This window comes from Mirounga leonina, unplaced genomic scaffold, assembly GCF_011800145.1.
Source record: "Mirounga leonina isolate KUSES-001 unplaced genomic scaffold, KU_Mleo_1.0 Mir_177, whole genome shotgun sequence".
NCBI lineage: Eukaryota > Metazoa > Chordata > Mammalia > Carnivora > Phocidae > Mirounga > Mirounga leonina.
The window spans coordinates 4,094,968-4,160,920 of NW_023270459.1; the positions used below are offsets into that span (position 1 = coordinate 4,094,968).

Genomic DNA, 65,953 nt, shown 5'->3' on the forward strand with positions numbered 1-65,953 from the left:
AGGGGCCAGCTCTACACAAACTTTGAGAAAAGCATCATAGGCAAGGGGAACAGCAGGTGCAAAGGCCCTGGGGTGAGAATGAACTTGACTTAAACAAGAAACAACAAGAAGGCCAGTGTAGTTGGAGTAGGGGAAGCGAGGGAAAGAGGGATAGGAGGGGAGGACAGAAAGATGGGCAGGTCTTTATGTAAATATATGCTTTTATTTCTCTTGGGTAGATGCCTGCTTCTGTGGAATTGCTGGATCTCTGCGTAGGTGAATATTTACCTTTATAAGAAACTACCAAACTCTTTTCCAAAGTGGTGGTTCTATTCTTCATTTCCACTAGCAGCGTGAGATTTCCAATTGCTCCACATCTCTGCTGACACTTGAGAGGGTCAGTCTTTTTAATTTTAGTCATTCCAGTGGGTGTGTAGTGGTATTTCACTGTGGTTTTAATTCGTATTTCCCTAATGACTAATGATGTTGAACACTTTTGCACATGCTTATTGGCCATTCGCGTCTCTTCTTTTGTGACGTTATCTGTTCACTTTTTTTGGCCACTTACAAAATTGGCTCTCTGACTTTTCCAAAAGCTTCTTCTGGCCACTGTGGGGAGGATGGGCTGTAGGGGGCAAAAGTAGAAGCAGGGGGAGTAGGGAGGGGCTGTAGCTTCCACAGAGACAAGCCTGTCACAGGCTCAACACATTGCATGCTTTCTGGCGAGGTCAGCCTTGGGTCTTGCCCAACTCTTGGGCTGCTTGCCAGGAGAGATTGAGACACTTTACAGATCTCATGGGAGGTGAAGCAGCCCTACTTCCTGGAGTCTGGCCCTGGGTGTGGGATGGCTCCCAGTCAGTTGGGTGCCCTCCATCTCAGCCTTCTTTCACCCAATGACCCATCCCCCCACGGAGAGCCCAGGCCGACCAGCCCAGGCCAGCAGTCTGGGGTCTCTACCAGCACAGTCATACCAGTCGCTAAAATATTTAAATACTTCATTTTTGGTTGGTAAAGAGCCCCTACCCCACCTCCCACAGATATCTGCCACCACCCCAGTCTGTTCCCTTGGGATACCTTGGACTTCCCCACATCTCAGCCACTAAAAGGGGGGCTCCAGGACTCAGACAGGGCCCTATGGCCACAGCTGCTTGATTGGTCGGTGCATGAGTGTGCTGGCTATGAGACCGAATTCTGGGGACAGCTCGGGCCTGGCTGGAGTCAGGAGGATCAGACCGGGGGCCTGAGTCTGAGGGGTTCAGGGAAGATGTTTATCAAGGCGAGCCCAGAACTGGAGACTTGCAGTACTAATAACAATAACTGTAATGAGGAGGATGGTGATTAAGATTCACTGAGCAGGGGCGCCTGGGTGGCTCAGTCTTTAGGCGTCTGCCTTCGGCTCGAGTCGTGGTCCCAGGGTCCTGGGATCAAGCCCCGCATCGGGCTCCCTGCTCTGTGGGAGGCCTGCTTCTCCCTCTCCCACTCTCCCTGCTTGTGTTCCCTCTCTCGCTGTGTCTCTCTCTGTCAAATAAATAAATAAAATCTTAAAAAAAAAAAGATTCACTGAGCAGCTACAACGTGCCAGGCAGATGTTACAAACACAATAAAACTGGACCCCAGAAGCCCTGCCCCCCACAGTGTGCGCCCCCAGCCCGGCCAGAGGGAGCCCAGGAGCACCAGCACCAGAGTCAGATCAAGACCCTCCAGGCTCAGAGCTTCCTCTGCTCTCTGACTGCCCTGTGGCTCACTCAGCTTCAGCCACCTTGAGGCCCTCCGGAGCCAGTTCTCTCCGCGCTCACTGCAGGCCTGGTGGGGGGTGGGGGGCGGGGCGGTGGTTCTTTAGCAACTGGACTGGGCCAGGCCTGGGTGATGGCGGCTGTTGGTAGGCAGTGCTACCCCCGACTGGGCCCTGACCCTCCTCTGGCTTCCAAATCCCCCCACCACGAAGGGCCACTCAGAGTCTGTCCCATGACGGGCATCCAGTTTCCCCTTTTCTCTCCTGAGACCAGGCCCAGGGAGCTGTGGGGTGTGACGCCTGGATGGGGGAAGGGGGCTTCCTGCCACGGGCCCATCCCCCCAGTGCCCTAACCTCAGGTTCCTCCTAATGAGCCCCAGCTCAGGCTCTGGTCGGGGGGATTAGAAGTCCCTGTCTCCTCCTGGGTGCCTTCCCTCCGTCCTCACTTCCAGCTGCTTCCTCATTTGGTGGTGCAGCCCAGCCCAGTGGTCAGCATGTCATCCCCCACTCGCCTCACCCCAAACCCCCAGTCCTGTGTCTGTGCTGTGCATATCTGTGTCACTGTCTATCCCTCTCTCTTTTTTCTTGGCCTCGCCGCCCCTTTCTCCTTCCCTATCTTTCATCTTGGTTCTTTTTTCTTTCTCTCTAAGGGTCAAATATCTGTCCTTGGGTCCTGTGTTTCCTTCTCAGCTTTATTTGCTGTGTGACCTTGCACGAGTGTCTGTACCTTTCTGTACAATGGGGATGACGAGAGAGCATCTACCTCCGATGGGTGTTGTGGGGGTTAAAAGAGTTAACACCTTAGGACCGAACGCCTGCTGCTCATTAGTGCCCATATCCTGATGGCTCTCTTTTAATATCCTATAAACATCACAAAGTTCTGATTATCAGATAATTATAGCTGGTGCTTATAAAAAGCTGACGAGTGTCGGACCCTGTTCTAGAGACATTAATCCATTTGCTCCCCCAAACCCCTACAAAATAGGCGCTATTTTACTCCTCATTTTACAGATAAGGAAACTGAGGCCCAGAGAGGTTGAATGACTTGTTTAAGTTTGCCCAGCCAGGAAGAGGCAAAACTCGCTTCAGTAATAGCCACTGACTCTTCCTGATACACTGAGGGCTGACCCCTGATCGGGGGTGGATGGGCACATGTACCCTTTTTCCTCTTATGTCCAGTGGTTAGGGGCCACAGCATGGCCCCCAGGGCGTCTTGGTCTAATTCTTCCTGGCATTATCTGTCTCCGTCCCTCCTCCTGTATTGTCCCCTCCTCCCTCCTGCCACCACCCACAGCAGACTTCCTCCTTCACTTGGTTGGACGCTACACCACATCCCACCAGCCCTTGGACTCCGGTGTCCAGCAGTGTCGCCTGCGTCATGGGGGTCCTTGGACCTTCCAACAGGCTCCTGTTCCTGCCTCTCCTTCTGACTGTGGGTGGTGAGTTGGGGGCTTCTACAGCTGCCTCCTGAGTCCCTGGGCTCAGCTTGGGGCAGAGCAGGGAGCGGGGTAGAAAGAGAACCAAAAGGGAGGTGGGGGAAAGCAGATCCCCAGTTCCCCAAAACTTATGGCTGTCTCCCAGAGCCTGAGACCCCAAGATGTGGCCGCTGGTAACAGCAGGGGGAGGGGACTCTATGGATGTTGCAACAGGACAAGTCGGGGTAGAAGTAACTTAGTCCAGTGACCTTGATGCCGGCCCACAGGTCCCACCAGACATCGCTTTCCACTCTTAATCTCCTAGCTATCAGGACCCACCCTCCCCAGCTCCTGTGCCCACCCTCCAATCACAGCCCCATGCCTCAATTTACCTTCTTTTTCTCTCCTCAGGTTTCAGCCCTGTCCAGGCACAGAACGGTAGGCCTGGACTCTGAAGTTCCCCTCCCTACCTCCTAAAGACCTCCCCATCTCTGTCTGTTCCCCAGTCTCTCCACACCTTCCCCTGCTGACACCTCCCGCCAGTTCCCATCTCCCAATGACCACCCCCAACCCCTGTGCCACATTCTCAGGATGCAACTGCTCCGTGGTAAGTCCTGGGGTGCTGGCAGGGATCGTGCTGGGGGACCTGGTGCTGACCCTCCTCATCGCCTTGGCTGTGTACTCCTTGGGCCGGCTGTTCCCTCGGGGGCGAGGGGCTGTGGAGGGTGAGTGAGGCTGGCAGGGGATAGCCTGGGACCCTCTGAGGGAGGGGTAAGCTCCCAAGTCACAACCATCCAAAGGGACAATGATGGAGGGGCTGATTTTGTAGCAGCAAAATGGTCCCAATTCACCACCTTAACTATCTCTGCACTCTGCGCTACTCCCCATCCCCCAGCAGTGACCAGGAAACCGCGCATCACTGAGACAGAGTCGCCTTATCAGGTGAGAAAACCAGCTTCTCCTCCTCACATCTCACTCTTACCCTGTGGGTGTCTGTCCTAAACATTTCCCCAGTCCTTCTAGAACCTAGACCCTAAAGCCACTTTCTCAGCAACATTTCAAACCCTCAAAGACTCATGGGGCATCTGTCCAAAGCTGCCTTCAGTGATCAATCATGACCTTATGCTCAGCTTAAAATGTGTGAGAAAACATAGGGAGGGCTTTACCTTCGCAAGAGCAAACGTAGGCCATAGTGAGAAGGCAGGCACGGAATTGTTCAGGACAGGATGATTTCTGGGAGAAGCTCTCAGAAGGGCAGAGGACATAATTCAGCCCTAATTTGGTAACTCCGAAGAGAGGAGTTTTAGAATTTTTTGGAAGATCCTATATCCCTTTGAGAAGCTGATGAAAGCTAGAGACTCCTCAGAAAAATCCACATAAAAATTTATAAAATTGTGCATATAATCTAGGGTTGGCACAGGTATCTTGAAACCCTTCTTAAGAACCACCATGCAGGGGCGCCTGGGTGGCTCAGTCAGTTAAGCATCTGACTCTTGATTTTGGCTCAGGTCATGATCTCAGGGTTGTGGGATCAAGCCCCGTCTGGCTTCGTGCTCAGTGGGGGTCTGCTTGGGATTCTCTCTCTCCCTTTCCCTTTTCCCCTCCACTCCCACTCGTTCTCTCTCTCTCTCAAATAAATAAATCTAAAACGAGAAATGATTCCCCTTCCACGTGCGCATGCGCGCGCTCTCTCTCTAAAAAAAAGAGCCACCACTCAGATAGAGGCATCTTTCCATTGCTTGCCTCTCTATCAGTGCCCTTTAGGGGGTCATGGGCTCCTGTGAGAATCTAATGGGAGCCAAACAGATCCCTTCCCATAAAGGTGCACACCCAGACATTTGCTTATGATTTCAGGGATTCAGTCTGAGGGCCTCTTGAGGCCATAGACCCCACCCCCCAAAATTGTAAGCCTTGTTCTGTGAAGTCTCTTACTTATCTGCAGCCAGGTTTGCTTTGCCTCACTTGTGGATAAAAAGTCTCTTTGTAAAGTGTAAGCATCTCGAGTTTGGCTTTGTGAGGTCCAGAAGAATGAGGGAATTTTCAGTTACCGGGGGTAGTGAAATTTTAGGGCAAAGCAATATTCTAATTTATTCATCCTTCAGTGGAATTTGTTGAGCACCTACATAGGAAGAGAGTTGACATCCCAGTTGGGGAGATGGACTTGAAGCAAATTAAGAGATAAGAAAATTTGGGGAGGTATCATGGGGAAATAAAACTGGTGTGACGGTGACTGGAGTGTGTGTCTGGTGGGGAGAAGTTAGATGGCAAAATCAAGAAATGCTTCTCTGAGGAAGTGACATGAGCTGAGACTTGAAGGGGGAGAAGGAACCATCCCTGGGAATATCTAGGAAACCCGTGTTCCAGGCAGAGAGAACAGCTTATGCAAAGGCCCTGAGGCTGGGGCGAAATGATGAGGCAGAGGAGACAGGGAAACACTAAATGCACTTGATTAAGATCCAGATCTTTTCCATGGCTACAAGGTTGAAGAAGCTGCTAGGAGCCTTATAGGCCACTGGGAGAAGGCTGAATTTTGTTATAAGTTTATTCAGTGGACCTCACCCACTAATGGTTCCCACCCTGTCCCTCCCATTAGGAGCTTCAAGGTCAGAGGTCAGATGTCTATAGTGACCTGAAAACACAGAGGCCTTATTACAAATGAGCCCAAACCACAGCAGTCAGCAACCTGATGCCTGGATCCAGTCATTCCTGATGCCTCCCTAGCACCCTATTCCTACTCCCACCAAGACACAGGTCCACAGAGTGCCCTCCCTGAGGGGTCAGACTTCTTTCCACTACTGTTCCCAAATAAACATGGCACACAAAAACACTGTTGAGTTATTCCAGATCTCTCGGCTGAGGGGGCAGGGATATGTGGGGTTCTGGGGGATCATGGACCCAGAAACAGCTAAATGGGAGGGAGGTTTGGGGACCTTGGGGTTCTTTGAGGAAGAATCAGAACCAGAGGTAGTTTAATTGCTTTATTCCACCCCAAAGTGGGGAGTGCGTTTCCTGTGTGGCCGCACACAATGTGGGATGAGAGGGTCAGAAGTCAAAGGTCTCACAAGGGGGTCAGCCCCTGCCCAGCATGTTGATGTAGACTTTGTCATTTTCTGGGGGTGGGGGAGAGAAAGCATGAGGCCTGACCACCTACCACCCACCCACATCTCCACCTTCCTGGGGGCCCCCTGCCTCAGGGGTTTCCTCCGGAGTTCCCCCCTGCACCGCCTCCAGGGTTTCCCCAGCATCTCCTCCAGGGCTTCCCTGGGGGGCCCCTCCCTTGGGGACCCCCTCTCTAGGGACACCTCTCCCTCCGGGCCCCACCCTGTCTCTGCCCTCACCTAGGGGGGGCCTGTGGCGTGGGCAGGCACACACAAACACCACGGCAATGATGAGCAGCGACACCACCGCGTCGGCAGCCATGAGCCCTGCCAGGATTGGCAGAGAGAGGGGCCCACATCCGGAACAGGAACCTGGAGGGTGCGGCAGAGACAAGAAGGAGCTTGAGGGAGGTTCCAAACCCTGAGGGCTGCACTCGGGGCCTATGGGGCCCGAGGAAGTCCCTGGGGGGAGGCAGGAGTGTCTGAGATTCCCTGAGGTTGACTTGCGGGATGAAAAGGGAGGTGGGGGTCTGGAGAGAAGCCTGGGGCGGGGGGGCGGGCGGGGGCGGGGGTGTCCCAGCATAGAGAGACATATGTGGTTCTTTGGGCATAGTGGGTACTCCCAAAGAAGGCTGGGGGGTGGCCGAGTCCCTGGGGCTTCAATTTGGTGATGAGGCAGGGATCTGGGGACCCAGAAAGGACTGCAGTTCCCCTGGGGGCTCTGATTTGGGGCTGAGAGGTGAGCTGGTGACCTAGAGAGCCACCGGGGGTGTTCCAGGACCCTCAGGCCACACTTCAGGGATAGAAGCAGTACCACGGCAAAAGGGAAGGGGTGCTGATTTCTCACCTGGGGTCACCCCAGCTGCAGCCACTGTGAAAAGAGAGGGAAAGTGGATTAGCAGGGAGAGGTGCTGTCCTGAGAAGTAACCTCCATTCCGGAGAGAGCAAATGAGAAAGAGGCCAGAGAGACAGAAAATCAGAAGTCGAAGTAGAGACAGACCCAGCAGTGAGAAGCGGAGGTTGCCAGGCAGCTACCCCAGACTGAGCTTCTCTCCCCAAAGAACCAGGCTCTGAAGCCGGAACAGATCTCCAGGAAGGGAGGGGTCCTGGGAGGACGTCCCTTGGCACTCCTCCCTTCAGAGGCCACCCAAGCCACCCCTCTCATAAGGACTCTGCCTGCCGCCCCCATAACCACTGGCTTTACCCGGGAGCAAAAGCAGGAGCAGGGTGACACCTGAAGGAGCCATGCTGGGCTGGCGGCAAGAAGCGGTCTGGCAAAAGGCTTTGGCCCAGAGAAGTCCTGAGGAACAGTGGGGGAGTAAAGGAGGAGCAATAGCGGATGTTGCCCTGCTGGTGGCAAGGTCACCTGCTTCCTGTGTGAGGGTGTAGAGGGGGAGAAGTGGTGGGTCCCTGTGACTGCCTTTGGGGATGAACTGGGGGTAGGGTCAGAGACCAGGGAGGCTGCTCTGATTGTCCCAGGTGGGAGGTGACAGATGGACCAGGTTGTGGGCATTGAGGAGATTCTGAAGAGATTTTGGAGGTAGAACCAACAAAACTTGCTGATCCACTAGGTATGGGTGTGTATGAGAGAGAGGGATTCAGGATGAGCAAAGCTTCTGGACTAACCAGCTGAAAAGACTGAGTATCTTTTGACAGAGATGGAGAAGGAGGGGAGCAGGTTTAGGGGGAAAGTGCCAAGGTCTGGGGACACTGAGTTGGAAATGCCTGATAGATCTCCCTGCAGAACTGGATGACCACAGCTGCATCTGTGAATTCAGGGATAAGTCTCTGGTCTGGAGATGTAAATTTTGGGGTTGATGGCTTATGGATGGTATTTGAAGCCACGGGACTGGATGAGATCACCAAGGAAGTGAGTTCAGACAGAGGAGTGCCCCTGGCCCCCAAGAATGGGTGAAGAGGTGGAAACAGCCGGGGAAACTGGGAAGGAACAACATGTGAGGGAGGAGAGCCAGGAGAGCAGAAGTCTTGAAGGCCTGGGAGAAATGATTAACATGGCCACCCACGTGGGAGCTGAGAATGAGCCTCCCCTGGGAATGTCAGTTGGCTCGAGGGCCGGGAGTTCCTGTCCTCTTAGCTCACAGCTATACCACAGCACCCAGCAAAGTACCTCCCTTGCAGTAATAAATTATTTTTAAAGACGAATGAATAAACGAGAACTGACCTCTGAAAAAGAAGGTGATGTGGCGAAGAGGGAGAAAAAATTTGAGTCCACCAATGTCACTCTTACCTACAGCCTTCCCTCCCTTGGGACCAGGAAGTCCTGAACCCCAGCATCCTCTTACCCCAGGACTCAGTAATGCTGTCCCCTCCCAGCCCAGGCCCCAGAAATCAAAGACTCCGGCAACCCCTTGGACAGAGACCCAGAAGTCCAGGTCCCTAGTGCCCTCCTCCTTCAGGTGTCTAACCCCAGCCGCTTCTCCCTCAGACCAAAGATGGGGTCCACCAGCTCCCTCTTTCCAGGGAGGCTCAGGAGTCTGGCCCTCAATGTCAGCCCCGCCCATTCAGACTGGTCTTGTTCAAGCGCGACCCGGGGACTCCCGGGCCTGTGGGCGGGGCCCTGCCCTTGACTGGGCGGGGCCAGAACCCCAGTTTAAAAACTCGCGGGGCACCGACCCTAGATCCGGGACCCGGCGGCGGCTTCGCGGGGGAAGAGCGAGGCTGGCGCAGCGCCGAGGCCGCGGCCCTGGGGGCCCGCAATCCGCGCCACGGAATCCGCGAGGTAATGGAGGGGCTGGGGAGGTGAGGCACCCTCGGCCTCTTGAGAGAGCGAGGGCTGGAGGCCGGCTCTTGCGAACCTGAGGGACGGGGCTGGAGCATCAAGCCTGGGTGCTGAGAGTGAGCGCACTCGGTGTTTGGAGGGGGCAGGGGGCCAGGACTTCTGGGTGGTGGTGGAGGAGCGGCTGGGATTCTGGGCTCCTGGGTCCTGGGGTGGGGGGAGGGTAAGGGACCGGGGATTCAGAATCCTGGGTCCGGGGGCGACAGGGCTGGGAGCCCCGACCCCTGGGTCCTGCGGGAGGAAGGGGCTGGCGGCCCCGACTCCTTGCTCTAGGCAGGGGGAGATGGAGTCCTGGGGGCGTGGTTGTTTAAAAATCAGCCACGAGGGGTGTGGGTCAGGTCCGGCGCCCGGCCCCAGGGGTCCACGCTGGCCTTGACCCTGCCCGGGCCCCGGGAATTCCCGAGTCCCCACCCACCCCAGGTCCCCGGGCTGAGCAGGAATTCCCCACGTGCGGGGATTCCGAGAGCTCCACGCCTGGCCGCGCGCCCCGCCTCTAAGCGGGACACCTGCGGCGCGCCGCCGGGAGAGGAAGGGGTGGATGGAAGATTCCCTTGCGTGAGCGCCGTGACGTCAGCACGTCGTGTCTGGGCTGTTTCCGAGTTCGCCCTCCCTCCTCCGCTTAACCCTTCCTCCGCCGGAACCAGGGCTCAGAAGGGTGAGGGTTGAGGGTCCGGATTTCCGGGGTGGTGCGGACCAGGCTTCTGGAAACTGGGACTGCCAGGTGCAAGGGAGGGCGAAGCTGAGGGCCCGGACTCCTGGGTCCTGGGAAAAGGGGGACTAGGCTCTCGGAGTCCCGCAGAATGGGGCCTGGACTCTTAGGTCTGAAGGGGGGATGGGGTCTGGACTTCTGGAGCCCCGGTGAGCTCGGGGGCTCTTGATTCGTGGTTCCTTGGGGAGAGGGGCTGGGGACTCGGACGCCTGGTTTCCCGAGGAAAGTGTGTCAGGTCAGCTTCTAGGGCAGAGAGATGTTGGGAACCTGGATGTGCATCTCCAGGGAGTGATTCCCAGCGACCCCCGCCCCCCCGCCCCAGGCCTGGGGACTGGGAGATCTGGGGGCTGGGATTTTTCTCGGAAGTTGAGGGGGGGAGGTGCCGCAGAGGAGCGCCCTCCTCCCCCTTCCTCAGTTTCCACGACGCTGGTGGAAAGTTGGGTCAGAGGGGAAAGTGCGGAGCAAAGGGAAGGAAACGGCGGAGGCGGAAGCTGCACCTGAAAGCTAAGATTGGCTTTGGAGTTCTCAGGCGGCGTCAGTGTGCCAGTTTTTCCGCGCAGGAGGGCGAGGGAGGGTGCCTGAATCCACTCCCCCGCGAAGTTGGGTGGCTTAAGGACCTCTGATTGCTTCCCCCCCGCCTCCCCCGCCGCGTAGTGAGCCGGAGTGAACGCAGCCACTGCCCATCACAGACCGTGAAGAAGCTCCTGGAAGAACAGAGGCGCCGTCAGCAGCAGCCGGACGCTGGTGGGGTACCGGTAAGGTCCATGAAGCCCCGCAAACTATAATTCGTGAGGCTATGTCCTGTTGGGCAGAGACTTGGTGGCTTGCGGGCCCTCGGAGCAGATGAGAGGTGTAGTCCTGACTTAGATGCTCTGTGGGTGGGGATTGGATGCTGAGGGATCTGTCAGATAAATTCCCCCTTGTTCCTTTTTTTTGTTTATCCCCCTACAGGGACAGTTTCCGCCTCCCCTGGCCCAGTCCCTGACCCCATCTGTGAATGAGAGTGAGGCTGGTAAGTCTGGAAACTCATCTGGTTCCCTCAGCTTGCAGCCCCAGCTTTCTTCAGGGACTCAAACATTCCAAATCTTAGAACTTTGGGGAACTTAGGAGTCAGACCCTCTTTCTTGCTTGGACCCGGTAGCAGTTTGAGCTCCCAGATTCTCTGGAGCCCACGGGTCTATGTACACAGTCCTTGGGTGTTCCAGGGGCCCAGGCTCCCAGCCTTTTGCTGCTCCCTGGGTCCAGGCCCTCCACCCTCAGTGTCCCTAGGGTCCAGCCACCAGAAGTCCAAGCCTTCAACCCCTTGGTGTCCTGGCTTCTGAGTCCCAGCCCTTTGGTGTCCCACAAGTACTAGCTGTCAGTACCTTGGGAGATTCCAGGCCCTCACACCCGTCCTCCAGCCTTGGTCGTGACTTCCCCAACTCTGGTAACCAGGCCTGCCCCTGCTCCTCCTCTCACACACAGGCCATTCTCGCTTCCCAGTACACCAAGAGACTGTGGGTTCTGGACTTGGCAGCCTGGCTCCCACCACAGGCTTTCCAGACTGGGACCCCAACACGCATGCTGCCTACACAGACAGCCCCTACTCTTACCCTGCTTCTGCTGCTGAAGGCTTCCCGACTCCTGACTTCTACCCGCCCTCCGACCCAGGGTGGCAGTGTTCATTTTCTGTGGGGATGGAGGTGAGATACAGACTGGGAACAGGAGGATGCTGAAGGGCCCCTAAAATTCCCAGTTGCCCTCATGCTAGATTAAGATCCCATTCTTCAGATGGGCAAAGCTGAGGCCCCACGGTCCAAGGTTACTTGGTACAGAGGGGTCACCCAGCCACTCTACCTGGCACTCTGTCTGTGTACGTGTGTATGTTAGGAAGCGGGAATTCTCAGCTGACTGGCTCTGCCCACCACATGTATCCTTCAGGACTCCCTGGATACCCGGCTTTATGCAGAACCTTCCCTGCCACAGGCAGGATCCTGGAGAGGTTCCGGACTCCCCCTAGGACCCCCACAGTTACCCCCTATGGCCACTGGACCATCCCTGGACACAGCCCGTGCTCACATGCTGGCTTTGGGGCCACAACAGCTGCTGGCCCAGGACGAGGAGGGAGACACGTGAGTATAGGGGATTGCCGTCTGCCTGTTCCTGGCTTCGCTGGGGTGCTGTGCTCACTGCTTGTCCCCTACCTGTCCTCAGGCTCCTGCATCTGTTCGCGGCTCGGGGGCTGCGCTGGGCAGCATATGCCGCAGCTGAGATGCTCCAAGTGTACAAACATCTGGACATCCGTGAGCATAAGGGCAAGGTGAGGGCCAGGGGCCTGGACTCCTGGCTTTGAAGGGAAAAGGTCTGGGGGCCTGGGTTGTTGGCTTTCAGAGGGGACGAGCCTGGGGGCCCAGACTGACCTTCTTATCCCCTGCAGACCCCTCTCCTGGTGGCTGCTGCCGCCAACCAGCCCCTGATTGTGGAGGATCTACTGAACCTCGGAGCAGAGCCCAATGCCACTGATCATCAGGGACGTTCTGTCTTGCATGTGGCTGCTACCTATGGGCTTCCAGGCATCCTCTCGGTACGGCCAGCTGGCCGGTGGGGTAATGGGATGGACTGGTTCCTCAGATCCTGGCTTCCAGGGCTAGGAGGCCTGGGGAGACTCTAATCCAGCACTGTGCCTTCTCCTCCTCAGGCTGTGATTAACTCGGGGGTTCAGGTTGACCTAGAAGCCAGAGACTTCGAGGGTAAGTTGGGTGGCGGGCAGGGTGGGTATGGCAGGTGGGGCTGGGGTGGGGTGAGCACTCTGGATGCAGAGCCCTCACCGTCTCCATCCTGCAGGCCTCACCCCTCTCCACACAGCCATCCTGGCCCTCAACGTTGCTATGCACCCACCTGACCTATGTCCCCGGGTGCTGAGCACCCAGGCCCGAGACAGGCTGGCTTGTGTCCAGATGTTGCTGCACATGGGTGCTGATCACACCAGCCAGGTGAGTGGAGCAGTGGGCAGCCGGCCCCTAGAAGGGTGTGTGGGATGGGTCACCTGGATGTCCAGGGCTCCAACAAACGCTGATTTTGCCCCTTGCCAGCCATGTGAACTTGAGTACGTGGCTTCATTTTTCTGTGCCCCAGAGGATAAGATTACTGATCTTAGCTTATATTTATCAAGCACTTACCATTCATCAAGCACTGAGTGTCACAGATTAGCTAATCGAATCCTCACCAACCCCCTTTGACATGTGCACTGTTATTACTTTTCCTGCTTTATGGATAGAGAAACTGAGGCACAGGAATCAAAATCTTACAGCTTGTAAGAGTCAGAGAGGGGATTAGAATAAGGTGGCCTCATGCCAGACCCCACACCTTCACGGTTATGTTCTCCTCCCCCCTCTGGTGGTAGCTCCTTCACGGGCTGGCTGAGAGAATTAAGCATCCACTTATTGTTTTGTTTCGTTTTTTAGTTAAAGAATTTTGAACACAGATAAAATACAGAAAATAGTATAGTGACCTCCCTGTCCCCAACATCAATAATCAGCAACTTGTACCCAGTCCTGCCCCATCCATTCCTCGACCTTCCTATAGTATTTTAAAGCAAACCCAAGCATGTATTTTTATCCACAAAAATTTGTGTCTTTAAAGTTAAGAACTCTTTTAACCTTAATACCATCATTTCACCTTAAAAAAAATTAATCTCATGATATCAAATATCCTGGCTGTGTTCAAATTTCTGATTGACTCTAAAGCGATATATATTGTTTTTTCATTAAAAAAAACCTCGGATCCAAATAAAGCCCACATGTTGCCATTATAAGACTTTTATTTAATTTTTTTTTAAGATTTTATTTATTTATTTGAGAGAGAGAGTGAGAGCACAAGAGGGGGGAGCGGGAGAGGGAGAAGCAGACTCCCTGCCGAGCAGGGAGCCCGATGCGTGACTCGATCCCGGGACTCCAGGACCATGACCTGAGCCGAAGGCAGTCGCTTAACCAACTGAGCCACACAGGCGCCCGCCATTATAAGACTTTTAAAGTCGTTCTTAACCTAGAGCTTCCTGCTCTATCTCCTTGTCTCCTCTTCATTATTTATCTGGTGAGCCAACTAGGTTGTTTTGCCTTGTATAAGCACATCATATTTTTAATGTCCATTATCATTCCAAACTCTTGAAAGGCACATAATAAAGCTTTATTGTGGAAAATGTCTTTTTATTTGCTCCAAAATATGAAGAGAACAACTCAGTATGGAAGCGCATCTGGGCTTAGTGAGTCCCCTGATTAATGCTGCTCAAGTCCCATCCTTACAGATAAAGTACAGTCCATGTGGGATGTGGATACATTTTACTGTGCTTAATAGAATGTCGGGTGGCCAGGGCAGCTGCTGGCCCAGAACTCTTTTGGAGGATTAGATAAGAATGTTTTTCTCAAAGACACTCGGGCTAGAAAATTGTCAAAATAAACATACAGTCCTGTGATGTGTATGATGTGAATGGCTCCCCCTTAAAGGTGGTACTCTTGTATAGTGCACAACATAGATAACTGTGTAAGGCACCCCTGGGTGCTTGCAAAGGAGAGACAAGGTGTCTAAAGGCTTTTGGGTTTTGTGGGAGGGGCTCTGGGTGTGAGGACTGGCCTGACCTCCGCCGTTTCTTTCTCTACAGGAGATCAAGAGCAATAAGACAGTTCTGCATCTGGCTGTGCAGGCCGCCAATCCTACCCTGGTTCAGCTGCTGCTTGAGCTGCCCCAGGGAGACTTGCGGGCCTTTGTCAACATGAAGGTGGGGGCCTAGGTTAGAATGTACGAGTGTGTGAGATGTGATGGAGAAGGGCAGGGGGATGTTGGGAGGCCTGTGGGCTGTGGCTATGGCAGGGACAATGTAGGGAACAAAGGTGGGGACCGTATAGGATGTGGCTGTAGATTGTAGGAATGTATAGGACATAGACCGAGGGGTGTGTGGAATGTGATTGTAGAGGGGATTCTGGGATGTGAGTAGGGGCACGCGGATGTGGCTGTGAAGGCGGGAGTGTGGGACTTGGCTGTGGCAGACTCTGAAGTGTTGAGGGTCCAGGCCAGCTGAATCCAAATCCTTAGCAGTCTTCCCTTCACTGTCCCCAGGCCCATGGGAACACAGCCCTCCACATGGCGGCCGCCCTGCCCCCTGGGCCCCCCCAGGAGGCTATCGTGCGGCGCCTGCTGGCAGCTGGGGCAGATCCAACACTGCGAAACCTGGAGAATGAGCAGCCCGTCCACCTGCTGCGGCCTGGGCCGGGCCCTGAGGGGGTGAGCATGGAGCCCACCCTGACTGCAGAGTGGCCTCTGACCTAACGGGGTGAACCCCTGACCCTACCCATTTATGACTTTAGAGGGTGACTTTTAATCTCAGAAGGTGACCTTGATCCCTATCCAAACCTGACTTGAAAATGTGACCTCTGACCCCAGTGTTTTATTTTTGACCTGGTATTGGTGACTCCTCCTGACCTCTACTTCAACCCTGACCTCTACTTCTAACCCTGAATCCTGACCTCAAGGTGTGACCTTGGATTCCCAAGTATGGCCTCCAAGCCCCTGCCCCAGCCCTGAGTTCTGACCTCTCAAAGTGGGACTTCTGACCCCTAAATGTGACCTCTGACCCCTTGCCTCTACCGTTCGACTCCTAGTGCTCAATGTTAACCCCAAAGTGGGAATCCCCAACCAGCAACACCTTCCCCCTTCATCCCTTCTGGCTCCTGAACCTTTTCTCAGTGTGTGAACCATCATCCCTAACCCCAGATCTTGACTCTGAACCTCTGACCTGCAAACCCAATTGATCCTACGCTGCTTCTCCACCTTCCCCTCCAACTTCACAGGGTTTGTGGCCCTGACCTCTCTTTCCAGCCTCCTTAACTTCTCTTCCCCTGTCTTGTCTGCAGCTCCGGCAGCTATTGAAGAGGAGCCGTGTGGCACCCCCAGGCTTGTCCTCTTAGGACTCAAACCCAGAACCTGGACTGATTTTCCAGTCCCCACCGTCCTGTGGGACAGCCAGCGTATGCTAATGTTGCAAATCCATGATAATGTATGTGGAATGTCCTGCCATCGGGGTCTTACATTAAAACCCCAACATGGCTGCTGGGGGTAAACAATCCCCAATATTTGGGGTGGCGTAATACCCCTCCCCCACCCACAAGGAGCCCTCTTGATGATTTCTGTGAAATCGAGGCCCCTTGATTGTTTCTGTGAAACACCCTAGACCCCTAACCCTTTCTCCATTGGGATCTTTTGGGACCCCTTCCCTACTCAACTCTAGTTCAACTCACCTAGAACCCCAGATGGGATTTCCCTACACAGTACTTGGGGTACCCCCAGAATAGCTCCCAGTGTCATCCAGTAGAGCTCCTAAGATGACCCCCCAAACCTCCGCAGGACCCACACCATTCAGGTCCTTACCCCTGAGACATAGGAAGGACTCTCCTAGATTGGAGTCCCCTAGGTCCTATGCTTTCTAATTCAGAACTCAGATCTCCGCATTTCCAGTGAATCCCTCCCCTATCTGAAACTTCTTATTAAACTCAGTTTGGACTGCACTGTCATTGTCTCAGTCTCTGGGGGTGTTGGTGCAGGGGAGCGGCCGTGGTGCTTGGCTGAGGAGGCATGTTCGGATGACTGTGTGGGGTGGGGTGTGTAGCAGACTGGAGGTGCCAAGTCTGCATCGTGTCACCTTTACCCTGTCAGCACCTGGTGGTCTGCCTGCCTGTGGCAGGCAGTGTTCCCATGGGCCTGGGGACCCGCGAGACCACTGGTGCCCACTCTACCCTGGGTATGAGCCTGGTAGCCTTAACTGCCAATGAGTTTATGCCACTTCCTATCTAACAGCCCTCAAAGCAGAGACTGAAAGGAGATGGTACAGAAAGACTCCAGATCCCCCACCTCTCTATGAGGATAATGTGGAAGTGTGTGTTCTACACAGGCTCCCAGAGCTCCCCAACAGAATTACGCTCCTGTTCCCCACGCTAGCTCTGGCTTGATGACATACCCTTTCCTGACTGCTTTCCCTTTTCTGTGTCCTGTCCCACCTCCTGAGATCCATACCCGAGCCGAAGGCAGGTGCCCAACCATCTGAGCCACCCAGGCGCCCCAAGAGGAAGTGTTCTAAGAGAACAAGTCCTAGCTTGCATCATGCTTGTTGACATCACACTGGTCAAAGTTATTCACATGGCCAAGCCCAGAATTTGGGGAGGGGGCACTACACCAGGGCTTGAATATTGGGAGGTGGAGTTTCAGGAGCTTCCTGTGTTAGTCTTCCACATGAGCAGCCCTGTACCAGCACACATTGCTCTTCTGTGTATGCACATGGTGGCAGGTGACCCATGAAGAATTCATGGGAATATTACTCCATAGATTCTAAGAACTTAACTGGAATTGCTCTTACAGTCATTGTGTGGCATAGTTTAATTTCTGTATTTTTTCCTTTGTGGTACATAAAGGTATTTTATCTATCTATCTATCATCTATCATCTCTCTATCATCTATCATCTTAGAGAGAGAGTGTGTGAGTGGGGGGTGGGGCAGAGGGGGAGGGAGAGGGACGAGCAGACTCCGTGCTGAGCTTGGAGCCCAACGTGGAGCTCAATCCCAGTACTCATGATCAGTCCGGAGCCAAAACCAAGAGTTGGATGCTCAAAAGACTGAGCCACCCGGGCGCCCCCATAGGGATATTTCTTATCATTGATGGCATCTTAGAGTCGACTGACATATAAGATTTATATCCCATCATGTATCAACAAACACATGCACACACATATTAAAATGACAGAATGATAAAATGTCTTTTAAAAACTATTATTAAAAGACAAATTAATAAATTGTTTTCAATGGGAAAAGAAGAGCAGTTTAGTGGCACAAGAGCATCAAATGAACAACGGCAATCCCCTGCTGGAATTTCAGTAATAAATGTTTTAAAATTAATTACCCTAAGTATTGCCATCAATATGTAAACATTATTAAGGAATCACACACTGAGCATAATGAGCAAAATGGCCTTTCACTTCCTGTTCCACCAGCTTGGAGCTCCTTACTCATTGTTAGCCTGTTGATCACCCTTGACTGTGAAAACTCAAAGGCAGCATTTCCCCCTGTCATACTAGTCATAGATTTCTGCTAGGTACAGTACAATACAACTAAAGGTATAACCAGTATCAGAATGATGTTGGAAACTGGGTTCTCCAATGATTGTATCCAACTTGCATCATGTAAACATCTTCCTCCCAATGTCTACCACGTCTATATTTAATATACATGACTTGTATTTACATGTATATATTATGATGAGACACTCTGAGCTCATAGGCTCTTTGGGAGAAAATCTAATTCTAGGTGCTTCCTCCCTAAGCCATCTGTCAGAAAATTGTGTACTAAGCTGACCTTAGAGTGTGACACATTACTGCCACCTGCTGGGAAGTTGTGGTAAAAATGCAAATCTACAGTGTCTAGAAAATGAATGCTATCACTTTCTATCACTAGGAATTTTGCAGTGCACACCCTGAACAGCATATGGGACAGCCTCGAATTACTAGACAGCAGGTTAGCAAAATAATAAGAGTATGGATGCTGGACCCAGGTTGCCCGGGTTGAATCCCTAACTCTGGCCATTCCTAGGTGGTGACCAAGGGCATGTGATGTAACTTCTTATCTCCATTTCTTAACCTATAAACAGGAATAGTCATAGTACTTGCTTCATGGGATAGAAGTAATAGTGTGTCACTCTGTAAAAAGCTCTGGGAGCAGTGCCTGGCATAGAGTGAGTGCTTTATGAGTATTTGCTGCCATACTGTTTTTGTTTGTTTGTTTTTAGATTTTATTTATTTGAGAGAGAGAGCATGAGCGGGGGAGAGAGGTAGATGGAGAGGGAGAGGCAGACTTCCCCGCTGAACAGGGAGCCCGATGCAGGGCTTGTTCCCAGGACCCCGGGATCAAGACTCGAGCCGAAGACAAATGCTTAACTGACTGAGCCACCCAGGTCCCCCTGCTGCCATACTGTTTTAAAATTTATTTAACAAATACTTGTGAAGTAACAGGCACAGTTCTAACATCTCCACAAATACTAACCCTTTTAATCTCCATAACAACCCTCTTGGGGCAGGGAACAAAATATGGAGAGGATTAACCCCAACGTCACAAGCTGGGGTGTATGAAGGTTTAAGTTCCAATAGGCATTTGCAGACATCACATTCCCCTCTCTGGGACACGTAACTGGAATTTCCATGCCTCAGGGGGGATTCCTATTGCCTCCCAAAGAAGGGATGAAAACTTGTGAATGGGAAGAGGGGTTCAAGATTCTCAGTCCCTCCTTGGGGTCGCAGGTTGGGGGTGGACGCTGTGTGTGATTGGGTGTGAGGGTGAATAGAAGGCAGGAGAAACTGCCAGAACACAGCTTCCTCAGAGTCTGTTCTGGGATTCAGCAAATAGAGGTCTGGAAGTAACAAAGCGTTCAGCACCACGGAAAGCTCCTGAGTGGGCGGGAGAGCCTAGCCAGCCTTTGGGCCCCGCCCCCTGCACGCCAACCCCAGCCCTTCCTACAGGCTCCCCCCAGATCATACTGTTTGAAGAGGTGAAGGAGGCCTGGGCAGGGATCCACACCAGCGTCCAGAGCTGTGATTACACCCTGATTCCCCCACAGAGACGCAGGATGGCATGGTGGGGAAAAGGATTTTATTGGGTTGTTAGTGGAGAGCACATGGGAGGGTGACTTCTAGGGAACAACAGACACTGGGACCAAGCTAGTGGTCACCTTAAGGAACAATAAATTAACTTAACAAAATAAATTAAGGTGAGGAAGTCCCAAGCAGGGAGGTAGCTGGGAATACCTGGGGATTTCTTGGGAATGGAATTTGGAATTCGAAAGGGGAAATAAGAATTTCCAGCCCCCTCACAAAGAGTGTGAAATGAACATTTTTGAGACCCCCTCCCCGGGCTGGGAGTTGGGGTTCTGGGACTCCAGGAAGAGGGAAGGTCTGGGCTCAGCCAAAGGAGGTGAAGGGGGCTGGTTCAGGGTCGTTCCTCCAGGAAGCGGTAGGTGGGGTTCTCATAGCCATGACGCTGCAGTTCCCGAAGCTGTTGCTCCTCCAGGGTCAGCATAGGGTCCACCTGCAGGAGGGCCGGCGGGAGCAGAGGGGCATAGGGACCTGACCGCAGATCTCAGAGTTCCTCTGCGTCCAGGCTCTGGAATGCCTCCCCCATCCCATGTGTCTGTGTCTCTCACCTCCACCACTCCATGGCTGATAGCCCCATAGGGCTTCTTCCTGCGCAAGAGCAGCAGGGAGAGGACGATCAGGGAGCCCCCACCTGCTCCCATGATCAGCAGACCAGACACGGCCTCTCGGGACACACCTGTCCCTGCTGGTGCCTGCGTGGAGAGGACATGGGGCAGGGGCCATCTTTGAGGCTCACCAAGGCCCTGTGTGGCTTTGGGAGTCACACAGCCTAGCCACTGACTTCTGACCTCTCCCCCTAGGTACCCAGAACAGTCCTCCTCTTACCAGCTCATCTCTCTGAATCTCCGAAGAGTGGAAAGGAAAACCCCTTGGAACAGACACATTCACCTGGGGAAGCAGCAGGTGTAAGGGACTCAGGAGTCTGGGCCCCAAGAGGGCATCCCCCAGCCTTCTTCTTCCCTAGGACCCCAAAGTCCATGTCCTCAATCCCTTCTTCCCTCAGGCCAAGGAATCCAAACCCCTAACACCCTCCTCCTTCAGACCCTGGAGTCCAGGACCCCTCTCCCATCCACCCTCAGGCACCCACAGGTCTGACTTACCTTTCGCTCATACTGCTCCAGGGGGGACATCTTCTCTTTCCCAGAGGATGCAGCATCTTGTTCTGCAGACCCTAACCCCAAGTCCTATCTTATTCCTGAGAGTCGAGAATGGTGCTACCCCTGCCTGAGGAGGCGGTCAGAAGGCGCACCGGACTCTACCCCAGCAGGTCTGGAGTTCCCAATGTATGGACCCTTTCCCATTCTGGGCTCAGGGACTAGCGGGATTTGGTGGCTGGGGTCTATTCTGGGAGATACTCACCTTTGGGAAGGGCCATGGGAGTGTCTGCTGGCAGCCAGAGGAGGCAAGACAGGCGGAACAGTGAAGAAAGGAGGGCATCATCGAGGAAAGGGTGGAGACACACCCTCCCAGGGGCCAACGCCGGAGGATCAAGGATCCTACGGAGGCCTCCACAACCTTAGACATCCGTTCCTATTGTCTCCCACTCACTGTGGTGGCTCAGATACCCCCAGACTTTAGGGGATTAGAGTGGAGGTTGGGTACCTGTCCCCCAAAGTCTGGGGTTATCTATATTGGGGATAACTCACCATCCTTGGAATCCAGAGGCTGCAGCCCACTCTTGTCCTCACTGCTGCCCCCTGGGGCGGGGGCTTCCAACTCATTGGGACCCAGGTGCTCAGAGTGGAGGAGCTCCTCTGAGGGGAACATGCAGAAAGGGGGTCAAGATCATGAGCACAGGGATGCCTCAAAACAAAACTGGGGGAATAAACAGCACCCTAGCAATAGAGTGATTGGGCATAGCCACAGGTGTGATCCGGGAACGTGGGGAGCTAGATGGAGACACCCCTGGCAAGGAGAATGGAGGCTGAAGTCTCAAGAGAATGGCTTCTTTAAAGAGCAGGGTCAGGTATGGGATATCTAGTAGGAAGTCACAGCAGATCTGGGGGCTGCGGTAGGTCACACTTTCTGGTGTTCGTTCTCTTGTGGGGGGCTCTTCCTTTGAATCTGGACTGGGTTTGTCACTTACTTCAACCAATAGAAGGTGGGCGCCTGCCTTAAGAAGCCCTAGAATGGGAACCAGGGGTCACAGGCACTCACGGATCTGGGGCCGCAGCTCCTGAGCCAGGCGGGGGTTCTGGTCAAGCAGCCCCAGGCTCTGATTCATCCTTTCTTCAATGACTTGAAGGTGGGTCTGCACCTGTGTGGGAGTGAGCATGAAGGATGAAAGGGGCAGTAGGGAAAGATGGGGAAACTGAGGTCAACAGGGTCCAAGGAAAAGTAACATATACTATGGACAGGAAGTAGGGTCCAAAGTCCAGGAATTGGGCCACAGGAGGAAGAAAACTGGAGGAGGAGAAGCAGAATAAAAAGAAAAGGAAAAGATGTACAGCAGACAGGAAGTGAGGGGCTTAGAAAAGGAAGTAAGGCAGAAGGGAAAGGAGTAGTCCACTAGGAAAAGTGCGCCAGAGACAATGTAAGTACAGGATACAAGGAATATGGCATAGAAGACAGGAAGTGGATGTGAGAGAGTAGGAGAAGCAGAAAAGTAGGGTCTGAGGAATAGAAAGTGAAGTTTCAGGGGTTACACAAAAGGGAGTGGGATTAGAGGGTCCTATGGAAATGATGTGGTTCAAGGGCAAGTTTGGGACAGGAAGAGAACACCCAGGAAATAGGAATGGGGATGTGAGGGCACAGAACAAGGGCTGCACGGTGAACAAGTGGGGTGAGGGAGAAAGGAGAGTGGAAGGACAGGAACAGGGTGCAAGGCCCAGGAGTGGGATTCTGGGAAAGGACGTAGGAAACCAAGGGACAAGAAGGGGGTCAGAGGCACAGGGGTGGGGGCGAGGGGTGTGGGGGTGAGGGCAGCGTTCCAGGGTCAGGGAGTGGGGATCCAAGGGGCTGGAAAGGGTCCCAAGGCACAGGGGTGGGGGACTGCCAGGGACAGGAAGGGGGTCCAAGGGACGGGAAGAGTGTCTGAGGGATGGGGTCCCAGACACTGGGGTCGGAGGGAGGACGGGGCCTGAGCACCTGGAAACGCATCTGCTGGGCCTTCTCGGGGTCCACAGCGGCCACATGCTGGTAATGCCTCAGTGCGTGCCTTTGCTCCTTCTGCTCGGCGCGCAGGTAACGCCGCAGGGCCGGCAGGATGCGCTCGGCCTGTGGAAGGGACAAAGGCTGCCGGGCCTGCCCCAGATCTTTGCACCCTTTGCCCTCTGCCCCCACAGCTCCCACACCTGAGGCGGGTCCCCCTGCAGTGCCTCCAGGAAACCTTCCAGGGCAGCCCGGCGCTGGTCGTTGATAAGGGCGATGACTCGGGTGGCGTGGGTCTCCACCAGGCGCTGTCGCTCACCAGACACCTGCTCCTCCAGGGTCTGCAGAATGGACTGGAAGTGCTGGTGAGGGAGGGGAGCACAGGGCCCGCAAAGGTGAAGATGGGTGAGAGTCCGGGCCAAAGGCAGTCTGGAAAGACGGGGCTCTAGGGCCAGGTGGTGGAGGGGGTGGTGCCATGGGTCCAGGCATGGGTAGAATCAACCCTAGGGTGGGACTAGATCACAGGACACTTGACTGGAAGCTGGGCTACAGGGCCAGGCAGAGTGCAGGCAGGACCAGGCCAACTGGGAGCCGATCTGAGGGGGGAAACTGTACTGGGTGGCGCCAATCTAGGAACTGAGCTGGCTCGCAATCAGGAGAAATAACTTTCCAAGTATTATAGGCCAGGGAAGGCTCTAGGCCTGGGCGGGGCCAACTGGAGATGGTCGGTGCTGGAATAGGACGGAGAGGAGCTGAGTGAGGGTCAGGGAATGGGGCTAACCTGAGCAAGGCCTAGAGGTGACTGGTGAGTCATGGGGCTGGCCCTACTGAGGAGGGACTGAGTAAAAGTGAGATTAGAGGGGTGGGACCAGACTCAGGGGACAGGGCCTCAGAGGCCCTGGCTGCACCTGCAGGCGCTTAGCTGGGGAGAGGACCACAGAGCCGGCCCTCAGAGGCAAGGGTCAGGTTAAGACGAGGCAAAACATGGCCAGTCTGAGGAGGAGAGAAATGTCAGGTCAGACCTAGGCCTAGAGATGTGGGGCCAAATGGAGGGGTGGGGCCGGGAGAGACCAAGATAACTCGGAAGGGGTAGAACTGAGCGAGGCCTGAACCAGGCTGAGACCAGGTGTGTTCCAGGTAGTGGATTCCATGAGTAAGACCCGCTGGAGGGTGTCCTACCTCGTTCAGGGCCTGTCTGTCGGCCTTCGGCAGGTTCTTGGACTGGTTGTCTGCCATGGCCCATTCACGCATCACCTAGGGTCAAGGGGAGCTTCAGGATCATGGAATCTACCCTGCTCTACCCAGTGAGTCCCCCAAACCCTCTTCAAGACTTTGGAGGCTCCAGATTCCTTAGGTCCCACTGGCTCTTGGGTTCATGAGAGGTTAAGGCTCCGAAGGAATTTAAAGTAGAAGAATACAACGTACCAGAGTTTCCATAGAATCTTGGTGGCATCTCAGTGGGATTCTAGGTGGGTCAAGGATCCCTGATCATCTTAGAGGTGGTGTTGAGGGCTAGGGGTTTTGGGGGGCTTGGGGAGTCTTTGGAGGCAGCCTCAATGTGCGCCTGAGGAAATTCTGTGTTGATTTAGGGAGTTCTGTGTTGTGGGAAATCCTGGGGCTCCCAGGATCATCACCTCATTAATCTGGCGCATCCTACGTTCCTCCAGGTCCATCTTGGCCCGCAGGAACCCCTCATGCTCGCTGATTTCTCCAGGCATGCCGAAGTACACATCCACACCATCTGTGGGCCTTGGGGTGGTGGTCACTGCAACAAGGCCAGGAATCAGGGAATCAGCGTGAAGCCCATCTCCAGGTCACCTTCCCTTCCTGGAGAACTACATCTCCTAGAGCACACTGGAGGCCACGATGTGTCCACATAACCATAGCTGCTGTGGGGCATCATGAGAGATCTAGCTCTGAGCAGGGCCTGTTCTTGCAAAGCTTAGGAATCCATTATACCATCCTTCAGGCTTTCCCCAAATAACCATTAGGAACAACCAGATGGCTCCTCCACCTCCAGGTACCCCCAAAACACCCTCACCCTTTGCATTCTTCACAGAACAGCCCTTCCACCTCTTCTTTATCCCAAGTTACTCCCATCCCTTCCATTCCCCCCAGCTGGGTCTCTCCCCAACACGTCCCTCCTAAAGATGCCTCTATACCAAGGCTCCCTCAAATCATCCTCCCTCCAGGGTAGAGAGAACTAAGGGTCCAGAGACCGTCTCACCTTTGCTGACCCCTGCAGGGCTGTGGGAGCTTGATGGTAGAATTCTTTCCTCCTCTTCTTCCTCTTCAGCCCGTGGGGGCTCCACGAAGTAATCGTCTACTGGCTGTAGGAAGGATTCCTCTTCTTCCTCATCCTCACGCCCCTCTACTCTGCCCCCCAGGGGCCAGGACCGGGTGGAGGGGTCACTGAGGGAACAGAAGACTCAAGGCAATGAGAATCTAACCCGTGCCCCCAGGCTTCCCATTTCCTGCCTCAGGAGACTTGGGATGGGCATGGAGGGTTCCCTCCCACTCACCCAACTGCTGTCCCAGATGGATCGGGGGTCACTGGAGGGGGGCAGCACACATACTCCACACCTCGGAACCGATCTGTGCCACAGGGCAAAAGCATGCCCGAGCCATGCAGGATGAGGCCCTGGGAGCTGCAGGCCTGTGGAAAGAGTAGGCCCAGGTGCCAGGATTGTGAGTTAGGAGAGGGTAGAGGGGAGCCTGGATGCCTAGGTCTTGGGGGTTGATGGGGCTGGAGCCTGGATTCCTGATTCTGTCCCAGTGGGAAAAGGGGGCTGAGGCCCAGACTCAGGCCCAGACAGACAGGCCCTGAACGAGGGGACGGGGTGTTAGGGGACTGGACTCCTGGGTTCTGGGGGGTGAGGATGGATGGGCCAGGGTTCTGACCTCCTGTGCCTCCTGATGCCTCCAGGTTGAACTCTCGCACTGGTCCATGCGCTCCTGATGCAAGAACCGGCAGCCTTCAGGCACCAGCAGGGCCTCGCTCACGAATTCACCTGCTGAGGAATGGGGGCACCAGAGTGAGACCTTCCCCCAGACACTAGCTCCGCCCTCCTCAGAATCCAGGCATTTTATCCTCAGAGGTTTCTCTGCCCCACTCTGGCACCATACATCCAGATCCCTAATGTGAACCTGAGCCCAGGGCCCAGAATCTCACCCCTGGGAGACCCCCCACTTCTAATTCCCCCCGCCCCCAGCCTGTGACTCACGCAGGCAGCGGAAAGGCACAACCTGGTGGTGGGGGTGGGCACAGCGGCCACTCCGGGCACCCCCACACCAGCGCTCCATGGGGATGGCCTGTGTCGCCTGTTCCACACGCGCAATCTGCAGCTCCGGGTATATCTGGGGGCACCGGGTAGGGGCGATCAACTCACAGCCTCGCCCCTGCCAGCCGTGCTTCTCCACCAGCCATGTCCCTTTTCAAGGCTCTAATGATCTCCCTGGGCTCTGCTTCTCCGTAGAATCGGTCTTACATATCTAAGCCAGCAGGCCCCCTGGCCACGACCCCAGTAGCTCTCCCTCAGAAGCCCCGCCAACCACCCAGAAACTTAATCCTGTAAACCCGCCTCTCTCCGGGTCACCTCTGTCCCCTTCCCCAATAGGTCTGGCCCTCCTTTAAGCCTCACCTCTTCCTCGGTTTGGCTTCTCAGGAAACATCCCTTCTTTTTGATTTAGAACTGCCTTTTCGTAGCCATGCCTCCTAGCTTTCTACTCTCATTGGGCTCCAGCCCTTTTCCTATCTTGCCGGTCCAAAAGGTCTTTTTTCTTAGCCCCGCCTCTCCCCTGGCCACGCCCACGATACCCTACTCTTTAAGGAGCCCACCACAGATTGCTAAACTCTGTCTCCTCACTGGCTACCGTCCTTAGCTGGCCCTCTTTGCACAGTTCTCTTTTCTTGACCTAGTTTCTCAAAAACAGGTCCTGCCCTATCCTAAATTCGCCTCTTTCTTGGCCACGCCCCCCAGCTTCCCCCGCCTACTTAGATCCCTCATTCTCCCTGGACCATGCCTTTTGTACCACCAGCTTCTTTTGGGCGTCGCGGCCCAGTCTCGGAACTTTCCCGCTAACCACGCGCCTCCCAGTAGGTCCCGCCCACCTGTCTGCAGTATTCCAGCACGCGTTGCGGGTCCCGGAGACAGCGTCGCGAGCGCTGCGGGTCTGGTTCCCAGCGGCCGGTGCGCAGGTCCCGGTGAAGGGTTAGGTGCCCGCATAGTCCAGCAACCTGGGCCGACCCCGGGGCCTGAGGGTCGGGTCGGAGGGGTCAGCGAGGGCCCCGGGACGCTGGCACGTGGGTCCCCCGGACCTTTGCTCCTTAGGACCCAGAGGTTCAGACCCCCAGCACCAGCCCCCTCCACAAAGCATCGCGCACCCGCCTCGTAAGAGGTTCTGTTCCCCGGGAAACAGCTCCCACAGGGCGGGGGCGCCCCAGCTCTCCCGTTGCTATGGCGACCCGGGTCCCCCGGGAGTCTCGCTGCCTTGTTGCCGTGGAGACAGGCTCCGCCCCCACCCCGGCGCAGCCGCACTGGAGCCCGAAGGGGTTAAAACTGAGTCGCGGGGGAGGAGGCCAGAACCCAGGCGTTCTGGCCCCTCCTCCCTCATCCCTAGCTCAGGGTCCCATTCTCCAGTGCAAAGACGACAAGGCCTGGCTTCAGGGCCCTGCAGGCCTGGACATCAATCCTTTGAGGGCTGGAGAGCTGCATCCTGGGTCGGGGGTCGGTGACTGAAGACCTACTAGACTCCTGGGTTCTGGGAGGCTGCGGGGGCCCTCAAATGGGTCCAGAGGATGCAAGGGGCCAACATTCTTGGATTCAGGTGTCTTACTGTCTGGTGGGTCCCATGTTCAGGTGGGAAGGGGTTGGGGCTGAGTCACCTAGGTCAAGAGGGTCTGAGGGGGCTAGACTTTTGGGACCAGGGGCTCTGGAACAGTCAGTTCCTAAGCTAGGGGCGGGAGGCGGCTGGGAGGACAGAAGATGGGGGAGCTGGGACCAGAACTCCTGGGTTCATGAATGCCTAGTGCCGTTAGGGGCGTATGGGGGCCGGCCACTTAGCTAGAAAGACTGCGCTTTCTGCCCTGGACGTGTCCGCATCCCGACCCAAGGCCCGGTCCCGCCCCTTCCCCCATCCCCCAGGACCCGGCCGGGCCTCACCTCGGCCGCGCCGGGGCTCCCACCGGCCAGGCTCCCGACGGCGAGCTGCGCGCGCAGAAGGAGCAGCAACAGCGGCAGCAACAGCGGCAGCGGCGGCGGGCCCCGGTGGCGGCCCGGACCGCGAGCGGCGGGGCTGGTGGGCCCCATGTCCCGGCCCTCGCTCCCTCACGTCCCCTGCACTCCCGCCCGGCCCGGCCCCAGCGGTGACAGGAGCTCCCAGCGCCAAGGCCGCCGCCGCCTCCTCCTCCCGCCGCCCCCGGGCTGCGCCGGCGCCGCCAGCCCCGCCCCACGCCGGCCCCGCCTTCCTAGCCAGGACAATAGCGTGGCAGCTCTGCGCAGACTGGAGCGGCTCGGGAACCCCCGGGGGGGGAGCCAGCGCCGGGCCCCCGCCTCCTAGAGGTTCCGGGAGTCCCACCCCGTGCGAGGGCCTAGCCAGGAGTCTGGGTCATAGGCTCCGCCGTGTTGAGCCCTTCCTCAGGACCCTCACCCCCAGCTTTCTCTTCCCTCCCACCCATACACTCACAAATCAGTCTTCTCTTCCAGGCATGCCGGCATTGGAGACCTCTCCCCTCGGCAAATTCCTCTCTTGAGGTCCCAGGAATACAGGCCCCCGAAATTTCCCTAATCAAGGACACAGCTGCTGAGACCCAGTCCCCTTCTCCCTCAGATTCAGGAGTCCGGGCTGCAGGCACCTTCATTTTCAGGACCAGAGACCAAGCCCCTGCCCTTTCTCCCTAAGACTCAGGAGTCTTGGCCTTCCGCTCTGCTTTCCAAGGATCCCAGGTGTCTGGACCTTTAATTCCTATCTCAAGGATTCATAAACCAAAGCCTCCAGGCCCTTTCTTTAAGGATGACCTGAGTCAGGTGCCCAGCACCACAGGACTCAACCCATCCTCGCTTTAAGGACCACAGCACTTCTATTCTCTCTAGCCCCTCTAGCTTCTCCCTCCCCTCCTCTTCAGGGCTCACTGCTTTGTCTCCTCAAATAACCAGAATTCTGTCTTCCCCAAGCCAACTGGAGTAGCCCTGTCATGCATGTGCATCTGTGCATGCATGTTTGTGTAGATGTATATCAAAAGAGCCTGGAGTGCTAAATGGGTAGCAAAGGGCTGGGAGGTGGCTCATGGTTTTGTTCCAGAGCCACTTCATTGCCTAGGGTAGAGGAAGGAACTTGGGGCAGATTTAATGGACCCCTTCCTTGTGGAGGGTGATAATGCTAGGAGAATGCCCAAGACACATTCACTTCTCAACTTTTTTTTTTATTATTAAACATAAATATTCTCATCTCCAGATCCCCACCCCCACCCTCCCCACTCTACTCCCCTCTCCTCATGACATTTCTCACCCTATCCTCACTCCTTGGATTCAATTCTTCCAGGGCCTCGAAGGAAGTTGGAAGGAATCAGGATAGTGGCCATCTTGGGTTCCCAGAGAGTGAACAGCCATCTGGCTGTACTTCCATTGGCCAAGAAAAGTGCCCCTCAGGGAGAACCAGGACAGGACCTGGTCTGGCTTCCCTATAAATCTGTCCTATGTTGCCTGTCTTCTTAGTACAGGTGATCATTTTGAAATCTCTTCTTTCAATGTCTGGAAATAACTTCCATCCCTGCCCCTAACTCCTATCACCCCCTGTCCCCATCCCTCAACAAAGAGCCCATCTGCCATCTTGAATCCCTTTTACACAGGGGAATAATTGGTCAAATGGCCATCTTGCTCCCACTTGGGGCAACCCCTTTGGCTGACCTCACTGTACACCAGTGATCCAGATAACTGTAATGATCTCTCTCTCCCATCAATGTTCAGTTTTGGAGGAGGAAGGTCACCAACTTGTTCTGATTCCTCAGAAATCAGCACAATCCATTATGGCGTCGAAGATTCCAGGACTCTTCATTTGGAGAGGTGTCATACATGAGTCTGGAGACGCGGGTGGCTGGGTATGGGGAAGGCAGCATATGGGAAGGGTGGAGTCCTGGGGGCCAGATCTGGGGGTCCAGTGGATGTAGGTTTGCTGTAGCTGGTAAAAGCTCGAGGGTGGGGTGTGGTGAGATAACCTGCCCGAGCTCTATACAGTCTGCAGGGGGGGACCATGCCTAGGTGTGGGTTGAAGTCATAGAAGGTAGGGGTCCCTGGAGGTCCAAGGGGGGAGGGGGGCGGCAGGAAGAGGCCTCCTCCAGGGCCTTCACCAAGACTCAGGCTCACACTGACTCCTCGGACCTTGTAGTAACCATTGGTTGGATCCTGAGGGGACAAATGGGATTTGTTAAGTTATATAAGGATATAAGCGGGGGGGGGGGGAGGTGAGGATCCCTAATGGAAAGACACACTTAAAGCATGACTTAGAAATAGGAGCAAGCTGAGACCCAGAGACAGAGATAGACATATAGACTGATAGGAAGACAAAGTGGGACAGAAAAACAGTGACAAGAGACAAAGAGACAGAAGGAGATGGGCAGAGAAAGGCAGCAACAGAAGGATATAGGCCTGCTAAGGCCTGGTCGTGTGGAAGGAGATGCAGCGGGGAACAGAGACATTGAGACCAAGACATTCATTCATCTGCCCACCAGCCCCAAGGCTTTGATTCTGTGTCATGCTTTATGCTGTTGCTGGAGGTGACTATGATGGGGAGAGACTGGGGTCCCCTGCCTTCATGGAGATCCCAGGCCAAAGAGGACATGGCAAATCCCCAGAGTCCAGAGGGGTCAGCATAGTGATGGGGAAAGGACAGGCAGAGTGATAAGGCTCGATGGGGAAGCAGAAGCAGGGTTTCAGGATGGGGACAGGAAGCCAGGACACAGTGGTCCCAGTTGTGACAGGCAGAACACAGTATGACCAGGGCTGTGAGGAGGGAAGCATGGGCTTTCTAGAACAAGAAATGTTTGAGCCGACACCAGAGGAATGAAGGACAGAATTAGGTAGGTATGGGAAGGAAAGCGGTGTTTTAGGCCAATAGAGTGGCATGTGCTACATACAGAGGAGACACAGAAGGGCTCTGGATTGGGGACTGAGATCAGTGGAGCTCAAAAGAGGGGACTCCAAAGGAGGGGCAGGTTTGGGGAAATGTGAGGCCAGTGTGGGACCTGGTAGGTAGAAGGGCCCTGGCAGAGGCATCCAGGAGGCCTGAGGTGGGACTGTGATGGGAAAGCTCAAGGGGGAAGCCAAGGCTGGACAGATTTGTGGGCATAATCAGTGGTGAGTGAAGTGGCCAGGAGGCAGGAAGAAAGGGTGAAGGGGGCCAAGTCCCAGGTCTGGGGTCAACAGAGTGAAAAAGGAGGGGGACCAAGCAGGGAGAGAGCTGGAGACTCAGTGAAGGGAACCCCTCCCTTCCCAACACTCACCTTGGTCTCCAGAGCCCCCTCCTCATCCAGAACGAGGTCACTGTGGTCCGTGTGCACAATGGGGCCCTGGGGTAGGGTGCTTAGTGAGAGGGAGTGTTCAGAGGATCCTCCTGGCCCAGTGCCAGACCCTGACAACCCTCAGTTGGACAGTGGAGGCAGGGCAGGAGGGACCAAGAGCACCTGGAGCTGGGGTCTGGACTCAAGACAAAGGGCCCTGGGGACATATCTGTCTAGGGAATAACTGGGTCAGGGGCATATTTGGACTTGGGGGACCTTTGAGCCTGGGGTCATTTGTTGGGACTCAGACCCTCTTTGAGTTGGGGGGCCCAGCTGGGACTGGGAGAACATTTGGGACTGGGTTACTAATTGTTCTAGAGGTAGAGTTGGGTCTGGGCACCCTGGCATCCTACCCGGTCCTCGCCGCTGCCTGTCTCCTCCTCGGGGCCCCGAGAACTGGAGCCATCTCTGCTGCCTGGGATTCGCACCAGGTTCTTTTGCTTGGAGAAAGAGGCTGAGGCCAGGGACAGTGGGGCAGCAGAGATAAGGGATGGGGCAGGGTCACAGTTTGTGGAGACCAACGAGCAGGAAGAAGGAGGACTGGGTTGGGTCAGGAGGCTGGGAAACGAGAACCTGGGTGGCTAAGGAGCGGGATCCTGAGAAGATGGACATAGGGCTTGAGGGAGGAATCAGGGCCTGAAGGTGAGCCAAGACCAGAGAGGTGGGACTGGGGCCAGGTCAAGGCCAGGTCAGCCGGTGGGGAGGGGAGGGCTGGGGGAAGGTACCGAGGTGGGGCTCAGTCACTGACCCTTGCCATGGCGCCAGCAGCAGAGGGTCACCCCAACGATGACCATAAGAAGAGTCATGGCTGCAGCGGCCACTCCAGCCGCAATCCGCACAGTGGGCAGCAAGTCTGTGGTGAGGAGAGGGGGTGTTCTGAGGAGGCTAAGTGTGAGGCCCCGGAGGAACTGGGGAACAGGGACTCAGGGCTTGCTTGGGGTGGAGTCTCTGGGTTCAAAAGGTCACCAAGTTTGGGGATACCCAAGTTTGTAGTCCCTAGCTCGGGGTCCTTCAGGTTTAAGGGCTCTTGAGTTTGGGGTTCCACAAATTTAAACTCTCTGGCTTTAGGGAGTCCTAGATTTAGAGCATTTTTTAACTTTGCAATTCCCCATATTTGGAGCTTCCCTTCTTTGAGGTATCTAAGTGTGAGGGGTTTAGAATTCCATACTTAAAGGAATTTAATTTGGGGGTGTCAGGATTCAAAGGACTTGTAGTTTTGAGGCTTTCAAGGTTCGAGGCTGTCTGCATTTGGAGGTCCTCGGTTTAGAGATTGTGGCGTTTTGGGGGTTTGGGATCCTCAGATTTGGAGTCTTTAGGCCCAGGATCTCACCTCGACGGCCCAGGCTGACCTGGGTGCCTCCCTCACCCAACCGGTTCCTGGCACTGCAGTTGAAACCCCGGCTAAAGTCGGATTCCTGGGTCCCCGAGATGTGTAGCACAGAGATCAGGGCTGGGCCCTGTTCCTGGCGGCCCTCTGGGGCTGGGAACGTCTCCACCAAGAACCGGCCCTGAGACCCCGCTGCGAGAAAGCCCCCATCCCAAGACCAGACCTGGGGGCACAAAAAAAGGGAAGTCATTAAGGACATTGGAAGGGGAGGGAAGGGCGGGCAGGGTGTCGGTCATAGCAGTTTTGGAGGTCCGGCTGGGAGGTCAGGGATCACGGCTGGGCCGGTCATGACAGCGGGGACATTTCCTTACCACGGCATCTGGGGCTGGGGATGCGAAGACTAGACACTGGAGGCGGGCGGGGCCCCTCAAGAAGGCGGGCGCAGAATGCAGGGCGGTCACAACTGGGGGAGCTGGTTTGGAGATTGTGGACCAGTCAGATGGAGGCCCTGCCCTCGGAAACTCCAATTCTCAATAAGCCGGGGCCAGGTCTTGGCCCTCTCCACTAACGCCAGTCAAGCAGGCCACGCCCCTCAACAAACTCAGAACCTCTCAGAGGCTCGCCTTCATTAGGTCCGGCTCCCACCCCAGGCCCCGCGGTCTACCAAGCTCGCCTTTTCAAGGCCACGCCCACTCCCGTTTAGAGCTCGCCCGCCCTGCCCGCTCCCCGTCCCAGGCTCTGCCCGGTCTTCTAGGAAGCGCCACTTTCTCACCGTTCACAGTCAACCTAGCCTCCGCAGCGCCGCCCCCCAGGCCTGAGAGCCCCGGCTCAGCTCTGCACACGTAGTCGCCTGCATCCTCGGGCCCCACCGACGGAAGACGCAGCGTGGGCCCGGAGCTCAGCACCTGGGATGGGGTAGGGGCGTCAGGGGCAGGACCTTGAGGGGAAGCCCCGTCCACCGCCAGCCGCGGCCACAGGCCCCAGATCGTGTCTCACCTGCGTGTCCCCGCTGCGGGTCCAAGTTACCCGTGGGAGCGGGTTCCCGCGCCAGGCACAGCTGAAGGAAGCGTCTTCCCCTACGTCTACTGACATGGGCTCTGGCCTTGCCTGCAGAATTGGCCCGACTGGAGGGAAGAGAGGAGGCGTCGCATGGCCGGGGAGGGATGCAACTTCTGACCCGGGATCAGCCACTCAGAAACGACAGCCCCAAGGGCCCGAGTATAGGCGGCCAGTCCACAGCCACTCGGCTCACGCTCCCGGCTCACACGCCCGGGCCCCGCCCGCGCCCCGCCCGCGCCCCGCCCCTGCTCCTCCTTGGCGCTGACGCAGCACAGCCAATCCCCGCCTACATCCTATTCCGGCTCCACCTCCTCCCGAGGCCCGTCGCAGCCACGCCCCACTCTAGCCCCTGGCCCTTTACCGTCGGCCCCACTTTGGCCCCACCCCGGCTCACACTGCACGTCCAGCGCGGTGCTGCGGTTGGCGCTACCCACAGCGTTGCTGACCTCGCAGGACACCGGCTCAGTCAGGAATGAGGAGTCTGCCACGACCTCCAACATTGGCCCGCGGGCCCCGAGCACCGGGGAGCCTCCCTTTGCCCACCTGCGGAGGGAGTGGGGCTGTTCGTGTTGTCCCTGCTCCCCAGGCACAGCCACTCATGTCCCAATCGCAGTCCTCCCCAAACCCGTGCTCTGGGCTGAGGAGAGGTGACCTTCGTCCTCACCTATAGCCAGTGACAGGAGGTTGGGCTGTGGCCTGGCACAGAAAAGTGACCTTCTCTCCCTCCAGCACAGTCTGTGGTTCTGCAGACAGAGTCACCACAGGGGGGTCTGTGGAGGTGGGTCATGGTCAGCGGTGGGCAAGGACCTGGAACACCTCCACGGAGCACCTGAGTCCAATGCCCAGCCTCTCACGGGCTGGGTCCCCAGGCTCCTCTTCCTTTTGAGCTAGGAGCCCAGGACTCCAGTTCCCAATTCCCCCAGGGCCCCAGGTCCACAACCTCCTCCTTCTTCATACCCTGGAGTCTAGCCCCAGGTCCCTCTTTTCCCCAGGGCAGCTGGCTTAAGGGCCACTAACTGCACTCACACTGCAAGCTCAGTGTGATAGCTGTATCCTTCCCCGACGGCAGGGCCTGGCTCCGGGCCCGACAGACCAAGGTGGCTCCATCATCATGACTGGAAGGAGTCAAGGATAAGATGCTCTCCACTGATCCAGTGGTTCCTTCCTTCAGCAGGGTCTGGAGGTTATGAATAATAATACTGATTTCATCTACCCCTTATATAGTGTTTACTACGTGTCACTTCTAAGCACTTTATTTAATCTTCACAATTACCCTATGAAGTGACTATAATTGTCCCTATTGTACAGATAAGGAAACTGAGGGACAGAGGGGTTAAGCTACTTGAACTTAAGACCAATCAACTAGCAAGTGGCTGAGCCAGGATTTGAACCTAGGTAGTCTGGCTCTGGAGTCCTTACCCTTAATCACATACCAAGGGTCCCAATATTTGAACCTCTTCCCTCCCATGCCCCTCTCTCTGGATAAGCCTATGATCTGAGTGGGCCCCAAATTTCCCTGAATGGGCAAGGGCTGCAGAGGGATTTGGACCTGACCTGGTGGAAGGTGGTCCCATCCAGCCGGATCCCATCTCGGAACCACAGCAGCTCAGGGGTGGGGCGGGCATCCCCACGGCTCCGACAGGTCAGATTCGCAGGAACACCAGCCACCAGAGACACAAAGGGGCCACCCAGCACCTGGGGGGCTTTTGGGGGCACTGTGGGGTGGATTGGGGGTCAGAGCTGGATCCTGGGCCCCAAAACCCCAATCTTTTTTTTTTAAATGTTTATTTATTCATGAGAGTCAGAGAGACAGAGAGGCAGAGGCAGAGTGAGAAGCAGGCTCCCTGCCTAGCAGGGAGCCCGATGCGGGACTCAATCCCAGGACCCTGGGATCATGACCTGAGCCGAAGGCAGACACTAACCATCTGAGCCACCCAGGCGCCCTCAAAACCCCAATTTTCCCAGCCCTAACTGACCACCCCTCTGGGCTCCCTGGACTCTGATACTCAGCTAGCACTGGCTGTCCCCTGGGCTTCCCAGGGACAAGTGAGCTGGGTCCTCACCCAACACAAGCAGTTGGGCTGGTCGAGAGCGGAGGCCTGCTTGTGTAGCCTGACATTCATATGAAGCTTGATCCTCTAGCTCCACGGGCCTAATGTAAAGATCGTGCTGGCCACTGGCTGCATTCCCTGATATCCAGTACCGGGACCACCCTGCAGTTAAGGAAGAGGCGGTCACACCATGGTTCTGAGTTCCTGGCCCCAGCCTCCCTCCCCAGACATCCCACACCAGAAAGACACCCAAAAGTGGGTGCTGGGCCAGAGAGATTCTAACCCCCTCCCAATCCAGAGTCATGGCAAACTGGGGGTGGGTGAAAAAGTCAGAAAAAAGCAAGAGAACAATTGCCATAGAAGTCAGATTAGATACTACCTCTGGGGTGAGCAGAGGGCTATGATAGGAGAATGGAGTAGCAAAGGCTTCTGGGGAGCTGACAATGGGCGTGAGTAGTAGTTACATGAGTGTCTACTTTAGAACTATTTGGCAAATCTTCCCTTTATGTTTTAGGTGCGTTTCTGCATTTATGTAATATTTTATAATGCAAATAAAAATCCCCTACTCCCCAAAGAAGAAGCTAAGACTTTAGTTCTCCCAGATGTTCATCTGAGCCCAAGAATTTCCCAAATTTGAAAACATCAAAATAGAAACTTCAGATGACAGACCAAGCCCAGCACCCCCACCTGAAGCCAACCTCTCCTGAGTAGAGAGAACAGTCTCACCTGGCAGGTCCCTTTCACCCCCTAGAGCCAGTCCATCCTTAGTCCACTGAACCAGCCCCCAGTATTCACCCAGGGCACAGGGCAGCCGGGCCTCATCCCCCAGCAGTGCCACAAGGTCATCTGGTTGTTGCAGGAAATGGGGCGATAGACCTAGGAGGATCGGGGGAGAGGAGCAGGGTTGAGTTTAGCAATGAGCTTAGCTCCTTCATTCAGGACCCAGGAGTCCAGCCTCCCAGAGTTCTCCCCCTGCAGACTTAGGAGTCTGAGCACACACCTCCCCCCCGCCCCGTTCCATCTACCCCAATAAAGAGGCAGCTGGCAAACAGTCCTCCCCCCAATTTCCCCACCCCTCGAGGTACCTGCATTCCCTCGGAGGCAGAAGAGGAGGACGAGGAGGGTGGGAACCAGCATTCTGAATGTGTGTCCCCCAAGATCCCGTAGACTTGCTGTTGCACTGGCTTCCTTGCTAAGCCCGTCCTCAACGGCACACCTCTCACCACCCTGGTCGGGGCTCCTTTCGCGCCCGGGTCTTCGCCCCAGGCTAGGAGCCACCCCGTTTCTGGCCTGGAGTTCCCCAAGTCTGCTCAGCCGCAGGCTCCAACACTCAGAAACACAAGCGGTTTCCGCGCCCTCGGTCTCTCAGAGACCGGGGAGGGCCTGATCCCACTCGCCCCGCCCCCTGGGAGACCCGCCCCTTCCCATTGAGTAACTCCCGCGGCCGAGACGTGGATGAATGGGGGCACCGCAGGGCGGGGTCTCCCGCGGGCGGGCGCCCCAGCCAAGTTGGGGTCTGGGAGCCGGAACACCTGGGTCGAAGGAGGGCGAACCGGCTGGGTTGGACACCTGCACCCTGCCAGGCTTGTTGGGGGCATGGCGGGGGAGAGAGTGGAAGAAACTTGCTCAGCCTGGGTCCTGGAGGGAACTCGCCGAGTGGAAACGGAGCTATAAATGGCAGCCCCTGGGGCTTCGCTAGTTTCCGCGGCTTGGAGAGGCGGGGCCCAGGGCTCCCCTGAGCCTGCGGGTCAGGAAGAGGACACCGGGTGCCTGGGGGCAACTGGGACCCCTGAGAAGAGGAGGGGATTCAGTTCTTTTCGCCTCAAAACCCCAGCTCAAAATATCCCTCTGCCTGCCTTGTGACCGCTGCAAACCATAGCACGTCCAAGGATCCAGGAATCCAGGCCCCAGCCCCTCCTTTCCCGAGACCCCGCAGTCCCGGCTCAGCCCCTCATCCCACGCGACTGTGGTTGCCGGGCGACGGCTGGGCGGCGGCGGTGCCCGAGCTGGACCAGGCCGGGAGGCTGGGAACCGCGCAGCTTGTCCTGACGGCTGCATGCCGCCCAGCTGGGGCGTTCCCACGCTGCAGGCGGGCCCGTGCGCTGCGCAGCTGGCGGGGCAGGTGGGCGGGACCCTGAGCCCACCGAGTGGGGCCTGGGGGCCTGGGACTCGCGGTCTGACGTTCCTGAGCCTGCAGGGACTGGGGGTCCACACTCAGGTTCTCTGTTGTTCCTGAGCTCAGATTCTTGCGTCTCCAAATGGCAGAGGCTTGGACTCCGGATCTGAGACCGGGTATTCAGACCTCTGTTGACTGAGAAGCTAATGGCCTCAACTGCGAGTTTCTGGGGGAGTTGGGGACTCAACTAGGTCCCCTGCCTGCAGCATGGTGCAGTTGGGAGAGGATGAAAGGGGGTCAGAAAATCTGGTTTTAAGTCTTAAGAGTCAGTGGATTAACCACCAATCTCTCCCACCCCCACACAGGCCCAGGAGGATTTGTAAATCACAGACCGTGAACATCTGCCCTAAGTCCTGTGTGTGGTGGGGGGAAGGGTTGGAGGCCTGAACTCCTGGGTCCTTGGGGAGAAGCAGCAGCAGGCCTGGACTCCTGAGTCTGAGAGCGGTGGGTCCTCGGGACCCAGACTTCTAGGTCTGGGGGCCTGAGCCGGCTTCTGTTTGGGGAATCCACCGCCTGGATTTTGACAGAGGATGAGCTTGGAGCCAGGACTCCTGAGTCTTGGGGAGGAAGTCACCTAGTAAGGCTATTTTTCCAGACACCTGACTTTGCTGCCCCTTCCTGGCTCTCTTGGGCCGCAGGCATGGAAAAATGGAGAGTGGGAGGTCCCAGGAGGATCCAGAGAAAGAAAACAGCCAAGGTGGAGGGTGGAAGGTTTGTCCTAATTAAAGGCCCCAGCAACTGACAGCTCTACACCCCGGCCCTGAGGGACACCATCTGGTGAGAGCCCCTATTGACAGAACCTCCAGCTCTGCATCCAGACCATTCCCCAGGAGGTGTGGGGGGCAGTTGGGAGAGAGAATGTGCGGGAGGGTGGGGAGTCAGTAATGGGAGGGAAGAAGAAAGACTAGAGGGAATATCAAGGATGGAGCTGTGGGGGTTCAGGCCAGATGCCTCATCTTATTCCTGGAGGAGGCCCAGAGAAGGGAGTGGGGGTGGGGGCGGGGGGAGGAAACGGGCAGTTCCAATTCCTGCGGGAGATAAGCAGGCAGAAGCAGCTTATACCATGTTTCATATGTGTGCACGCTGGGGTGGGGAGGGCAGGCCAAGCAGCATAGGGTTATAAAATTCAAAGGTGTGACAACCGGGAGGGCTCAGCGATGGAGAAACAAAAGAAAGAGGTGTAGTCAAATGCTGACCGAGAACAAATATTTTTAAAAGATTTTTATTTATTTGTCAGTGAGAGAGAGAGCAAGCACACAAGCAGGGGGAGCAGCAGAGGGAGAAGCAGACTCCCTGCCAAGCAAGGACCCCAACGCGGAACTCGACCCCAGGACCCTGGGATCATGACCTGAGCTGAAGGCAGACACTTAACCGACTGAGCCACCTAGGCATCCCGAGAACAAATACTTATTGGTCGTCTGGTGTGTGAGAGAGAGCATGGGGAGTGAGGGATAGAGAGGAGAACAAAGACAGAAAGGCAGAAAAGCAGAGACATGTAGAGGCATAAACAGTGACATAGGTAAAGGTTGCCTGAGATGTAACCACCTAATGGAGGGAGGGAGTGGGAGAGAGAGAGAGACAGAGGGAAGCTTCATGAACTAGAACTCACATGGCCACAGGGTTCCCAAGCTGGGCTCACTCCTGTAGCCATTTAGTGCAGGTGGTCTTGGACCTGCCTTTCACTCCACCCACTCGGACAGCCCCGCACACTTACATACCTTAGACACTCTTTCACACACTCATACTCTTGCGTATACTTTGACAGATCACATTTCACTCTCACCTTCCCAATGCTCACACGCGTGATCATGCCTTCACACACACATATGCACACAGATATCTGCACTTTTGCAGTCTCTCAAACACACTCTTGCACACTCTCCAGCAGAGACCCCTGATGGCAATGAGGAGATGTCTACTCTGGGAAGGCAGAGACTTGCCAAGGTCGCGTGCCACGGCAGGGAAGAGCTGGGGAGTCCTAACCCCACGCTGGGTCCAGCTCTCCACCCGGGTCTGACCGGCTGCCCCTTATCCCCGGCCCAAGCCAGGCCTTTGGGGTCATGGGGCCTGGGGAGGCACCGTGGAATGTTCCTGGCATGTGCTGACAGGGGATTTCATGCTCTGGCTGGGCCGGGAGGAGCCTGCTGGGCAGAGGCCTGAAGCTGGAGACTCGGGAGGGCACCCGGGGGAGGCAGCAATGTGAGGACGGCATCGGACTGGTTCTCTGCCACTGACCACATCAGCCTCACTGCTCTCCTGGGCTCCTGGAGCCTGCTGGACTCTGAGCAGCTGTCCTCCCTGAGGGGCTGTGAATAGTGAGAAGAGAGCAGGGTTGGGGGTGGCAGGAAAGAAGAAGGGTGAGACTGAAGAGGAGGAAAGGTGAGAGAGACAGAGACTGACTCACGGGAAGAGAGGAAAACAGAGAAAGAGAAGGAGACAAATGGACGAAGAGAGACAATAAGAAAAGCCAGAGACATAGGGAGACGAACCCAGCAAAAGACAGAAACAGAGAGAGGAGGCAGGCAGTGGACACTGCGGGAGTCACAGGCAGAGGACCCAGGATGGCTCTGAGGACCCCCATCAGGGCTCCCCTGCTCTTCATGGGGCTGCTGACAGCAGGTGAGTGGGATCCTGGCCTTGTGACCCAGCACCAAGCGGCCCTCATTTCCCATTCATGTTCTCCAGACAGACCCTCTGCCCTCTCCTGCTGACAGCCCTGTGTCCCCAGGCCTGGCCCAGTTGCCGCTCCCTGCCTCAGCCCTGCGAGGCTTCTGGGCTCTGCCTGAAAACTTGACGGTGGTGGAGGGGGCCACTGCTGAGCTGCAGTGTGGGGTCAGCGCCCCTGGCAGTGTGGTCCAATGGGCCAAGGATGGGCTACTCCTGGGCCCGGATCCTAGGATCTCCAGCTTCCCGAGGTACCGCCTGGAAGGGGACCCTACTAGAGGTAAGGGATCGGGACCTAAGACGCTGAACCACGAGCAGGGGCTGCCTGGGGTCCTGACCTGGGACCCCTGGTCTCGCCTGCAGGTGAATTCCACCTACATATTGAAGCGTGTGACCTGAGTGACGATGCAGAGTATGAGTGCCAGGTCGGCCGCTCAGAGACAGGCCCTGAGCTTGTGTCTCCCAGAGTGATCCTCTCCATCCTGGGTATGGGTGAGAGACCCCCAGGACACAGGAGTCCAGATTTCCAGCCCTCTCCTACCCCAGGGCCCGGGATTCCAAGCCCCCAGTCTCAGGCCCGGGATTGCACATCTGATGAGCAACGAGATGCCAAACCCAAATCCTCATATTTTTCTCAGTGGTGGCAGCTCACCCCAGACCTTTTCTCACCAGTGCCCCCCAAGGTGCTTCAGCTGACCCCCGAAGCAGGGAGCACAGTCACGTGGGTAGCTGGGCAAGAGTATGTGGTCAGCTGTGTATCTGGGGATGCAAAGCCAGCACCTGACATCACCTTCTTCCAGAGTGAGTGTGGATGAACTGGCGGGAGCCCCTGGAGTGGGGAGGGGGTGTGTCCTCCTAGAGGTCCCAGAAAATAGGACATTCCTGAGTGAGGGGGATGCAGGAACAGACTTGGGGAGATGTTGAAGCCAGTGTGAGACCCTGTGAATGGGAGGAAACATCCAGGGAAAGGCACCAAAGTGATGGCAGGACTGCCAGTCTGGGACTCAGGGAAAAGGTTGAGGCTCCAGATGGAGATATGGGTGTCATCTTTGGTACAGAAGCAAGAAGCTGGGTTATGGTGGTGGGTGACACAACCCAGTGAGGTGGTAAGGGCAGGGGTGAGGCCCATGACCTCCAGGATTCAGGGAGGCCTGAATGTGTGGAGGAACCGAGCTGGAGCTTTTCCTCCAGAACAGGAGGGAGGGGGCACCATGTCCACCCTGAGGATTTCCAGGCCATTCTCCCCAGGATCTGCCTTGTGGGGAACCTGGCATCCCTCTAGCCCTCTTGTTGCCTCAAGGTGGACAAACAATTTCTGACATCTCTGCTAATGTAAATGCGGGGTCCCAGGAGAAACTCTTCACCACAGAGGCCACAGCCAGGTATGAAATTTGGGATGCCCTCCCCTCAGCCTGACCTCCAAATTTCTCTGTGAAAACTCTAAGCATGGAGACTAGAATCAGGCATGAACATCTGGGACCTAATTCTTCTCCCCAACCCTCCAAAACATCTTCATGGGAACCCTAGTTCCAGAGTCTCAAGTACAAGGATTTTGGCCTGGTGTGGGCCTCTGGGATCCCAATTTTCACTGCTGACCTCCCCCCAGATCTCTTCCATGGAACTCTAGATCCTAGAAGATATCAGCAGAGAGACTTAGAAGACCAGATGTGGGAACCTGGGATCCCCACCTCTTCACCCTGACTCCCCAAATTTCAGATGATGACTCTGACTCTAGAACCCCAACTTCCACCCCAGGGTGACACCCCAGAGCTCAGATAATGGGCAGCTCCTGGTCTGTGAGGGGTCCAGCCCAGCCTTGGACACTCCCATCCGGGTCTCAGTCACCATGAATGTTCTGTGTAAGTGGGGAACTGAGTCAGATGTGGGCATGGGAGATGGGAAGCAGGAATTGGGGGTCCTGGGGGAGTTCAGGGATTATGGAAGGTTCAGGTTCTCAAGGAGAAACACAGGGGTTCAGAGGCAGGTTGTGGGGCCTGGAAAGAATGGATGGGCTCCCCAGGCCCACTGAGCGACTGCTGCTTCCCAGTCCCCCCAGGACCCCCTGTCATTGAGTGGCCAGGCCTGGACGAGGGGCATGTGCGGGCAGGACAGAGCTTGGAGCTGCTGTGTGTGGCCCGAGGGGGGAATCCGCCAGCCACACTGCAGTGGCTGAAGGTGAGGGCAGAGCCCGGCATGGGGGTGGAAGGGGAAGCGGCGGGTGGAGGGGAGCTGGCCCTGAGCCGGCCCAGCTCTGGCTCTGGCTCTGTCTCCAGAATGGCCAGTCCATGTCCACAGCATGGGGCACAGAGCATGCTGAGGCAGTGGCCCGAAGCACGCTAGTGATGATTGTGCGACCGGAAGACCATGGGGCGAGGCTCAGCTGTGAGGCCCACAACAGCGTATCTACAGGGATCCAGGAACGCGGGGTCACGCTGCAGGTCACCTGTGAGTCCTGATGCTAGCTGCCCATCTGTCAGTCCGTGCCCCAGAGAACCATCTGTTTGTGCCCCCAAATCATGCCTGTCTGATGCCAAAGACCTTGTCATCTGTCCCCAGTCCTTTGTCGGGGCCGGTCTGTGATGCATCCAGCCTAGTTTCGTGTCTCTCCTCTGTCTGTCGTCCCTGCAGTTCCCCCCAGTGCCATTACCATCTTGGGATCTGCATCCCAGTCCGAGAACAAGAACGTTACACTCTCCTGCATCACCAAGTCCAGTCGCCCACGGGTCCTGTTACGATGGTGGCTGGGTTGGCGGCAGCTGGTGCCTACAGAAGAGATGGTCATGGATGTGAGGCAGTGGCCAGGCTCCTGGGTCTGAGGGAGGAGGGAGCCGGGGGCATGACTCCTGGATCTGGGAGAGGACCGGCCTGGCGGCCTGGGCCTCACAGAGGAGGGGGTGGAGATGCTTTCCACGTCCCTGCTAGGGTCTGGGGGGAACCCAGACATCGGGTACCGGGGATGGGAGTGCTCTCGTTGCCAAGTCTAAAGCTTGCTCCTTGGCAGGGCCTGCATGGTGGCCACGTCTCCTTGTCCAACCTGACGTTCCTGGTCCGGCGAGAGGACAATGGTCTGACTCTCACGTGTGAGGCCTTCAGTGAGGCCTTTGCCAAGGAGACTTTCAAGAAGTCACTCACGCTGAATGTGAAATGTGAGCCCCCACCCTTTGCCCAGGGGTGTCCCATCCCTTTGAGACTCCCCACCCACACCCTCAGGCCCAGCCCAGAGAGAAAAGCCACTCTTCCTGGCTTTCCTCACAGATCCTGCCCAGAAGTTGTGGATAGAGGGCCCCCCAGAGGGAAAACGGATCCGGGCTGGGACTCAAGTGAGGCTCCTGTGTTTGGCCATTGGGGGCAACCCAGACCCCTCTCTTACCTGGCTCAAGGTTGGTGCCAAACAAGGGCTTATGGGGGTGGCCAGAAATGGGGGGAGATGGAGCCCTTTCTCTCCTCCAGAGTCTTGGGAAATGTTGGAAGAACGTGAATTTCTTGAAAAATACTGGAAAGTTTGAGTTTTGGTAGGGAATTGGAAAAGACACAAATACCATGAGGATGAAATGGAATCCTAGGAAAATTCTGGGAAAACAGTGAGAATTCTAGGAAAAAAAGGAATTCTAGATGAGGACAGGGAATTCTAGAGAAAAGGCAATTAGTTTCATTTAAAGTAAAGGATATTCTGGTGAAATCTTAGGGATTCAGATGAAATGGCAGGGATTTTACGGAAAGACTCCACGTGCAAGGACAATGATGGGCAAAGGCTAGAAATTTGGGGGAGAGACTAGTTATTCCACAGAACATTTGAAAATCTATTAATATTAAATTGCATTCATAGGATTTGGAGGTAAGAAAGTGAAATTCCATTAAAATTAAAAGAAATTCTGACAGAATTCTGAGAAAATCCTGGGGAGTTGGGGGGCTAGTGAAAATTCTGGGGGAAAGGCTAGGAATTATGGGAATGAAATTTAATTGGATGGAATTCTGGGAAAATGCCAAGAATTTGGGCAAAGAAAGGATTCTAGTAAAAGTCTAGTGTAATAAGAGAATATTGGGGGAGGATTCAGAAATCTGTGGAAAGACAATGGAATTAAGGGAACGATCAAAGGAAATCTTTGGGGAAAGTGGGAATTTTAAGAAAAAGAACTAAGGATAGGAAAAAATGAAGAAATTCTGGGAAAGGTTTGGGGATTCCATGGGACTTTCCTGACATGTGTTGTTTGCTAAGTGTAGCTGGAATGGATTTTGAGGAGTGGGGCTGAGGGTCGGCAGGGGGCACCAACCATTGCTGGCCTCCAGAGAGCCGAGGAGGCGGGGCAGAGGGGTGGGGCGTGGGACTGGAGGCCAGATCCCACGGCAAAACTGTGGGGCTCTGCGGCCCCAGGTAGGCGGGAGAGACTCTGGGTGGGAGTGCTCGATTCCAGTCCTCATTCCTCTAACTTAGCTGGGTGCCAGGGTAAGGAGGACCCTTTTTCCTCATCACATGAAGGTTTTATCTGTGCTGGCGGCAGCCAACCCAATGGGCTGTTTCAGGGGTGGGGGGGAAATGGCAGGGCTACACGGTCCCCCCCAGTCAGTCTTTGCCCTCAGGACTCCCGGATGGTAACAGAACCGCGGCCACCCCAGGAGCCGCGGCGGGTGCAGCTGGGAAGTCTGGAGAAGTCAGGGAGCACGTTCTCCCGAGAGCTTGTACTGATCATGGGTCCATCAGACAACCAGGCCAAGTTCACGTGCAAGGCGGGTCAGCTCAGCGCATCCACGCAGCTTGTGGTGCAGTGTGAGGGCGCACTCGGCCAGGGCCTGGGGCAGGGCTTGGTGGTGGTGGGGAACTAAGCCAGAGCCAGGCTGGGGGACAGTGGATATGGAGAGCCAGGAGGCGTGTGGCAGAGCCTGGGGTCTAGGCAAAGCGGAAGTAGGCTCTGAGCCTCGCTCTTCTGACCCGTTCTTGAAGTTCCCCCAACAAACGTGACGATCCTGGCCAATGCGACGGCTCTGCGCCCAGGGGATGCATTAAACTTGACTTGCATCAGCGTTAGCAGCAACCCTCCTGTCAACTTGTCGTGGGACAAGGAGGGGGAGAGGTGAGAGTGCCAGTGGCCCCTCCACTCTCTGGTTCTGGTCACGCCCCTTACAATTTGAGACCCCCACCCCCACCCCTGGTGTCCTGCCCTGTACCTAGTACCCCTCTGGCTCTGGTTCCATCCCTGAGCTAGCCCTGAACTGACCCTACCACCCCTGCGTGGGCCACAGGCTGGAAAGCGTGGCCACACCACCCCGTAGTGCCCCATTCAAAGGCTCTGCAGCAGCCAGGAGCGTCCTTCTGAGAATGTCATCCCGAGACCATGGCCACCAAGTGACCTGCCGAGCCCACAGCCCTGAGCTCCGGGAAACCATGAGCGCCTTCTACCGCCTCAATGTGCTGTGTATGTGGAACCCCGCTGGGATTCCCTCCTGACCCTATACTATCTAGGTCTTCACCTTGACACTGTCCTTTATATCCATTCTAAAGCTTGAAACTTTATCCTTGACCCCTGGCTCTACACCAACTCCTATCCTCCCTCTATTCTAACCCCTGACTGTGAACCCTCCTGAACCCTCTCTCCATCTTTTAACCTGCCTCTGGCCTTTACCCTTTTCCTAAACTAGATCCTAACCTCTATCCTGAACCTAATTGCCAAGCTCAGCTCTGAACTTGTTACCTTGTCCACAACCTTAAATCTAGTCATGACTCCAACTTTAACCCTTATACCAGTACCTGATCTCAAATCCTTCCCAGACCCCAACCTTAACAACAGTCTTGACTCCGGGTGGCGCCCCTTCCACAGACCCTCCAGAGTTCCTAGGGGAGCAGGTGCTTGTGGTGACCGCCGTGGAGCAGGGTGAGGCACTGCTGCCAGTGTCTGTATCTGCCAACCCTGCCCCGGAGGCCTTCAACTGGACCTTCCGCGGCTACCGCCTCAGCCCAGGTGCGTGGAGTGGTCACAGAGGGGTGCAGGTCTCCCAGACTCGAGGGTCTGGCAAGCTCCTCACCCTGACCTCCCCCAGCTGGCGGCCCTCGGCATCGCATCCTGTCTGGTGGAGCCCTGCAGCTATGGAATGTGACCCGCGCTGACGATGGCCTCTATCAGCTGCATTGCCAGAACTCAGAGGGCACCGCTGAAACTCTAGTACGGCTGGATGTACACTGTGAGCCCCCATCATCACCCTAGGAAATTAGGGAGTTCTGGGAGCCCCGCCCCCCCGTAACCACACCCACTCAGGGAATCTTGCCCACTGTGGAGTCTCCTATTGTGGAAGCTCCGCCCACCGTGGGATGTTCCCCCATCCTGAAAGCCTCCCACTCTGGGAGACTCCACTGTGATGGAGTCACTTCCACTTTGGGAACCCTGCCCACTAGAGAGACCCTACGTGGAATCTGCTCAGACAGGGGGCCACCTACATGGGAGTTACTCTCACCAAGAAGCCTTGGGGCGCCTGGGTGGCTCAGTTGGTGGAGCGTCTTGACTTTTGATTTCAGCTCAGATCATGATCTCAGGGTCCTGAGATTGAGCCCTGGCTCCTCTGTGCTCAGGGTGGAGCCGGCTTAAGATTCTCTCTCTCCCCCTACCTCTGCACACATGCACGTGTACAGGAGCTCTCTCTCTCTCTCAAAAAAAAAAAAAAAAAGTAGGAAGCCAAGCCCACTGTGGAAGATCCACTTCCATACAATCCTGGAAGTCCACCAGGCCTATTCTTGTCACCACAGAGGCACAATACAGTAGAGGTGGAGAATGCCTCACTAACCCTGAGAACTTTACTCCATGTGCTCTGCATAAAGGGCAGAATGTATCATACCTGTTCATACCTGTAACTTTCCTGAGCACCTCTAAGACACCTCTCCCACCTGGGGCCTCTCCCATCATCATCTGTATGGGCACAAATGCCTTCCCCAACCCCTTGTTTCCCCCAGATGCTCCCACTATCCGAGCTCTCCAGGACCCAACTGAGGTGAATATTGGGGGTTCTGTGGACATAGTCTGCACTGTTGATGCCAATCCCATCCTTCCAGGGATGTTCAACTGGGAGAGGCTGGTAAGGATCTGACCTTTGGTAAATGGAGGTAGGGGCTGGGGGATGTGGTTTCTTGACTGTGAGCTCCTTGGGAGGAGGGATCACAGCTATATGATCTTATATAACTACATATTTGTTGGGACATCCTCCAAGAGCTAACTAACTGCTGAATGAAGATGGATGGGTGCATGAGTGGACACATAATCAAGTGAGTGGGCAGGCAGGTGGATGGATAGGTAGGTGGATGGATGAATAAATGGATGAAAGAACAGATGGACAAACAGACAAGTAAATACATGGATAAATGATGAATAGATGAGTGACTAAATGGTTGAATGAGAGAAATGAATAGATAAATTGATTAGATTAGAGGGTAGATGGATGAATAAATACACCATTAGTGGAAAGATGTCTGTGGAAGAATGATGGATGAATGGATGGATAGATGGATGGATGGATGAGTGCATGGGTCAATGGAGAGATGGAGAGATGGATGAACAGGTAGTTGGATGAATTGATGAACAGCTCCATGTATTTATGGGTATGTGCAGGTATGAGTAAATAGAAGGGGTAGATGGGTGAAGAGATGGAAGGGTGGATAGGTGGATGGGTAGAAGGAAGATGAATGAATGGGTGAATGCACAAATGGATGAAAGAGAGGTAGATGGATAGATAAATGAATAAATTGATGCAGAGATGGATGGTTAAAAAGATAGGTGGATGGGTAGATAGATCGTTCTGAGCATGAATGACTGGATAAATGGATGGGTGAATAGTTTTCTGGATTGGTGGATGAATGGATAGGCCCAAGAATAAATGATTGGATGCATGGATAGATGGATGGATGACTCGGGGAATGGACAGATGGATGGGGGAATTTTTTCTTTGTTAGATCTGTGGAGGGTGACTGTGTCTGGGAGAATAAAGCTACAGGAGAGACCCAGTTTGGGGGATAATGGGACTGGGGCCAGACTTGGGGGCCATCTCATGTATCTTGTGCCTCAAGGGAGAAGAGGAGGAGGACCAGAGCCTGGATGACATGGAAAAGATGTCAAAGGGAGCCACAGGGCGTCTTCGAATTCACCATGCCAAACTGGCCCAGGCTGGTGCTTACCAGTGCATTGTGGACAATGGAGTGGCACCTCCAGCCCGAGGACTGGTCCGACTTGTTGTCAGATGTGAGTAACACCCAAACTCCTGATTTTAAGGCCTGCCACTAAACTCACATCTCTCATGTCCTTCCACATACCTCATGTTGACCAACAACTCCTCTTAGTTGCCCCCCAGGTGGAGCACCCCACTCCCCTAACTAAGGTGGCTGCAGCTGGAGATAGCACCAGTTCTGCCACCCTCCACTGTCGTGCCCGAGGCGTCCCCAACATCGTGTTCACTTGGACTAAAAATGGAGTCCCTTTGGATCTCCAGGATCCCAGGTGAGTCAAGGCCTAGCCAGGCAGCACTCTAGTCCCAGCTTTGGTCCCCCAACCCCAGTTACCTTTCCTGAATTCCTGCCACACCTCCTCCCCAGGTACACAGAGCACACATACCACCAGGGTGGGGTCCACAGCAGTCTCCTGACCATTGCCAACGTGTCTGCAGCCCAGGATTACGCCCTCTTCACATGCACAGCCACCAACCCCCTTGGCTCAGATCACACCAACATTCAACTCGTCAGCATCAGTATGGTGGGAGTGGGCTGTGAGGGTGTTGGGAGGATGCTCTTGGGTCAATCCTCAAGTCTCTGGTTGGCCCAGAATGGCAGTGTTCCCAAAACCTGAGAAGTGTTTATGAGCAGGGATGGAGTTTCTGCCTGCCCTGAAAATCCTAATGGAGACTGGATCTTCAGGGAAATCCACAGCAAGGAAAAGAAGGGGGGGAATTACTGGCTCAAGTAATTGCAAAGTAGAAAGTCAGGAGTTGCTGATGACAGGTTCAGCTGTCATCAAGAACTCTCTGACTCTCAGGTCTGCTTTTCTCTGTGTTGGCTTTATTCTAAGGCTCCTCATAGAGGCTGTTAGACTTTCCAGGGGAAATGGAATTTTTTCTCTTCCTAACAGTGGTATGAAAGTACTAGACTTACGATTCATTGGCTCTACTCAGCTCTCATCCCACCTCTGAACCAAACTTGTGGTCAGGGAAGGCGACACCCTGGTTGGCTTGGCTCGGTCATAGATCTCTCCTCAAGGAGTGGAGTCATTTCCATCAGAAGCACCTGGCCTGAGAATGTGGATGAATGGTTTTCCAAAGGATACTCAGGGCTCTGCAACCAGAAGAAACAAGGAATGAATGTAACATAGGCACCAAAAAATCCATGCAAGGAACATATGTCATACACAGCCAATGCTCATATTTGCCAATTCTATTTGCAAATTTGCCTACTTGCTAAAATTTATTTGTAACCTCGAAATCAATACTCATGCTGCTTTCTTGGTCATTCAGGAACATGTACAGAGCAGGTAAAAAAATTGAGTCACCCAATGAGCACATTCTCAGTTGGGGTAGAACGAGGTGACACTATGCTTTCTTGTTTCAGCTTTCATACTATAAGGAAATGTCCTCTTTGCAGCCTATTTGGTCCCATATTTTTTGCACTTTTGTGCTTTTTGTTAGTGATTTTGTTATTTAAAGTGGCCCCTAGCCATAGTGCTGACGTGCTGTCTGGAGTTCCTAAGGATAGGGAGAAAACACTTCTGTTGGATAAGCTTCATTCAAACACAAATTATAACACTGTTGGCTGTGAGTTCAATGTTAATGAATCTTTTTTTTTTTTAAGATTTTATTTATTTATTTGAGAGAGAGAGAGTGAGAGAGAGCAAGCACATGAGAGAGAGGAGGGTCAGAGGGAGAAGCAGACTCCCTGCCGAGCAGGGAGTCCGATGCGGGACTCGATCCCGGGACTCCAGGATCATGACCTGAGCCGAAGGCAGTCGCCTAACCAACTGAGCCACCCAGGCACCCCAATGTTAATGAATCAATAAGATACATTAAATAAGGTGTTTTGAAACAGAAACAGAAAAAACAAGGTCATGTATTGATTGGTTGATGAAAATGTTGTGACAGGAGGTTCACAGGAATCTAACTGCATTCCCCCAGAAGCAATGATTTGATGTTCTGTAATTCAGTGTTCACAGCAATGTTATAGGACATAACCACCACTACTCATGAGAATCAACTATATATTTAAAATCATTCTTAGAAAAACCTGGAAGGAATCTTCTAGAACCCTTCTGTATCCTCTGACTACTCCCCTCATCCTTTTCCTCAAAGGTCGCCCGGATCCCCCATCAGGATTAAAGGTTGTGAGCATGACTCCGTATTCGGTGGGGTTGGAATGGAAACCTGGCTTTGATGGGGGTTTGCCACAGAGGTTCCAAATCAGGTGGGTCCCTGTCAGGGCAGGAAGGGATGGCAGCCAACAGGGCTGGGGCACCTCCCTGAATGACTGCCCTCCCTCTCATGCAGATATGAGGCACTGGGGACACCAGGGTTCTTCTACGTGGATGTCCTACCACCTGAAGCCACCACCTTCACACTGACTGGGCTGCAGCCCTCTACACGATACAGAGTCTGGCTGCTGGCCAGCAATGCCCTGGGGGACAGCGGACTAACTCACAAGGGGTCCCAGATCCCTATCACTACCCCAGGTGGGAAGGGACAATCTTGAGCAGGTTGCAGAGCTCCTCAGGGGATTTATGGGGTGATATAGTGAAGTAGATATTATTCCCTTTTTATAGATGAAGAAACTGAAGACCAGAGAGGCTAAGCAAACTGTTGAAGTTCACACAGCTAGAAGGAGGTAGAGATGAGACTGGAACTCAGGCAGATGAACTCCAGGAACCAGTTTTTAGCCACTATTCTGTCTGAATGTGATTAATGACACAAGGGAAATTAGAAAAACGTTTGTATTGAATGGAAAGAAAACATGGAAATTGTGGGGTGCAGCTAAAGCAGTGTGAGCGGGATATTTACAATATTAAGTACTCATTTAGATTTTAAAAAAGGCTTCAGATTGATGCTTAGTTTCCACATCTTAAGAAATTAGAAAAAGAAGAGCAAATTAAACCCAAAGTAAACAGAAGGGAGGAAATAATAAAGAGCAAAAATCAATGAACTAGAAAACAGAAAAACCACAGAGAAAAATCAATGAAACCAAAAGCTGCTGCTTTGAAAAGGTCAATAACCTTTATAAAGCGAATCAAGGCAAAAAAGAGAGAAGACACAACTACATCCATATCGGGAATGACAGGAGACATTACTACTAACCCTACAGACATTAAGGGGAAGTTAGGGAATAATATGGGCAACTTGATGCCAATAAATTCAGCAACTTTGATGAAAGGGACAAATTCCTTCATATGACTACTGAGAATGCTGGACTCTGGCAGGCACGGTAGTGTAGCGGCTCATCACACAGAGCCTCATTTAGACAAGCTTGGATTCAGGTCCCAGCTCTGCCACTTCCCAGTCGTGAGACCTTGGGCAAGTTACTTAACATTTTTGAGCCTCAGGGTCTAAAAATAAGGTATCTCAGATCTCTGTGCCTGTTACTGAAAGTAAGGTCTCTCTCAGACATTTGTGAGGATTAAATTAATTTACTCGAAGTGCTTAGAACAGGGATCTGTATAAAGGAAGTGCTATGTAAATACTGATTTAGAGAAATGTCCCCTGCTCAACTTCTATTTACTTTGTCCCATTAAAGCTCCGTCTCTCCCTTCCTGACAGAGCAGCCTTCTTCCCTATGGAAGTAAGGAACTTCTCCCATTCCTCCTCTTTCTTTCCCCCATTAGTCTTCCAAGTACTAAAGCATAAAGTACTTTGTACCTCACTTTGCTTGCTCTAGAACTAATACCTCTATTAAGTCATTCTGAGCGCCCATCATTTTTTTGGTTAACCCTCCAACACTGATAATATGGGTTAAAAGGACCTTCCATACCATAAAGCACTCATCAACAACAATAATAATTATCATCATTACTATTATTACTGGCATTAGAATGGCTATTAATAGTATTGCCATTACTATCAGCAATTTGCAGCTCTATTTGAAATACTCCTGAGAAGCCATAAATCAGTTCCTCAAAATGGGTTGAAAAGCTTAATAGGAAACCGCAAAAATATTTAAGGCTTACCCAGATTCTTGGTGTTAATTCACAACCTCTATATCCACCCCCCAGGTCTAGACCAGCCTTCTGGAGAACCTGACTACCAGCTGCCCACAGAGCAGCCTGCAGGTAAGTTTTTAATCCCTTGAATATCCCTCTCTCCCCTGAGAATAGAGCCTTCTGGTTTCCAACCCCACCACCTCTGTTTTGTGGCCACAGCCCCTTAAGACTTAGCTCTGCCCCTATGCACATCCTAAGCTCTTGCTCTTTCTTGGATGTGACACATTTTCTCTCTGCCTAATTCAGTTTAATTCTGAAAGAATTAGCTGATTCCATGCCCTGTGCAGAGCCTGTATCAGTTGGCTTTTTTTTTTTTTTAAGATTCATTTATTTATATTAGAGACAGCGCGCGCGGGGGAGAGGGAGAATCAGAGACTCTTTTTTTTAATGTTTTATTTATTTATTCATGAGAGTCAGAGAGAGAGAGAGAGAGAGGCAGAGGCAGAGGGAGAAGCAGGCTCCCCGCCTAGCAGGGAGCCCGATGCGGCACTCGATCCCAGGACCCTGGGATCATGACCTGAGCCGAAGGCAGATGCTTAACCATCTGAGCCACCCAGGCGCCCCTAGAATCAGAGACTCTTAAGCAGATTCCCCACTAAAGTGGAGCCGGAGGTGGGGGCCTAAGGCAGAACCCCACACGGGGCTGAGACAGGCCTGGACATGGGCCCTCATGGAGCCCCACATGGTGCTTGATCTCACGACCCTGAGATCAGCACCTGAGCTGAAACCAAGAGTCAGATGCTTAACTGACTGCACCACCCAGGTGTCCCCATATCAGTTGGCTTTTGATGCAAAATAAACCACTTCAAACATGGGCACTTATAGCAACAACCATTGTTTCTATTGATTCTGAGTGGCTGAACAGTTCTGGTCTGGGCTACAGGCAGCTGGAGACCCTCCTGGGACTGGTTGATCTAGGATGGGCTCCTCCTCACATATCTGACAATCTGGTTTTTGGTTGGGACAATGGAGATAACTGGGCCACATGTCTCTCCCTCTCCTTGACTTGTTCACACAGAGGTGGTCACAGGAGTCCCAAGAGCAGCAGGACCAGCCAAGCACTTTCGAGCTTCTGATTCTGTCACACTTGATATTGTCTCATGGGCTGAAGCAAGTGACATGTCTCAACTCTGAGTCAGTGTGGAAGGGGACTACTCAAGAGTGTAGTTACAGGGGGGGAATTATGACCATTTTGCTAACAATCCCCCTTCAAAACCTGAGAAGAAGGTTGCAAGTGACAGAAATTCAGCTGTTGTGGGCAGTAAAAAGAATTGCTTGTCTTGTGAAGTTGAAAACTCCAATAAGTGCTCATGATTTTCATGAAGGACCTATTTCTCTCTCTCAACTTTGCCTTCATCTCTGATGGCTTCCTTCTCAGGTTCTTTCATCAAGAGGGCAAAGAAGTACCTGCCCCCCTCCACATACCTCCAGCTTTGTTCCACTTCTCAGCAGCCAGCAGAGGAGTGTCCTAAATGTTCTGGCAAAAGTCTACCTTGGGTCAAATGCTGGATGGGTCTGAACTGGTCACTGTGGAAAGAGGGATGGGTGCTCTTATCGGCCAGGGAGGTCCACATGTCCTCCATGGAGATCTGTGGGAACATACAGCCTAAGAGTGAGGGAGTGGCTATTTCCTCAAAGGAAAATGAGTGCTGTTAGCAGAAGATGGGGAGATAGATGCTGAGCAGATGCTTACTTAGAGGGATTTAGTCTTGTCCTTAGAGATATAGCAAAGGACTCCGATATTACCTGGAACGGAAGTTTGTGTGAAGAGGAAGTCATTTGGGGTGCCTGGGTGGCTCAGTCTGTTGGGCGTCTGCCTTCAGCTGGGGTCATAATACTGGAGTCCTGGGATTGAGCCCCGCACTGGGCATTCTTCTCGGTGGGGAGTCTGCTTCTCCCTCTCCCTCTGTCCCTTCACCCTGCTTGTGCTCTCTCACCTCTCTGTCAAATAAATAAAATCTTAAAAATAAAAAAAAGAGGAAGTCATTTGAGAAGAAAATCAGTTGAGCAGAAAGGACATTTAAGGACAGACATTGGGAATCTTCCAAGGCTTAGGGGTTTGGCTCTGCCTCAGTGATTCTGGAAACAGCTCTAGTGGTTTGTGTGGCTGGAGGGTCCAATACCAGGGTCTGTGGTTGGTGGGCAAGGCTGAATACATGGGAAGAGGTCTTGAATGCCCAGCTGGAGCTACCACCTGAGTCTACACCACAGGGCTCAGGTAGGACCCACTGTTAGTGGCTTGACTTGAGAAAGGAGCCACCTGCCCTGAGGTGGCAAGAAGGAGTGGACCTGGAAATCCCTGCCCATCTGCTTCCCTGACCTAGGAAGAGGGGCTATGCTTAGTCAGAAATGGGCTTTCTCAGAGAATGCTGCTCTGGGCCTAGAGCCAGTTCTTTTGGGTTCATTGAGGGGTACCTTCTTCCCCTAGAACCCACAGGGCTGCCCCTGCTGCCTGTGCTGTTTGCTGCTGGGGGTCTTTTGCTGCTTTCTAACATCTCCTGTGTTGGGGGATTCCTCTGGCAGCGGAGACTGAGGCGTCTTGCTAAAGGTGAGGAGAGACCATTCTTCCCCTGCGGGGATGGAGGCCCAGGGGTGACAGGGAGCCCTGGGGCTGCTCCATATTGAAAGTCTCCTAGGGCCTGTCTGGTCAGAGAAGGGGTGTCTCTGATCCCTTTCTCCCTACTTCCCTCAGGCATCACAGAGAAGACAGAAGCAGGGTAAGTGGGAATATTTTTCTGTAAGAAAGGCTCTGAGGAAGGAGGTTTGGGGATGAGAGGTGTCTGAGTCAACACCAAGATGCCCTCCCTACCTCTGTCCTGGAAGGTCGGAGGAGGACCGAGTCAAGAATGAGTATGAGGACAGCCAGTGGACTGGAGACAGAGACACTCAAAGCTCCACGGTGAGTGGGGGTGCTCCCGGAAACTCTGCTGACAGGGAACTGGCAGACTAAAATTCTGTCATTAACTTCAGGTTAATCACTGTCCTTTCTGGGAACTATGGAGCCAGAGGATAGAAAAGATTTTATCTTTTTTTTTTTTTGGGGGGGGGGGGGGGGGGGTGTTGACAGGTTAGCACAACGGATGTAGAACCATATTACCACTCCATGAAGAACTTCAGCCCCCAGCTGCCACCAACACTGGAGGAGGTGTCTTATCCCGGAGGTGAGTCGTGACCACATCAGAGCTCCCTCTGCTCATAGATACCCCTGACATCTGGACAGGTGCCCTGATCATCCCTTCCTTCCACTCCAACTCCAGGTTTCACACATCTTGAAGAGGAGGATATGGCTTTTCCTGGACACCTGTATGATGAGATGGAAAGACTGTATGCCCCACCTGGAGCCTGGGGACCCCTCTACGATGAAGTACCGATGGTGAGGAGATTTGTATCAGCAGAAGTTTTTCCTGGCTAGAGCCAGAAACCCACCTCCTACTGTTTATGTTAGTTAGGGTAAGCTAGACGCCATAGCACAAAGGCCTGGCTACGATCCTATTTCCTTCTCACATAGCAATCAGAGGTGAGTGACCCTATTACAGATGGTTATTTCAGAACTCAAGTTCTTTCCATTGTGTTCCTCTGCCATCCTCTAGTGCATTGTTCAAGTTTGCATAGATAGGCTAGTTCACCGTGGGTTTCAACTGGTGGGAGAGGGAAAAAGAGAGTGTGGTGGAGGCACAACCCTGCATTATGGCCTAGGCCCAGAAATGGTACACTCTACTCATTCCCTGATGAGAACACAGTCACATGGTCACACCTAACTATGAAGGAGACTGAGAAATATAGTCCAGCTTGGCATCTATATGCTTCACTATACTTCTATTACCATGGAAGAAGGAAGCTATGCATTCTACTGGATAATTAGCCTTCTCCACTATGCTGGTTAAACAGAGAGGTATAGAGAAATAAACTTTTGGCCCACTTAATTGAAAAGTCAAGGGACAGAATAGTCTTCAGGCCCCACCCAGGTGGACCCAGAGTTTCCTCCCTAGAGATGTCCCCAGAAAATGCAGGTTTGTATCCTATTAGATTGGTAACCTTCAGAGAAAGAGAGTGTCTCTTTTCCAATACCTCTAAAGTCCCAGAGCTGACACTTTATTAGTCTAGCTTTGGTCACATACTTATTGCTGAACCACCAAGGCAGGGGAAAAACTATGCTAATTGAACAGGTCTGGACTGGTACCCAGCCGTGGCATCAGAGAGTAGGGGCCACCCACTGGACTGAGTGAGAGAGGAACAGAGAGCCCAGAGAGAAGTGAAGATGGTGACTGGGCAGGCAAGAACAGCAGACCCTTTTGACTATCAACTACGCCCACCTCCTGTAAGGGAGGTGGCACAGAACCCTTGACTTTCCGTGTGGCCTTGGCTAATGCTCTGGCACCTCTGGGCCAAGGATTTCCCTCTGTAACTTTGTCCCAGATGGGGCACTGTTCTCACCAGCGTGGAAATCATGTTCATTAAAATGCTGTCCGTGGTGCTGAACCATATGTACCCTCTAAAGCACAGAGGCAATTGGCACACTTTTTCTGTAAAGGTCCAGATAGTAAAAACTTTGGGCTTGCTGTCCTTTCCAAAACTACTCAGCTCTGCTTCTGTAGTATAAAAGCAGCCACAGACAATACATAAATGAACAAGTGTGGCTAAGTTCCAGTAAAACTTTATTTTTGGACACTGAAATTTGAACTTCATATAATTTTTACATGTCATAAATATTCTCCTTTTGATATTTTCCCATCAATTAAAATATGTAAAATCATCCTTAGCCCCAGGCAGTACAAAAACAAGCAGCAGGCTGTATTTGGGCCATGGGCAAATCGGCTCTAAAGTTTGCCGAGCTAAAACCACCATTTGCTCCCAATCCTAGGGGAAAGCACATCTCCGGTAACAACCACTCTACATGGTCTTTTTTTGTCTTCTATTTTGATGAAAACTTAGAAATTTATAGGCTAACAGAATCATGACTCACATTCCACTCCAATTCTCTATATCATGCACTTTTAAAAGTTTCATATTTCTGACATTTAAATTATTTTTCTGACAGAAATCATGAGATATCTTAGACTTGCTTAAAAATAACCCAGTTAGTGAGGTTAGGAGATGAAAAGATGGAGATATAGATAAATCAAGATCGACTAAGGGTTGCTAATGTCGAAGTTAGGTGATGGGTACATGGAGGTTCATGATGGAGGCTCATTATAATCGCTCTCCTCTTTGTGCATGTTGGATTTTTCCCCCATAATTAGAAACTAAAACATTTTTTTTCTGGGAAGTTGAGTAGGAGTGTGTATCCCTCCTAGAGCTGTAATGATGACCCATAGGGCATCTTTCTATGGTTCTAACTCCACTTTTGCTTGTCAGGGCCCCTGTGACCCCTGCTGGCCTGAGGAGACATATGAGGATACAAGAGGAATCTACGATCGGGTGGCAGGAGACTTGGACCCTATGGAACCTGATTTTCTACCCTTTGAGCTGAGGGGACATCTGGTGTGAGAGCCTTCTCAACACCCTTTTCCTACACCTGCAGGACATAATATTCTAATGGCCCTTTTTATTCCAACATGGGCTGAGCGTGTTAAGTGAGCTCCATAAGACACAATGGGACAGGACTCTTTTCAAGAGAGGTGTGTGTAAGTGACAGGAGATGATTCAAGCTGGTGCCAACAAGGCTTGTATGAATAAGACTGCTCTGGGAGCTGACTTTAGAAACTAAACTTCTCCAAAGGGAAACAGTGAATTGTAAAAGACATCTTAATAATGAAAACCTCTTCCAGGGTCTTTATACTTTTTAAAAAGTAAAATTTTCAGAAGTTGGAAAAGACATATTAAAAATAGTTCATTTTGAGTTCAACTACATCTGAAATGGCTAATAAGTGGAATTTGTGAACCACTGTTATATCCTATTTTATTATTTTCCACAGGTATCTAAAATATGATGTATAAACTATGACACACATGTAAACGTAAACAGACTATAGAAAACAAAAAGACAATAAAACCAGCCAGACACAAAAGAATACATATTGTATGATTTCACTTATAGAAATTCTAAAGCAGGCAAAGCTAATCTAAGGGGATGGAGCATGGTTGCCTGGGGCCATGAGAAGGGAATTGACTGCAAAAGGGCACAACAGAACTATTTGGGGGTGAAGGAAATGTTCTATATCATGATTGTGGCAGTGGTTTCATGGGAGTATAGATTTGTCAAAGCTCACTAAACTGTACACTTATGATGGGTGCATTTTATGGTACATAAGTTATACCTCAGTAAGGGTGATTTGTAAAACAGTCTCCATAATAAAGCAGCCCAGCAAGAGAATTCTTGTTGTTTATATTGAATCGCAGAAAAACTGAGAAGTCAGCCTATTTTCATGGAGAACAGAGTATAGCTAAGTATAATCTTCATTTAGGCCTCCACTTCTACTTGATTACTCATATTATCAAAACTGTAGGTTCAAATGCTCATCAACATATTATTTTATCAGTGCAGACTAAAATAAGCTTTTACACTACAGCACTTGAATACACAAATGCACTGGGGTCCAAACAATTCCCCTTTAATTTAAAAGATGATTTGAGGGGTGCCTGGGTGGCTCAGTCGTTGGGCGTCTGCCTTCGGCTCAGGTCGTGGTCCCAGGGTCCTGGGATTGGGCCCCGCATCGGGCTCCCTGCTCAGCCAGGAGGCTGCTTCTCCCTCTCCCACTCCCCCTGCTTGTGTTCCCTCTCTAGCTGTCTTTCTTTCTCTGTCAAATAAATAAAATCTAAAAAAAATAAAAATTAAAAATTAAAGATGATTTGATTCCTAAAAGCAGAACTTTTCTAATTGTGTATTTTTCTTTTTCGAAGAAGAGACCTACAGCATTCTGTTTCCACACTGGCTAAGCAGGAAAGTGAATTTATTGGCTGTTCTAGCTGACAATGTCAGGGGAATGCTGGTTTCAAGCACTGCTGGATCCAGTATTGGAACAAAGCCAGGAAGGGTCTATTTTTCTATGTCTCTTGGCTCTGCTTTTCTCTGTGTTGGTTTCACCCTCAGGTAGACTCTTCATTTAAGAAAGATGACCCCTTACAGCTCTAGGCTGGCACTCCACAAGCTCAGCAGCCACGGTGCCTCTTTGGCCAGTAGTTCTGGAAAGTCCTGGGGCTGTTTTTCCCTCAGCCCAGCTTGGGTCTTAAGCCCATCCCTGAACCAATCATTGTGGCCAGGGAAGAGAATATACTAATATTCTTGGATCTGGGTTGCTGGGTACCACTTGAACAGCTTGGGTAAGGCTCCCCAAAGGAACTCCATCCTGTGGTTGGATCTCTTCGTGCACTTCCCATTTTCTCTTTGCCACTGTTTGAATCAAGGTAGCAAATATCTATCGCTTCTGTCTGCCCAGAATCTAGTCCCTTTTAATTTACATAAATAACTATGAATGAGACAAGTTCCTGATTACAGCAAGCTCCTGGATCCAGATGTGCCTGAAGTTAGAGCTGCTTCAGGACCATAAATTCCCCTTTCCCCTTAGGCCAATCTGAATGGTGGCTTTAGTTAGTTGCAACCATAAATTACCCTCTTTCTTAAGCCAGTTTGAATGGGGGTCTTTAGTTAATGGATACAAAAGATGGATAATTTGCAAGGGGCAGAAACTCACTCAAGCTTACGTAGAGCTAAAAAAGCATTTGTTTTACTAGTTACTAAGCGGAAAATAATAATTTCATAGTTGAGAAAACATGATTGATGCCACCCTAACCAAACGATCAAAGCTAACATTACCAGTCATGGGACAAAATGGCATCACAGGCCCCCTGGTATGAAATACTGAGAATATGACAGAATGTCAATGATATTCCGGAGTAAAATGCATAATATGAATCTAATAACGACGAAGACAGGAATTGAAGGATATTCTTTTTTTTTTTAAGATTTTATTTATTTATTTGATACAGAGAGAGACAGTGAGAGAGGGAACACAAGCAGGGGGAGTGGGAGAGGGAGAAGCAGGCTTCCCACAGAGCTGGGAGCCCGATGTGGGGCTCGATCCCAGGACCCTGGGATCATGACCTGAGCCGAAGGCAGCCGCTTAACCGACTGAGCCACCCAGGTGCCCCAAGAATTGAAGGATATTCTATAAAATAACTGGCCTGTAATCTTCATATATGCCAAGGTCATGCAACACAGAAGAAGATTGGGAAAAAAAAAAAAAGAACACTGAGGGGCACCTGGGTGGCTCAGTTAGTTAAGCATCTGCCTTCGGCTCAGGTCATGATCTCAGGGTCCTGGGACTGGGCTCCCTGTTCAGCGGGGACTCTGCTTCTCCCTCTCCCTCTCCTTTTGTGATCTCTCTCACTCTCTCTCTCAAATAAATAAAAATCTTAAAAAGAAAAAAAGAACACTGAGGAATTGTTTCAGATTAAAGGAGACTAAAGAGACATCAGAACTGAGGGTAACACATAATTTCCATAAAGACTATTATGGGGCCAATTGGCAAAACTAGATAAGGATTGTAGATTAGATAACAATATTGTATCAATGTTAGTTCTATTATACTATGGTTGTGTGAAAGAATGCCTTATTCTTACGAAATGTACACTTACGCATTTAGGGTAAAAGGGTGTGGTCTCTTCAGTTTACTCTCAAACAGCTGAGGGGGAAAAAGTGTATATACACACTGATAGAAAAGGATAAAACAAATGTGGTAAAATGTTGACTGCTGGGGAATGTGAGTGAAGTGTACTGGGATTCTTGGTACTATTCTTATATCTGAATCTATATATTTGTATATCTGAAATTAGGTTAAAATTTTAAAAATATATTGTAAAGGTGCATGACAATGTCACAGAAGTCAAAAGTAGGAAGTGCAACTGGGTCTCATGGGTTGTATAAATCTATCCAGTTCTTTTCATCTTGCACTGGTGCATTCATCCTTTGTCTGTATCCCTCAGCAGATTTCCTCCATTCTCTCCTTGTAGGTATTTAGCTTCCCTCCTTGTCCATAATGATTGCTTGTTGAGGAATTGGCTGCTCCCGTTCTAAAGCACCATGAAGCCCAACACCACACAGCTGCTTGACTCTGAAATGTAGTCCTTTATTCCAAATTTCAGACAGGTCAAATCTAATTGGCCCAAGTTGGATTAAGAAAAAGAAATCATAGGAGGAATAAAGAATATCAAGAACTGGATAAAAAAATGAAGATACTACCTATCAAAATCTGTTGAATACATCAAAAGAAGTGTTTTGGAGAAAATTTATATCCTTTAACACTTACACTAGAAAAGAAGAAAGCTCCAGAGTCATGAACTAAGTGACTATCTTAAGAAACTAGAAAATGACATTTCTCCAAAGAAGACATACAGATGGCCAACACACGAAAAGATGCTCAACATCATTCATCATCAGGGAAATGCAAATCAAAACGACAATGAGGAATCACCTCACACTTGTCAGAATGGCTAGAATAAAAAACACAAGAAACAATAAGCGTTGGCAAGGATGTGGAAAGAAAGGAACCTTCTTGCACTGCTGGTGAGAATGCAAACTGGCGCAGCCACTGTGGAAAACAGTATGGCGGTTCCTCCGAAATTTAAAAATGGAACTACCCTATGATCCAGTAATTGCACTACTGAGTATTTACCCCCAAAATGCAAAAACACTAATTCAAAGGGATACATGCACCCCTATGTTTATTGCAGCGTTATTTACAATAGCCAAATTATGGAACTAACCCAAATGTCTGCTGATAGATGGATAAAGAAGATGTGGTATAAACACACAACAGAATATTATTCAGCCATAAAAAAGAATGAAATCTTCCATTTACAACAACATGGATGGAGCTAGAGAATATAATGCTAAGCGAAATAAATCCGTTAGAGAAAGACAAATACCATATGATTTCTTTTTTTTATTTTTATTTTATTTTATTTTTTAAAGATTTTATTTATTTATTTGACAGAGAGAGACACAGTGAGAGAGGGAACACAAGCAGGGGGAGTGGGAGAGGGAGAAGCAGGCCTCCTGCGGAGCAGGGAGCCCGATGTGGGGCTCGATCCCAGGACCCTGAGATCATGACCTGAGCTGAAGGCAGACGCTTAACGACTGAGCCACCCAGGCGCCCCTGATTTCTTTTTTTTAAATACCATATAATTTCACTTGTATGTGGAACATAAGAAACAAAACAAATGAACAAAAGGGAAAAAAAAGAGAGTGACAAACCAAGAAACAGATTCTTAACTATAGAGAACAAACTGATGGTTACCAGAGGGGAGCCGGGGATGGGGTATGGATGAAATAGGTGAAGGGGATCAAGAGCACACTTATCATGGTGAGCACTGAGTAATGTACAGAATTGTTGAATCACTATATTGTACACCTGAAACTAATATAACATTATATGTTAACTACACTGGAATTAAAATTAAAAACTTAACAAAATTTAAAATAATAATAATGTTGGGAAAATTCTGTTTCGTTTTGGGGAAAAATTTTTAAAAAGGAAAAAAAACTAGAAAATGAACTATAGAATAAACTCAAAGAAAATAGAGTATTTCTTCTACTTTTAAGAAAATTAAAATAGGGCGCCTGGGTGGCTCAGATGGTTAAGCGTCTGCCTTCGGCTCAGGTCATGATCCCAGGGTGCTGGGATCGAGTCCCATGTCGGGCTCTCTGCTCCTTGGGAGCCTGCTTCTCCCTCTGCCTCTCTCTCTCTCTGTCTCTCATGAATAAATAAATAAAAATCTTAAAAAAAAAAAGAAAATTAAAATAGTGTTTGCTTCACAGCATATATACTAAAATTGGAACAATACAGAGAAGATAGCATGGCCCCCGTGCACGGATGACACACAAATTGAAAAGTATTCCGTATTTTAAAAAAATAAAAAAATAAAAAAATAAAAATAAGTTAATGAAAAAGTAAAATGGAGATTCTTTTTTTATTTTTTATTTTTATTTATTTATTTTTTAAAGATTTTATTTATTATTTGACAGAGAGAGAGGCAGTGAGAGAGGGAACACAAGCAAGGGGAGTGTGAGAGGGAGAAGCAGGCTTCCCGCAGAGCAGGGAGCCCGATGCGGGGCTCCATCCCAGGACCCTGGGATCGTGACCTGAGCCGAAGGCAGACGCTTAACGACTGAGCCACCCAGGCGCCCAGATTTTTTTTTATTTTAAAAGATTTTATTTATTTATTTGAGAGATAGAGTGAGCAAGAGAAAGAGCACACAGGCAGAGGGAGAGGGGGAAGCCAGGCTCCCTTGCTGAGCAAGGAGCCCGATGTGGGCCTTGATCCCAGGCAAAACTAATTTGTGGCATTAGAAGTCAAGAGTGGTCCTTTTTTTTTTTTTTTTAAGATTTTATTTATTTATTTGAGAGAGAGAAAGAGAGAGCAAGCACATGAGAGGGGGGAGGGTCAGAGGGAGAAGCAGACTCCCTGCCGAGAAGGGAGCCGGATGCGGGACTCGATCCTGGGATTCCAGGATCATGACCCGAGCCGAAGGCAGTCGCTTAACCAACTGAGCCACCCAGGCGCCCCAAGAGTGGTCTTCTTTAGGGCAGAGAGAAATTGGACTTGAATGTGATACAAGGAGAGCTTCCAGAGGGATCAGAACGTTCTCTGACCAGGGTGCTAGTTACACAGGTGGTGTCACTTCCTGCAAATTTATCATATTGAACACTTGTAATATGGGCACATTTCTTTATGTGTGTTTTACACCGTTAAAATTTTACATTATATCTCATTAATAAACCTTTTAAACGCCTTTAAGGAAGGTTTCAATTTGTTTAGGGCACGGAAGGAGGGTCTAGCATTCCTGGTTCTTCCCCTGTAAAAGTCTGTAGCGCCCTCCAGTGTGGCAACTAAAAACAATTGCGCAAGTTTCCAAAACTCCCACTTGGGGGCGGTACCGCCCCGTCTGAGAAGAACAAATCTAGCCCAGATTCTTTTTTTTTTTTTAATTTTTTTTTTAAAGATTTTATTTATTTATTTGAGAGAGAGAATGAGATAGAGAGAGCATGAGACAGGGAAGGGTCAGAGGGAGAAGCAGACTCCCTGCCGAGCAGGGAGCCCGATGCGGGACTCGATCCCGGGACTCCAGGATCACGACCTGAGCCGAAAGCAGTCACTTAACCAACTGAGCCACCCAGGCACCCTCTAGCCCAGATTCTAAGTAAGTGGTTTGTATACTGGGATCTGGAGCTCAGGGGAGAGGTCTGTGCTGGAGATAAAAACTTGGTGGTGGTAATGGGAGTGTCCTCTGATGTTAAGTGGTCCCCGAGCCCCGATATTAAAGGCTGAGTAGGTGTGCAGGGCATTGAGACAGAGAATCGCAAGAGTACTGGGGGGGGAGAGATTTTCCTAAAATTGTTGCTGGAGAATTGGTAAGGCAGGGAGTGATGGGAATTGAGGCTGGTGAGATGGACCAGGATAAACAATGAAGATCATCTTATGGTGTTTGTACTTTATCCTACGAGTGGTCAGAAGCCAATAAATAGTTGAAATAAGGACAACAGACAAACAGCATTCATGAGCCGTCTCCACATGCCAATCCCTATTCTAAGTTCTTTTTATGTATTTTCTGCTGGAACCATTAGAACTCCTGAGTCCAATTGTTTTATCACCCAGTGTCCATTCACCCTTTCCCATGCTGACTCTTGGGAAGCAGCAATACCTATTCCCTCACTTCAAGTAGGCTTTGTGCATTGGATGTAGTCCACTCTACTTGGGGCTCCCGAATGGCCACTCAGATTCGGCCATTCCGAGTATCTAACTCTCCAACCCCAGTGATTGACTTAGGGGTCATCAGGTGACCCAATCAAAACTGAGAGGACTCTGATCCCATAGCTGTTCTCCCACTTAGAACTATGTCTCTCTGCTAATATAAAAGCCCCTTTCCATCCCATCACAAAACGGGTCTCCACCCACAGGACCACATGGAACTTCATTCTAGAACCTTCCATGGCTACTATAGAGCAGCCCACTGTGTTCTCTCTGTTCTGCCAGGCACGCAAGATTCTCCACCTAGTCTCTCCCCCATCCAGACTGTCATTTTCTTTCTTTCTTTTTAAAAAAATATTTGAGAGAGAGAGAAGGAGTGGGGGGGTACAGAGGGAGAGAGAATCTTGAAGCAGACTCTCCGCTGAGCACAGAGCCCAACATGGGGCTCAATCCCAGGACCCCAAGATCATGACCCGAGCCAAAATCAAGAGTCAGCCGCTCAACTGACTGAGCCACCCAGGCACCCCCAGACTGTCATTTTCAACTTAACTTTACCCCAGTCTTAGCTTTGCCCTTTGGATAGGCCAGAATCTTTTGTTGTTGTGGCAGACTGTATTTTTCAAAGATGGCCACAACAAGATTTGTTCCTCTTACAATGTGACTTGACACTATCCACTGAAAGACAGGATCTGTGCCTCCCCCCCACCTCACCCCGCCACACCTTGATCTGGGCAGGTTTATGACTATGGCAGA

At 52.5% G+C, this 65,953-nt stretch overlaps 6 protein-coding genes and 1 non-coding gene across 16 annotated transcripts; 4 read left to right on the forward strand and 3 right to left on the reverse strand.

Annotated features, from left to right (window-relative positions):
* Positions 1-3,012: 3,012 nt before the first annotated feature.
* Positions 3,013-5,953, forward strand: TYROBP (transmembrane immune signaling adaptor TYROBP). 3 transcript variants are annotated; one of them, XM_035023834.1, is made up of 5 exons: positions 3,013-3,150; positions 3,538-3,564; positions 3,717-3,851; positions 4,022-4,068; positions 5,720-5,953. In XM_035023834.1, exons 1-5 carry the CDS (start codon positions 3,090-3,092, stop codon positions 5,783-5,785), a joined length of 336 nt encoding a protein of 111 aa, XP_034879725.1. In that variant the 5' UTR covers positions 3,013-3,089; the 3' UTR covers positions 5,786-5,953. The 3 variants fall into 3 exon arrangements, with proteins under 3 accessions (XP_034879725.1, XP_034879726.1, XP_034879727.1); XM_035023835.1 differs by having other exon boundaries at positions 3,014-3,150; positions 4,025-4,068; XM_035023836.1 differs by lacking the exons at positions 3,013-3,150; positions 3,538-3,564 and having other exon boundaries at positions 3,572-3,851; positions 4,025-4,068.
* Positions 5,954-6,089: 136 nt separating this feature from the next.
* On the reverse strand, positions 6,090-7,522 carry HCST (hematopoietic cell signal transducer). Its single transcript, XM_035023852.1, has 4 exons — positions 7,429-7,522; positions 7,072-7,095; positions 6,465-6,596; positions 6,090-6,236 (listed from the first exon to the last, which is right to left on the reverse strand). The coding sequence occupies exons 1-4, from the start codon at positions 7,469-7,471 to the stop codon at positions 6,196-6,198; spliced, it is 240 nt and encodes a 79-aa protein (XP_034879743.1). The 5' UTR covers positions 7,472-7,522; the 3' UTR covers positions 6,090-6,195.
* Positions 7,523-8,878: 1,356 nt separating this feature from the next.
* On the forward strand, positions 8,879-16,266 carry NFKBID (NFKB inhibitor delta). Of its 3 annotated transcripts, none has more exons than XM_035023787.1 (12): positions 8,879-8,964; positions 10,385-10,485; positions 10,682-10,742; positions 11,195-11,412; positions 11,651-11,841; positions 11,924-12,029; positions 12,147-12,293; positions 12,408-12,459; positions 12,554-12,702; positions 14,367-14,483; positions 14,822-14,986; positions 15,616-16,266. In XM_035023787.1, the coding sequence occupies exons 4-12, from the start codon at positions 11,407-11,409 to the stop codon at positions 15,667-15,669; spliced, it is 987 nt and encodes a 328-aa protein (XP_034879678.1). In that variant the 5' UTR covers positions 8,879-8,964; positions 10,385-10,485; positions 10,682-10,742; positions 11,195-11,406; the 3' UTR covers positions 15,670-16,266. The 3 variants fall into 3 exon arrangements, with proteins under 3 accessions (XP_034879678.1, XP_034879679.1, XP_034879677.1); XM_035023788.1 differs by lacking the exon at positions 8,879-8,964 and adding an exon at positions 9,662-9,676; XM_035023786.1 differs by lacking the exons at positions 8,879-8,964; positions 11,195-11,412 and having other exon boundaries at positions 9,689-10,485.
* Positions 16,267-19,323: 3,057 nt separating this feature from the next.
* APLP1 (amyloid beta precursor like protein 1) lies at positions 19,324-27,889 on the reverse strand. 6 transcript variants are annotated; one of them, XM_035023651.1, is made up of 17 exons: positions 27,645-27,889; positions 26,594-26,737; positions 25,707-25,839; positions 25,384-25,496; positions 25,005-25,138; positions 24,710-24,894; positions 24,117-24,247; positions 23,662-23,736; positions 22,686-22,844; positions 22,480-22,608; positions 21,550-21,649; positions 21,039-21,146; positions 20,752-20,775; positions 20,493-20,563; positions 20,218-20,280; positions 19,941-20,084; positions 19,374-19,825 (listed from the first exon to the last, which is right to left on the reverse strand). In XM_035023651.1, exons 1-17 carry the CDS (start codon positions 27,789-27,791, stop codon positions 19,727-19,729), a joined length of 1,959 nt encoding a protein of 652 aa, XP_034879542.1. In that variant the 5' UTR covers positions 27,792-27,889; the 3' UTR covers positions 19,374-19,726. The 6 variants fall into 6 exon arrangements, with proteins under 6 accessions (XP_034879545.1, XP_034879546.1, XP_034879542.1 ...); XM_035023649.1 differs by having other exon boundaries at positions 20,752-20,778; XM_035023652.1 differs by having other exon boundaries at positions 20,752-20,778; positions 25,384-25,493; positions 27,645-27,828.
* Positions 27,890-28,965: 1,076 nt separating this feature from the next.
* KIRREL2 (kirre like nephrin family adhesion molecule 2) lies at positions 28,966-36,784 on the reverse strand. The gene is made up of 16 exons (XM_035023633.1): positions 36,559-36,784; positions 36,200-36,349; positions 35,486-35,635; positions 34,977-35,137; positions 34,449-34,599; positions 34,087-34,192; positions 33,817-33,965; positions 33,360-33,487; positions 33,136-33,268; positions 32,735-32,835; positions 32,367-32,586; positions 31,785-31,889; positions 31,390-31,490; positions 30,980-31,045; positions 29,844-29,882; positions 28,966-29,574 (listed from the first exon to the last, which is right to left on the reverse strand). Exons 1-16 carry the CDS (start codon positions 36,608-36,610, stop codon positions 29,485-29,487), a joined length of 1,902 nt encoding a protein of 633 aa, XP_034879524.1. The 5' UTR covers positions 36,611-36,784; the 3' UTR covers positions 28,966-29,484.
* Positions 36,785-40,210: 3,426 nt separating this feature from the next.
* Positions 40,211-58,000, forward strand: NPHS1 (NPHS1 adhesion molecule, nephrin). The gene is made up of 29 exons (XM_035023593.1): positions 40,211-40,268; positions 40,378-40,593; positions 40,677-40,799; positions 40,986-41,114; positions 41,614-41,695; positions 42,069-42,172; positions 42,361-42,488; positions 42,587-42,758; positions 42,942-43,099; positions 43,315-43,459; positions 43,569-43,693; positions 44,892-45,078; positions 45,253-45,382; positions 45,552-45,724; positions 46,127-46,267; positions 46,347-46,487; positions 47,251-47,372; positions 48,358-48,529; positions 48,628-48,784; positions 48,880-49,031; positions 50,619-50,730; positions 50,814-50,995; positions 52,526-52,582; positions 54,942-55,061; positions 55,206-55,230; positions 55,337-55,412; positions 55,581-55,674; positions 55,771-55,886; positions 57,869-58,000. Exons 1-29 carry the CDS (start codon positions 40,211-40,213, stop codon positions 57,998-58,000), a joined length of 3,729 nt encoding a protein of 1,242 aa, XP_034879484.1.
* A 5,254-nt stretch (positions 58,001-63,254) lies between these two features.
* LOC118022927 lies at positions 63,255-63,358 on the forward strand. Its single transcript, XR_004682602.1, has one exon. It is a non-coding gene; the product is annotated as a U6 spliceosomal RNA (small nuclear RNA).
* The last annotated feature ends 2,595 nt before the right edge of the window (positions 63,359-65,953 follow it).

Excerpts from the sequence above, each read along its gene's own strand:
- TYROBP (XM_035023834.1), top strand. The coding sequence starts at position 3,090 with ATGGGGGTCCTTGGACCTTCCAACAGGCTCCTGTTCCTGCCTCTCCTT. Across the intron at positions 3,151-3,537 it reads TCTCCTTCTGACTGTGGGTG|GTTTCAGCCCTGTCCAGGCA; the intron begins GTGAGTTGGGGG and ends TTCTCTCCTCAG. Across the intron at positions 3,852-4,021 it reads GGGGCGAGGGGCTGTGGAGG|CAGTGACCAGGAAACCGCGC; the intron begins GTGAGTGAGGCT and ends CCCATCCCCCAG.
- HCST (XM_035023852.1), bottom strand. The coding sequence starts at position 7,471 with ATGGCTCCTTCAGGTGTCACCCTGCTCCTGCTTTTGCTCCCGG. Across the intron at positions 7,096-7,428 it reads GCTCCTGCTTTTGCTCCCGG|TGGCTGCAGCTGGGGTGACC; the intron begins GTAAAGCCAGTG and ends CTCTTTTCACAG. Across the intron at positions 6,597-7,071 it reads TGCAGCTGGGGTGACCCCAG|GTTCCTGTTCCGGATGTGGG; the intron begins GTGAGAAATCAG and ends CGCACCCTCCAG.
- NFKBID (XM_035023786.1), top strand. Across the intron at positions 12,030-12,146 it reads TCCGTGAGCATAAGGGCAAG|ACCCCTCTCCTGGTGGCTGC; the intron begins GTGAGGGCCAGG and ends TATCCCCTGCAG. Across the intron at positions 12,703-14,366 it reads GTGCTGATCACACCAGCCAG|GAGATCAAGAGCAATAAGAC; the intron begins GTGAGTGGAGCA and ends CTTTCTCTACAG.
- APLP1 (XM_035023649.1), bottom strand. The coding sequence starts at position 27,791 with ATGGGGCCCACCAGCCCCGCCGCTCGCGGTCCGGGCCGCCACCGGGGC. Across the intron at positions 25,840-26,593 it reads TGCTGGAATACTGCAGACAG|ATATACCCGGAGCTGCAGAT; the intron begins GTGGGCGGGACC and ends CGGTGCCCCCAG. Across the intron at positions 23,737-24,116 it reads GGATGCGCCAGATTAATGAG|GTGATGCGTGAATGGGCCAT; the intron begins GTGATGATCCTG and ends CCTTGACCCTAG.
- KIRREL2 (XM_035023633.1), bottom strand. The coding sequence starts at position 36,610 with ATGCTGGTTCCCACCCTCCTCGTCCTCCTCTTCTGCCTCCGAGGGAAT. Across the intron at positions 36,350-36,558 it reads CTGCCTCCGAGGGAATGCAG|GTCTATCGCCCCATTTCCTG; the intron begins GTACCTCGAGGG and ends CGATCCTCCTAG. Across the intron at positions 34,600-34,976 it reads ATGGGACCACCTTCCACCAG|ACCCTGCTGAAGGAAGGAAC; the intron begins GTCAGGTCCAAA and ends CATAACCTCCAG.
- NPHS1 (XM_035023593.1), top strand. The coding sequence starts at position 40,211 with ATGGCTCTGAGGACCCCCATCAGGGCTCCCCTGCTCTTCATGGGGCTG. Across the intron at positions 55,062-55,205 it reads ACTGAGGCGTCTTGCTAAAG|GCATCACAGAGAAGACAGAA; the intron begins GTGAGGAGAGAC and ends TACTTCCCTCAG. Across the intron at positions 55,887-57,868 it reads TCTACGATGAAGTACCGATG|GGCCCCTGTGACCCCTGCTG; the intron begins GTGAGGAGATTT and ends TTTGCTTGTCAG.